The sequence below is a fragment of the Triturus cristatus genome, chromosome 1_2 (genome assembly GCF_964204655.1).
Source record: "Triturus cristatus chromosome 1_2, aTriCri1.1, whole genome shotgun sequence".
Taxonomy (NCBI): Eukaryota; Metazoa; Chordata; class Amphibia; order Caudata; family Salamandridae; genus Triturus; species Triturus cristatus.
In genome coordinates, this window is record NC_140580.1 from 464,097,746 (window position 1) to 464,169,834 (window position 72,089).

A 72,089-nucleotide genomic window follows, 5' to 3' on the forward strand; every position below is an offset into this window, starting at 1 on the left:
CACCTCAGTCTCCCACGAACGTTCCGTATCATGCTTTTCCAACCATGCTAGGAGTCTTGATGCTTTGTCGTCGACATCATATACGCGATTCTGAGTGACCTGGGCATATGTTCTCACTTCATTTTCAGCCATAGCTCAGAAGTCAAGCTGACGCAGCGGCAGTCTGTGGCGTAGGTCACTAGTGTTGTCACTTGACGCCGCTGCCTCCATCTAAGTTATCTCCTGCTCTAACAACATGATTTGTATTGTATCTTTTGTTTTTTTGGCTCCAATTAAAGCCTGTGTTTGCCCCTTCAGCACCGTCTTGTAGGCCTCCCATAAAGTTATGGTTGAGTCTACTGTCCCCTCGTTTTCCCAAAAATACAGCTCAGAGCTCTTTTGGATTTTGCCTCTTAGTGCAGGATCTCGCAGGTACCAGGGGTCGATCTTCGGAATCCTTCCCTGTCAAGGAATGGGCCCCTAAGGGTCACCCCACCGGGGAGTGATCCGAGATGCCCCTTGCCAATTGCCATGGGTTTCAAAATTCTCCCACCCTATTGTTCCGTGTGAAGAGGTGATGTAGCCTAGAGAAGGACCCATGACTCGCCGAGTAGAATGTACACTGCCGTGCAGACGGGTTATACACCCGACACAGATCTACCAGGCCAAGGGCCTCCAAGAAGCCTGGCAGGTCACGCTCTCCCTTCTGGCCCACTCGGGTGCCAGACCGGTCCAATTCCGGATTTATCACCGCGTTTATGTCTCCCACAACTAAAAGCATGCTGAGAGGTAGTGCAACAAAGAACGAACTGACCTTCGGAAAGATAATGTTGTGTAGGCCCGGGGTTATATAAATTGAACACAATACAATCGATCGCCCCTCCCATTTACCCGCTATTGCGGCACAGCAACCCGCCTCATCTACCCAGGTGCGAGACACAACCAGGGGCAATGCATTACGAAGCAGGATTCCCACTCCCCTGGTTGAATACCCAGAATGGCCCACTTCTAAAATATATAGCATGTTCTCAGCACTGTAACTGTCCAGTCAGGCTCCCCACTTCAAATGAGTCCATATCCTTATAACATCGGTCATGAAATTCCACCTCCCACCTATAATATCTCCAGAAGAGGACTCTCAAGTTACATTACTGAGGAGAACACCCCTTTTGTCACTTGTGCATTGTCACTGATCGGGGCTGTTTGATGCCTGCTCCTTCTTTCTCTCCTCTGCGGTGTGGCCATTCTTGGGCAGTGATCGACTTTTACACCCTTTCAGTTCAACAGTTCACCAGCCCTCTAGCCAATCGCTCGGCTCAGCCATTGAGGTGAAAAAATACACCTTTTCTTCGTCTGCCATTTTAGGTTTTCCCGGGAACAGCATCATGTATTTCACATTTTGCTCTCGAAGGGCCCTCTTGACTGCATCAAATGTCCACCTCTGGCACTTGACATAAAGCTTAAAATCCAGGAAGAAACGGATAACTGCATTTTCATGATGCAAGTCCCCATGCTGGCGCGCTGCCTGCAAGATGGCGTCCCTATCCCTGCAATTCAGAATCTGGACTATGATGGTGCAAGGGGGCGCCCCCAGATGGGGCCTGCCGTCCAGGGCCCAGTTCAAACGTTTATAAGGAAAAATGTGGATCGGCGTTTAGGCTTCAATTTGTTGAGGATCAGGTCTTCCAAGAAGAGGTCCATCGATGATCCTTCCATTCCCTCCGGTACACCCACCACCCGAATGTTGTTAAGCCGGGCTTGTCCCTCCTGGTCTTTAAGTCTGGCAAAGATTTCGGTTTGATTCTTAGTAAGTGCTGGGACCTGCTCTTCTAGGCACTTGGTTTTAGCATGTAGACCCCCAATACCTGCCTCCGCCGTGGATACCTTCTCAGAAGTTTTCTGGAGGTCAACATGGAGCAGGTTTAACTACTCGGTGACAGAGTCCAGCTTCGGCTCCAGGGTCCCACGCAGGTCCATAATTGCCTTCATAATGTCTTCCAGGGAGGGATCAGGGGACTGGTCCTCATACCCAGACAGTGTTTCACCTCCTGTCGCACCTCCCTCTTGGCCCACTGCCACAGTGTACCTATCTATGTGGTTGGCCTGCCCAGGCCCCACCACCTTCTTGCGGCCCATAGGCAGATTTTGCAAGGCCTCACCGGTGGGCTCGGGTTCTGCGCTCTGTTGCATCGCTGGCTTGGGCATACAGTGGTAGTGCCAGTATCCAGGGCTTCTGCACAATGTCTCTCTTCCCTGTGGGCGCAGCCTCGGATTCCAGGTGCATCACAGCTTTTACCTCATGGCATGAAAGTGGCCCACAGTCTCAGTCCCTCAAGGAGGGGATTCACCTAGCCCCCTCCTACCAGAGCCTCAACCCGCCTGGCCCAGGTACTCACGCAGGCTGTTGTGCAGGGCTCTCACTGTGCACACTGTTGAGAATCCAGCCCCTCACCTACAGGCCTACTGCCGGTCCTGAGACACTGGTGGGCCGTGTCTCTTCCCAGCCAACTTAAAGGCAGTTCTCCACTTGCACCGGCAATGAGAGGGGAGTGTATCACAAACTTCCAGTCTGCCCTCCAGCAACCCAGCCAGCCGCCCGCCTGTCCTGTGCTGTCACGGAAGCGCTCATATTCCTTGCCGTCTGTCTCCTCACCGGCTCAGTCCCCGGCAGCCGGATCCAGGGCGTGGCATGATCTCGCATGCTCCCCCTGTGCAGGTGGGTCCCTCCACTGCAGGCTCCACGCAATTATCAGCTTCTCAGCGGTGGCCGCTCCGCGTTTATTATGTGCCGGAACACTCCCTGTGTGACCGCAGGGCGCCTTGGCATCTCGGGTCTTTTGTCAACGCTTCCCCACTCCCTGCATTATGCAGCCAGCACCATTTTGCTCCTACCGGCCGCTCCTCTATTTCTCCACTTTTCTGCTGTCCTGCAGCGATCTTGGAGGCTGTTGCAAGTTGCAAGACAGCCATCTCGTATTCCGGCAGCTTCCTGTCTCTGGTTGCTGTCTAAATGCTGGATCGTGACAGATGTATTGGGCTCGTACGCTGGTGGCTAGTGTACAAAGCAGCCATATTCAGCAGCTGCTGGCCACGCCCCCTGAGATATGAATTTTAAATTTTTTAATTAAAAGCAGTGCTAACCAGTACTAAGCACCAATCACAGTTTATGGATGGGGTAACCGGGACAATGGCACATTTTCAGGACAACTGCAATTGATCTAGGGCTAGATAGCTCAGAGGGCTCATCACGGTTTAAGATTTTATCTTTTGACTATTGTTTTTTAATGGAGTTCAACATCCTACAGCTGGCCAAGCCTGAGGCTGAATCTGAGGAAGGTGCTTTGGAATCAGACACCATTGCAGTGAGGTCCTCCTGATTGCTGTGCAGGTTTTGAAGTCCAAACAAGTTCTAAATCCCAACTTTCCAGGGTTTGAGGAGCAGCTCCTCTGGGTCAATTATAATAATTCCAAGACCTCAGAGACAACAATTAAGTGCCAGTGCTCACTTCAGCAGAGGTCACCAGTAACCCCGGGTGGCGAACTCTGCTCCCCAGCGGAGTTTGCAGAGTTTTGGGAAAGGGGAGTTCAGGCAAAACTCCAACTCAGTGGTGGAGCGGAGTTAGCCCCTGCACCATCCATGAACCCCAAAGAGTAAAGAAATAAAAAACCACTTACTTGCTCCCTGTTGTCTCCGGGCTGCCCTCCTCCGTCCTCGCTGTGGTCTCTCTCCTCCTCGCCGTCGTGACGTTTTCCCTTCAAAGTGCAAACCCCTACGTTTTACGTCTTGTTTGGATTGCGCATGCACAGTCCACGCAAGGCGTAAGACGTAGGGGTTTGCACTTTGAAGTGAGGACGACAGCGAGGAGAGAGAGACCACGGCAAGGACGGAGGAGGGCAGCTCAAAGACGCCAGAGAGCATGTAAGTGTTTTCTTTTTTCTAATTACCCATGGGACTGGGAGGGCGAATCGGATCAGAGCGGAGTTCCACAGAGTTTTTTTAACTCTGTGAAACTCTTCGGAGTGCCACTCCGCGTACTCCGCCCACCTTTAGTCACCAGCAAGATCCAATCCAATTCCACTAGGGCCTCTAAACCATTTTCCCCATTGACATGTGTCTGCCCATTGGATTGCCTAAGAAAGGTGATAGCCATTCATCAGGGCTGTAATAGGAGGATCCCTTCTCAACTCAATATTACACTTCCAGGCAGGTGACAAAAGGGTTTGGTTTCCTATCTTCACCAGGTGGAATATATAAGGCCCGCTATGGGCCAATATTTACATCATGGTCATAACTCGAGGATGACAATTCCTGTAGTCACACATTTTTCAAGAAGCTGTGTCAAACATTTAACCTGCAGTGCTTCCCTGGCATGACTGGACTCTGGAAGCGACATTTTAACAGGGTGGGATGATGAAGCCAATATTAAAGCATGCCACATTTCGTGGGTGAGGCTCCCTCATCCATGAATTCAGGATCCAGTTTTCCTTCCTAAGGGCATTAGAAACAGGACACATTTCTTGTTCTGAACAAGAGCTTTTCTGACCCATACTCATTGTATTTATAGGTGGTGTGGGTGGCAAATTCAGCTCTGCCAGTGGAGTTCTCAGAGTTTTTGATTCTCCACACTCCGCTTGGAGCGCTTAGTTCGGCAAAAACTACCCCTACCATCGGCAGAGTGGAGTTTACTGGCACGTTCGCACTCACCCCTACTACAAGCCCATTTCAGCCTTCTCTACTAGTATTCTTCCTCTCAGAGACCCTGCTCAGAGTCAGGTCTACCTCAGTGTCTCCAAACAGACTAGGTCTTATCTCTGTGGCAGTAGAGCACATGTGCACCTGTCATCTTGCTTGCCCCTCCTCCTGGCTGCCCGGCTGCTGGCAGTGGCCCAGCAGCATACCTGTGCTTGACCAGCAGCAGCAGAGAGTCTGGGAGTGGAACCTGAGGCACAGCACCATGCAACTGTAGCTGCTGGTCCACCAGTGATGGACCCATATGTGCCGCCCAGTCAGCCTCTTCCCCAGACAGATGTCTACTCAGCCCCTTCCTCTATGTGCTTTCTCTTTTATCCCTTTATTTCACTTGTTCACCTTTCCTTCCCCTCTCACTCTTCATTTTCCTCATTTTTCCTCCTTCCCATCCCCTCTTGACTAATATACCTCCTCCTCCCCACAAGATAAAGCTGCCTTTAACATGCAGAAACAGCACAGAAGAAAATTCTGCTTCTAGCCAATTACGTTCTAGGGAGCAGCCTTACTCAGCTCACATCCCACTTTTTCGCACATAGAAATTCAGGGGCATATCAGCAACAACCGGCTATAATTATCGCTCAGCGCTCTTAGCGTGAGAATAATTATCGCCGGGTAACGTGGATTTTTATCGCTGAGATAGCGTGCTATTAGCAACGCTTATCTCCTCAGCGACAAAAAGCCTCACGCTAACTGCCTAACATGAGATTATCGCTGGAAACCCAGCGATAATCTCAGGTAGAGTGGCGTTAGCTTGCTGAAAGGGACTCACAAACTTAGCCATGATATCCACCTTCCATAGGATATCATGGCTAAGTCAGTCCTGAAGCAGGTGTAAGGAAAGTAGCGATAACGGGGGTTATCGCTACTTTTCTTGCCGCTATGCTTCATAGCGTGGGGCTTGATGATAGGAGAAATGTAGCTTAGTGACATTTCTCCTGTCATGTTAGGTCAGTTACGCCCACTTTGCATCTCATTAGAGATGCAAAGCTGGGCGTTAGGAATCCCCACGCTAAAGCAAGGTTTCACGCGTTAGCGTGGCCTTGCTAATTAGGCGTTAAAATTATAGCCGCTTTTCGGCCGAAAACGGGCGCAAAAGCGGCAATAATTTTTTATCGCCTGCTTGTAAATATGCCCCTCAGTAACCAGGAAGTAGAGCTGCAACACTCCCTTCAGACCCACAACCTTGGTCTTGGAACAACTTAACCTCTCTTGTGGGCTGAAGTCAGGAGGGCTGAGGCGTTTGTACACTTTGGTGGCCTAAGGGATGCTCTCACATCCTGGGTATGGGTGGTCGAGCATTACTCTGCCCACACGCAGAACTCTGTGGTATTCCATGGAGTGAAACTCCGGGAGCTCTGCCCTACCCTAAGTTATAGGTATCTACCTTAGGAGGACGTATGGTTGGAATTATTTTTTGGTACTGTTGAGAATCAGTTGTTGCTTGACAGTCTTGACGGCTTCATGATCAGAGGCACAGTCAATGTATGGGTGAAAAGCTTGTTGACTAACAAATCATCGCAGATCACCCTGGGTTCGTACAGCTTCGAGAATAAAGGACTGAATACTGGAGTACTAAAGGGCTTGATCCTTTCCCCGTTGCTCTTCAAATCATAAATGGTCCTTCTGGCATATCTGATGCAAGCATTTAGCCATACTGTCCTAATGTATGTGTCCAACACCCAGATGCTTTATGTGATTGGTGGGGAACTCAACAAAATTGAGGAAAACATGTGAAGCTTCATGACTAATGCGCAACAATGAATGACCTATAATAAGCTGAATCTGAATGCAGATAAAACTGAGATCTTGGAACCGGGAGACATCCGTTACATCGCAGTCTTCACACCGCAATACCTTTACAACGCAGGCATTACAACGCAAGTCATTATAATGACTTGCACTGGATGGCGCTCTAAGCTAAGGAATAGTATGATTTACTATTCCAACACCTTCCCTACTGTAACGTAGGCTGGAGTTGGAATAGTAAATCATACTATTCCTAAGTCCAGCGCCCCCAGCGCAAGTCGTTGTAATGCCTTCGTTGTAAAGGTATTGCGGTGTGAAGATCGTGATGTAACCTGTGGCGTAACAATAATTAAGGGGGCCCCCCTGCAAGGTAAGTGGAGGGGCCCCCTCCGGACTCTTATCAGGAGCTCCCCGGCCGAAGAGCAGTGCTGAGGGCCCCCCCTGGAGCTTGGGGGCCCCCCCCGCACTGCGGGGGATGCGGGGGCCTGTGTTACACCCCTGGATGTAACGTCACATATTCCTGGGCACAATTCTGTGAAATATCAGTTTGGATCCATCTGTTATTGGCTGCTTCTCTAGGACTAGTCCTTATTTCAGTCAAGGTTGTCAAGAATCTAAAGGTAAATTTTGATGCAGTGCTTTCAATGAGTAAATAAGTCTCTCACAGTGACAGCTGTTCAGGTATTGTGGTTCTGTGGGGCTTTGTATGTGTGCATGAGGCATTTGAATTGGCTGCGCTTGTAAATGGGGAACTAGTGAAGCTTCCTGAGGTGTGGTGTTATGTGGGTGCGGTGTGGGAGGTCGAATATGAGTCTTGCTGCTGCATTCTGGATGGTCTGGGGTCTGTGTAGGAGTTGTTTGGAGATCCTGGCATAGAGAGTGTTGCCATAGTCCAGCCTGCCGGTGATAAGTGCTTGAATGATGGTCGTCTGGTGTCTGATGCAACCATCTGAAGATCGGTCACAGCATGCATTGGATTAGGGGTGGGTGGAATTTGCGTAGTCGTGTTATGCAAAATTCCGCAAAACGGTAAAAAATCTCCGCTAGCTACGCAGAATTCCGGGAGCACACGAAATTGCTTGTTCCGCTCGTTTGTGATGTGTTTTTCCTCGGGAACGCTGTTTGCGTGCTCGGGGGAAATATCTAGTGAACTTGCCCATGCGGTCGCCAATTGGCGTGGCCATCTTGTTTCACTTGTCGCGCCCGCTCGCAAGGCGTGTTTCCTGTTCGCGACCGCGGATGTCCGATGGTGCGTCCGAATGACGTGTTCGCGATTGCACACTCTCGCGGGATCGCGCGGCCGGCTACCAAAATCTCGTGGCGCACACGAAACGATAGGAAAACTCGTCGTGAATGCTGGGATCCTGGTAAGACGCCACCGCGCGTGCAAACGCGCATTTTGAAAGCGCGAAAAAGAACAAAATTCCACTACGCCATGGATAGCGGAATTTTTGGCAATTCCGCATTCTGCACAGAACACGGAATTGCCAAAATTCTGCAAATTCCGTGAGCAGGGCGGAATTTACCGCCTAGGCCAACGTAGGATGTGAAAGCAGGAGGTGCACACTGCATTGACTTGAGCCGTCATGTTGAGCTTGCCATCTAGGATGATCCCTAGATGAGAAGCTCGTTTTGACCTGGTCTGTTGGTGAGGGTGTCGGTGTCATTCCTAGCTCCGATGGCCACCAGGTGAAATCCCATGGGGAAGTCTAGTTGCCGAAGACCAATACTTCACTCTTGTCGGTTTGTATCCAGTCTGCTGTCATAGTCATGCCGATGGTGAAGTTGATTCTGGTGGTGTTTGTCCTATCCATCAGGGAGAGGATGGGTTGAGTGCCATTAGCAGAGGCTTTCCTACCGACATTGTAATTAGGCCTTTAATATTTTTTATGTTATATATTAGATGTGTTTTGTTGTGTTTGTAGGTGAATAGGTTGGGGAGTTATTCTAAGTAAGAATACATTTAAAAATATTTAATCCGTTATTACAAATTGTTATATTTTTCTCTTAGTATGTTAATCGTGTCATACCTTTTTTTACTTCAATTACGTTTTAGTAGTAGATTGTGATGTTTGTGAAAATATAGTGTGGAATTTGCTTTATTTGAAAGGCATTTTAAAAAATTGCTATAATTATGTAATTTGTTTAATTTTTGTTAAGATTAAGACAAATAATGTTTACATGTAGACATTTATAGAGTTGTTAAAATATGTTATTTGTTTGAGGTGAACTACTCTCTCTCTACTGTTGCACAGACTGGAGTGGGAATAGTAAAATGTACCTCTCCTGAGGCTAACTCTTTCCATACTGTTGCAGAGTCTGGGTCTGGAATATTAAATTTGACCCCTCTGGTGTCCAATGTTTTCTCTACTGTTGCACAGACTGGAGTGGGAATAGTACATATTATCCCTCAGGAGTCCAACGCTTTCCTTACTGTTGCACCTACTGGAGTGGGAATAGTACATTTTACCCCCCTATTGTTGTAGGGATTGGAGTGGGAACAGTTTATTATTTGTAGAGTTTATTAGTTTTGGTAAAATTGTTTAAATATATATTATTATGATGTGCTTGTGTATTTAATATTATATTTCTTATATATATACATGCATGTTATTTTTAAGATAGTTTTAGTAGAACAAATTTTTGTTTATTTTTTACTTTTATTTATAATTAAATTGGCAATATTTTAAAATGTTTTTGTAGTTTATTTGTTCAGTTAACAAGGTGGCAGCGTGTGTGCAGCAGTGTGTGTGTGTGTATTTAGAATGCTTGAGTGGTGTATTTGTGCGTGTGTGTGTGCAGTATGTGGCTGTGTGTAAAGGGAGAGGAATATGTAGGATGTGTGAGCATATATGCAGGGCGTGTGCAGGTGTTTCTAGAGCAGTTATTGTGATGTGTTTAGTGTGCTGTGACGGTGGCGCAGTTGTGTCCATAGTTAGTGTGCCTGTGTGTGCAATTGTGAGTGTGGCCATGTACAATGTGCAGTTTAAGTGCTGTGTGTGTTAGGAATGGGTGTCTAATGCATGTATTATGTCTAGTATGTGTATGTGTACTTGTGTGTTTATTTTTGTATGCACAGTGTGTGTGTGTGTTTGTGTGCAGCAAGTATTGCAAACCAGAAAAGGTTGGGGTCTGCTGGGGTGTTGGGAATGAGCACAACTGCGATGCAGTGCAGAAATGTGCAATTGTGCAGTACAGAATTCACAGGGCTGCAGAATAAAATAAGCGTTGATGCAGTGGAGAGCCAGCAGATCTGTGGCACCGAATGAAGAAGCTGCAGGTTACTAAGTGTGCAGTTGCATTGCAGTAAATATGTAGCTGCAGTGCAGAATGTGCCATGCTGAAGTGCACTGACATGCATCATATTAGTGTCCAGAGCTGGGGTTGCAGAAATGTTTAAAGTGGGTATACGGCACATCCATAACTCCAGTGTGTAATGTAAAAGAGTGCGGCTGGAGCTGCTGGGAACTGGAGAGCAGGTTTGAGTCTTTTGCGTTGGCTCAACATCTTGTGATTCTGTGCAAATGAGAATGCCCCTATGCCTAAAAAAAATGTAAATAGTCCTCATGTAAAACGCTCCTAAACCTTCTGCTACAGTCTCCTTAATATAAAAATGAAACAAAAAATGTCCAGAGCAGCAGTGCAGGATGTACAGCACTGCAGTAGAGGTTTGTGCAAATCTGCTGTGCGTGAGTATGCACCGATGCTAATGATGTATACCTGTAGCTGAAGACACACAGAGCAGAAACCTGCAAAGCTGTAGTGTAAAAACCTGGAGCTCACAGTGTGTGCCTGTGCTATGTTCTAAAAACATGCGATAATGCATAATGTATTTCTTATGTATAGACGTCAAAAAATAATATTCATGAAAAAACAGTTAACTTTATGACCTTTCCCTAAAAAGGGATTTCCACGTGTAGTGATAGGTGGTGAGCCCTACGCAGCTGAAAAGGGGCTTAAACAGAAGCCCCCAGGGGCCTGGGTCCGGACTGTGTAGTGAACCCACTCATGAGAAAGCTCTGTGAACACAGTGTAGTTTGTTCAAGATGCTGGCACATTAGCTTACTGGTTCTACAGTGACATTACTCGGCAGCTTGCCCTGTGAAGTGGCTGGCTGCTGTAGAATCACTAGCCACACAAATAGTGCATTTCAGATAGAATGTGTTCACCCTTCATTCAGATACTCAGAAGATTAGTGGGCCTTATGTCCGGTGGATTTAGTCTATAGTTGTAGGGTCTTAGGGCTATCTGTCATTCAGAGAACATGCTGTGTCCCAGAAGGGACAGAGCTTTTCAGAAAGACATGGGTGACAGGCTGTATTCATATCTGCATCACAGAATTCAGTGTACTTTTTAATTTAAATTTGTCAAGAAAGTTCACCAAAAACAGCTGAGGCCCGACTGACCGTGGGTCAGGTCCACCTGGGAGAAATAGTGTAAATGTTAGAAAGGCACACTGATGTTTAAACTTCTTAAATGATTATAATAAAGGGGTGCTTCCGAAAGGGGTCTGACTGTTAGGACAGACCCTAAATTGAAATACTGAATAGTGCAAGTGCTAGACCTTGCTTCGGAGCAATGTACCCATGCAGTAATGGCTGAATAATTTTAACTAATCTTTAAATTTTCTGGTGATCTAATAACACTATCACAATAATACTGGTTAGTTTTAAACATACATATTTTCTTGACTCTCAAGGTTTTCAAAATGACAATTTAATCAATTATTGCATTTCACAATAGTATTGGCAAGAAATACAAGTATCAGATATTGAAGAGATTCATATTTGCCCAATGCATTTCGGGCCTTTTAGTGGCCCTTCTTCAGGGGCAGATCTAAAAGCAAATGAAAAAGATGCAAACTTAAACTGCGGTGTGCAGGAAAGCAGCATTACATAATGCAAACGTTTTAGTAACTAGACATGACTTAATGCATGAATCATAATAAATATCCATCATCCAAATTATAAATCTTAAAGAAATGAAAGAAAACACCTTGAAGACCCATCACCCGATGTAGTGAACTGTTCTCGTGAAAAAATGAACCAAAAGACGGAAGTACCTGATCGTCATGTACTCTACCCTGCTGGAGATAAAAAGAAGAAAAAGATACTTCTGTAACGAGGACTGTACTACCAGAACTGAAAGGAGAAGATAAAACTATACTTATGCCTCTCGAACCCACTAACCTGTGGAATGAAACGAATCCACATGTACAAGGACTACCTCACGGGAACAACTGTGTAAAAGAAAATGAAAAAACGCAAAACTTAATGGCCACTCTAAAAATGAATTCACAGTCCGCACACAAGCTAAACAACTCTCGAGCTCAAAAACTCTCAAGGAACGAACGCTCACCTTCTTAGTGAAACTGTCGTGGCTTAACGTAATCACCGATACCGAGCTGAATGAGTTACCCTCAGCTATACACAGAAGTAAAAACGGCGTCTACCTTATATGGTGAGATCATCATTACCATAGAAAGAGAACTGAACCTGTCAACTTAGAATGTACACGGCCGCCATGATGGAAAAGGAGGAAACAATCTTGTGAACGCGACGTAGCGGCTGATATATGAAAAAAACCTAAGGTGGAACGAAAACAACTAGAAAAGTGCGTGTTTATGTGAACAAAAGAAAAAATAGAATAAAGTAAACAAAAGTGTGCCCTACATGAATACCTTTCATAATCAAAATAAAAATCATGGACATTCATATAATTGCAGTCAATATGTCTCCAACATAGTGCATAACATCGGGTTATAGGAAACATCCTAAATCGGCTTTATCATTGATCCCATATAGACAAATCAAGCAAATTATTATGAACAGATGGGAAATGTTACAAGGTGAAGAGGATTTCAAAGATCTTTTCAAAGAAAAACCTTTATTCGCGTACAAAAGATCAAAGAACATTAAAGAAATTCTATCAACCACTTCCAAGGCCAATGTTACTGAATTCAAAGGCACGCAACGATGTTCCAATTGTGTACATTGCAACAACGTAATAGTAGGGAACATAGTATACAGGGGAAACTATCAAACTGCGACATAATTCCACCTGTGACTCTATAAATGTGATCTACGCAATAAAATGTCCTTGCAGACTTCTCTATATTGGTAAAACAGAAAGAAAAATTAAAACTAGAATTTCGGAACATAAAAGCACGATCCGTAATACCAACCCTAAGAGTAGTCTAGCAGTACATTGGAATACATGTAAACACTCCATTTCCCAACTTAAATTTTAAGTGATCGAAAGAATTGTCCCAATCCCTGGTAGAAATTTAACAAAATCACTTTTGCAAAGGGAGATATTTTGGATCAGGGGGTTAAACACGCAAGATCCATATGGGATCAAAGATAAAGCCGATTTAGGATGTTTCCTCTAACCCGATGTTATGCACTATGTTGGAGACATATTGACTGCAATTATATGAATGTCCATGATTTTTATTTTGATTATGAAAGGTATTCATGTAGGGCACACTTTATTCTATTTTTTCTTTTGTTCACATAAACACGCACTTTTCTAGTTGTTTTCGTTCCACCTTAGGTTTTTTCATACATCAGCCGCTACGTCGCTTTCACGAGATTGTTTCCTCCTTTTCCATCATGGCGGCCGTGTACATTCTAAGTTGACAGGTTCAGTCCTCTTTCTATGGTAATGATGATCTCACCATATAAGGTAGACGCCGTTTTTACTTCTGTGTATAGCTGAGGGTAACTCGTTCAGCTCGGTATCGGTGATTACGTTAAGCCACGACAGTTTCACTAAGAAGGTGAGCGTTCGTTCTTTGAGAGTTTTTGAGCTCGAGAGTTGTTTAGCTTGTGTGCGGACTGTGAATTCATTTTTAGAGTGGCCATTAAGTTTTGCGTTTTTTCATTTTCTTTTACACAGTTGTTCCCGTGAGGTAGTCCTTGTACATGTGGATTCGTTTCATTCCACAGGTTAGTGGGTTCGATAGGCATAAGTCTAGTTTTATCTTCTCCTTTCAGTTCTGGTAGTACAGTCCTCGTTACAGAAGTGTCTTTTTCTTCTCTTTATCTCCAGCACGGTAGAGTACATGATGATCAGGTACTTCCGTCTTTTTGTTCATTTTTTCACGAGAACAGTTCACTACACCGGGTGATGGGTCTTCAAGGTGTTTTCTTTCATTTCTTTAAGATTTATAATTTGGATGATGGATATTTATTACTAGTTACTAAAACGTTTGCATTATGTAATGCTGTTTTCCTGCACACCGCAGTTTAAGTTTGCATCTTTTTCATTTGCTTTTAGATCTTCCCCTGAAGAAGGGCCACTAAAAGGCCCGAAATGCATTGGGCGAATATGAATCTGTTCAATATCTGATACTTGTATTTCTTGCCAATACTATTGTGAAATGCAATAATTGATTAAATTGTCATTTTGAAAACCTTGAGTCAAGAAAATATGTATGTTTAAAACTAACCAGTATTATTGTGATAGTGTTATTAGATCACCAGAAAATTTAAAGATTAGTTAAAATTATTCCACCTGGGAGAAACCCATTTAAAGGTAAAAAGGCACGAAGTGAGGAGGAAAGAGGATAAATGTGCACAGTGGAGTGGCTGCTTTTGCGGGTTTTGTATTCGGCTTACAGGGTCCCAGTAAGTGTTTTGAAATTTACTGGGGTTTTTTTGGGTCTCTTTGGGGTGGGGGCATAGCCTGTCATAGTCCATAGTCTCCAAAGCACACACATACATACCAAACTCCACAGCATTCTCTCCCTCTGTCATGGTTTGCAAGTCTCTGAGTGTGAGCACCTCTTCAGGACAGGGATGATAAAAGTGCAGCTATTTTTCTTGTCTAATACACTGAAGTCTTGATCTGTTTACATATAACAGATAGTACTGGGCACAGTTTGTGTCCATCATCAATTATTCAAAGCTACAGTTTATAACCTCGGTCAGAAACTAGCAGAAAGAAGCAACATAAAGGTCAGAAATGAGCAGAAAGAGGCAAAATAATGAGCAGAAAGCAGGGAAGAGGCAGAAAAATGAACAGAAAGAGACAAGATAAGGGTCAGAAAAGATCAGAGAGAATGAAAATAAAGGTAAAAAACTAGCAGAAAGAGGAAAAACAATGAGCAGAAAGAGAAGAGACAGAAAAACAAACGGAAAGAGGCAAGATAAGGGTAAAAAATGAGCAGAGAGAGGCAAAATGGAGGTCAGAAACTGGCAGAAGGAACAAAATAAAGGTCAGAAATTAGCAGAGAGGCAAGATAATGAGCAGAAAGAAGCAAACTGCAGAGCAGAAAGACTGGCTAAGAGGCATCAAAATTGGCAGAAAGAGGCGGGATAACAGTCATAAATGAAAAGAAAGACGCAAAATACAGGTCAAAAACTAGCAGAACGAGGCAAAATAAAGGTCAGAAACAAGTCGAAACAGGCAAAATAATGAGCAGAAATAGCAGAGATGTGGCAGAACAATTAGCAGAAAGGGGTAAGATAGGGGTCAGAAACTAGAGGGCGTGGTCACGCACCGCAGTAAGATGGCTGCTTTGACCTGAGCTCTGCTCGGATGCTGAATTCTTCTTCATTTTCCAGTCTTCTTCTTCGGTGTTGGGCATGATACGAAGATGGCCCAGAGCCTTTGAATGGTCGGAGCGGCATATGGCGCCATTCCAACTCTGATTGCAGTCGGCTGTGACCCAGCGGCAGCGGCAGTGATTCTCTTCACGTAATTGCGAGCGGCCTCCATTTTGTGCTTGCCGCTTGCTGCACCTGACCTCCTGAGGTAAAACCGGCATTTTGACTCCTAAACGCATGGCAATGTTTTTCGTTTACTAACATATTTGCCTGCTTCATACATAAACTCCACTTCCAGAAAAACCATGTATAATCTGTAGAGTGCTTTACTTCCTGTTTTGTAAGTGAACCAGACACGTGGAGAGTAAAGCAAAGGAGTTCTTAGCTGAGGTTCGTAATGAATTTGGTGCTTCCAGGCAACAGTGTCATCTAACATTATATTCCAAATGGATATTCCTTAGACTGTGCTCATTTTAATTTTATTTTTAAGTACATCGATTCCTGTGCCACTGAGGGCGGTACACATGTATCCACTGCAAAGAAAATAAACAGTCGGGGGTACTTCAGGATCTTTTTTCAAAACATAATAGACCTGGTGGCGTGGTTACGCATCACGGCAGGATTGCGGCTTTGACCTGAGCTCCGTTCGGACGCGGATCTCGTCTTCATTTTCCAGGCTTCTTCTCCGGCGTTGGCCATGGCACGAGGATGGCCTGGAGCCTTTGAATGGTCAGAGCGGCACTTGGGGCTATTCCGAATCTGATTGCAGTCGGCTGTGACCCAGCGGCAGCGGCGGTGATTCTCTTCACACAATCGCGAGCGGCCGCCATTTTGTCCTTGCCGCTCACTGCACCTGACCTCCTCTGAGGTAAAACCGGCGTTTTGTCTCCTAAACACACAGCAACATTTTTCTTTTGCTTACATTATTGTTCTTCTATTTTAGCTGTTGCGACTTTTCAATATGATCACCTGCCATTTCAGCCTTTCCAATTTTATAAGGCACATTATGCTTTTTTTACCTCACATCGTTTGCTACTCACTTCATGAGGGTGCCTCATACTCCACTTTTTTTTCTCTTTCTGCATTGACCCTTTTCATAGATGTTGGCTTCGCACCTTTTTTTTTTTTCTCTCAGAGTACAGAAGGAGGGTGACATGTTTTTCTCTAATTAACTGACATTTCTTCTGTGCCCCTGTCTACTTTTGCAGTGTGCCTATTACGCTATGGGCAGATTGAGACCTCCATTAAAGGTTCTTCATCATCTCTCTAGTCATTTCACGATGGCTAGTGAAATTCCAATCTCTGTCAGAGCCTTGTCTTCTGGTACTAAACCTAAGAGGGTTAAAAATGACCCCCCCCTCTCCCATCTTGTCATCTCAATATCCTGTTTCTGATACCATTCTGGAAGAGGTGAGGGGGCTGAAATCTTTTATGTCCTCAACTAATGAGAAGCTCCAACAAATAGAAGACAGGTGGATTAGTATGGAAGCTAAGGTGTTTGACATGGAGCAACACAACCAAGATTCCTATCCTAGAACAGGAAATCCAACGTCTCAAGCTTCATACTGAGGATCTTGAAAATCGTAATAGACGTAATAACCTTCGTCTTTATGGACTACCAGAGAATCTTGAGGGCCCAGCTCTTCTTCTTTTCCTAAAGAGATTCATGTCAGAACTTTTGGATTTTCCTCCAGAACACCAACTAAATATCCAACGTGCGCATTGCCTTGGATGTTTTCAACCAAATGCTTCAAGACCCAGAGGAATTATAATGTTGCTTCTGGAACATACAGATCTCATGGGTGTTCTTTCAGCAATTAAAGTGAAGCGTCGCCTCATATGGTCTGGTCACACAGTGTATCTTTCTCAAAATCTCTCCAATGCCACTAACACAAGAAGAAAGGAATTTTTGGCCCTCCATCCTCAGAAGAGACAATTGCAAACTCGTTATGGTATTTTACACCTGTGATGGTGTAAAATTACTCATGAGGGCTCGACACGCTCTTTTGATGATCCTGCTAAATTGAAGTCTTTTCTCCAAAATCTCTCAATGAATTCTGCTGATGGCTCTACCTAACGTCTCTAATTTCCTTGCTTCCTTCTTTATCTAATTAGTTATGGCTGTTCACTTTCCTATCTCTTTATATCTTTCTCTCTGTCGTTCCGTCTGTCTTTGGTGCTGTTGCACCCCATGCTCCATTCGTTTACTCTTCGTCTTAGATCTGGATATCTTTCCTTGATCTATCTCCTCTTTTTCCTATTTCTTTTTCTTATTCTATATTTCATTATTTGTCCTTCTCTCTTTCGTTCTGTCTGTCTTTGGTGCTGTTGCACCCCATGCTCCATTCGTTTACCCTTCGTCTTAGATCTGGATATCTTTCCTTGATCTATCTCCTCTTTTTCCTATTTCTTTTTCTTTTTCTATCTTTCATTATTTGTCCTTCTTTTGTATTTTGTATTATGCATGTGCTTAGTTACGTTACTTGTTATTGTATATGTTGTCTCATCTTTTTTTTTACTAAATGGTGATTTTTGGTTTTCAGCATCCCTCCTGAAGTGTATCATCTCCCTCCATGTGCCTCCTACACCTCTTCCCTATATGTGTAACGTAGTCACGTGAAATGTTCGTGGTCTGGGTCACCGCGTTAAAAGACAGAAGGTACTTTCTCATTTGTCTAAATTGAATTCTCATGTCTCGTTCCTACAAGAAACACATTGTAATGATGTAGAATTTCTTAAATTGAAGAGGCAATGGGTGGGTCAAATGGTGTTTTCTCCAGCATCTAACCATAAGGGGGGTGTCGCTATCCTTTTTCACAAGTCATTGCATGTACTAATTGTTTTCACACAATGTGGTACGATGAACGCTGGGTAATGGTTAAGGTGGTTATTCACAATAAAGAGCTTGTTTTACTTAATATATACCACCCAGTTAAACCAGATCCTGACTTTTGGAATTACATTAAGATTTTACTCTCCTCCATCGATAATCCTAACATCATTGTTGCTGGCGATTTTAATCAATGGTTAGACCCATTTTCTGATTGACGGTCTAAATGCTCATTTAATCCTGACAAATCCCATAGATCTTTTCAGTCTGCCATTGCCTCGCGTCGATTATTTGATGTTTGGAAGACTTGTAACCCTGATTCTTTTGAATTTACATTTTTCTCTAATGTTCACCAGACTCGTTCTAGAATTGATTTTATTTTGGTTAGTAAATCCGTACTCCCCTCCATCCAGTCTTCTGAGATTGGATCTATTTTTATTTCTGATCATGGTCCTGTCCTTTCTGCCCTTGATTTATCCCTGAATACTCCAAAATGTGGTCCTTGGAAATGTAATACCTTTTTGTTGTCAAAAAGTGACTTCATCTCAAAGGCCACTGTCTTTATCAATGAGTTTTTTAATATTAATAACCCCTTGGGATGCTTTTAAAACCTCTTTCCGTGCATTCACGATTGCATACTCAGCAAGAAAGAAGAAAACCGCCAAGGCCAAGTATACATCTTTGCTACAATAGCTCAAGTCTTTGGAACATATTTACTTTACTTCTAAATCCCCTCTAACACTCCATGAACTAGTCAGGGTCAAATCTGCTCTTAACAAACTTGCTACGGTAGAGGTTTGCAATATCCTTCGTAAAATCAAGTCCAAATATCATGGGGGTCAAAAGAAAGCTGGCAAAATGCTGGCCAATTTCCTAAAGAACAAATCTGAGCGTAAGAATATTGGTCCTATTCTTAATGAATCTTCCAATAAATTGATGTCCTCTGATGAAGATATTTCTTCTACGTTTCAAGATTATTACCAGTCTCTCTATTCTGATGACATGAACCCCTCCACTCAAAATATGTACACTTTTTTTGATGGCCTTCCTAAACCCCCTTCCATATCAGACAAATATGAGTTATTGGAAGCTGAGATTACCCTTCAAGAAATTACAGATGCTATTAAATCCTTTAAAAAAATCTAAAGCACCTGGCCCTGATGGCCTCTCAGCTGAATTTGTCTACACTTTTTCCTCTATTTTTGCTCCTAAACGTCTTACTCTTTTTAATTACTTCCTTCTGAATTCTAAGGCATCGGGTTCCTTCATGGAAGCTTTGATTGTCCTTATTCCCAAACCTAATAAAGATCATGCCCTTTATAAAAATTACCGAACCATTTCATTAATTAATTATGATTGTAAAATTTTTGCTAAAATCCTTGCCTCTCGTCTAGAGAATATTATCCCATTGCTGGTTAAAGCTGATCAATCTGGTTTTGTTAAGGGCAGACTGGCTGCTGATAATGCTCAAATGTTTTCCAATGTCATCTCCTATGGTACGAAGTTCCAGTTTTCCCTTGCAGCACTATCCCTCGATGCTGAGAAGGCTTTCGACCGTATTAATTGGCAATTCATATTTAATACCCTTCAATGGTACGGTTTTGGATCAAAATGTATCTCATATGTTAAGCTGTTGTATTCTGTCGTTTGTGCTAGAATTTTTGTCAACAGTCTTTTCTCTCATTATTTCCCTTTGTATAGAGGTACTCGTCAGGGCTGTCCTCTTTCACCTCTGTTATTTGTTTTGTGTTTAGAACCATTTCTTGAGCGTATATGTGCCAATTCTCTGATTTCAGGTTTTATACATATTTACACTGAAACTAAATTTTCGACATATGCTGATGACATTTTGATTTATATGTCTAATCCAATTTCTTCCCTACCGCCCTTTTTATATGAAGTTCAACTATATTGTAGCATTTCCCGATATAAGTTGAACTTTTCTAAAACAGAGATACTGCCCTTAAATCCTCTTTGTTACCAATATATGTTCACTAACACTAGCTTTACCTGATGTCCCACTAAAATTGAATATCTTGGTATTTGGTTCTCCTCTACTCTTTCTAACACAATCAGTTACTCGTTTAATGTATTAATTACCAAAATACAGAAATTACTTCTCTCTTGGTTCCCTCTCCATCTATCATGGTGGGGTAGACTGGATACTATTAAAATGATAATTGTACCTCATGTCCTTTACACACAATCCATGTAACCTTTTCGGATTCCCGTTTCATATATTTCTCAGATTAATTCTATTTGTATCAAATTTTTATGGAATAATAAACATCCCTGTATTGGCCTTGTAAAACTTAAACGTCCCAAAACTGAAGGTGGTGTCCGATTCCCTGATTTTAAATTATCATCATAATCTTTATTTCGGTCACTTGGACCATAAAAGATGCAAACAAATACAGTTACTTATTTGTACAGCAATACAATTGACAAAAAGATTACATATAGATGAATTTAAAAATAAAACTAAAAAAAGCCTAAAACATCGATTAAAAACATTCAGGATGTACATGTAGTCATATTAAACTTAATAAAATGATTACGAATAGACCACATTACTGTAAGAAATCTAGCGACTACAAATACAGTTAGGGCAGATAGATCTGTTTTTAAGATTCTATACGCAGAGGGATAGTTCCTGAAACCAGAATTTTTAAGAAAAGGGATGAGCCAATATTTCCGCGCTGCTTTATAAGCTGGGCAAAAAAATATAATATGCAGGTCATCCTCTTTGGGATAAGCACATGCTGGGCAATGAGCCGTAGTTTGTGTTTTTGTCCAGCATTCAGTGTGTGCCCTCAAAGCAAGAGTGCCGTATCTCCACTGCATATATAACTTCCTTGTTATTTGAGGGGCCATGTCGTCAAAGACAGACTCTAGCCGGTAAGAATCTTTAATAGCAAGGAAGTTATTCGATAGAGATCCCTTATGCATCATCTCAATAGTAATCTGGAGTTTGTGCTCAAAATAGACTTTTGCCAAAGATTTGCCGGAGATTCTGGGGCATGCATTTTGAGCGTTAGACCACAAATCTGGGCTTCCCAGGGCTTGAAAAGTGAGCCTAATATATTTAAGCCACGGTATTTGTGAGGCCTTGGGTATACACAAGATCTCCGCAACTTCAGCCCTATAACTTGCTAACTCAGGTACACTCCATATCTTACGCCAAAAGGTCAAAGGTTTCAGGCCCAACTCCTCCTTAATAGGTCTTAGGCCTAAGTCAAATCTTAAGGGGGGAAGTGGTGTGCTGAGTGGTAGTGCTGTCAGTTGCCTTATAAAACTATTCTCAGTAATCTGGAGTTTCTGATCAGCAGTGTGCCCCCAAATCTCACCCCCGTACATTGCTGCCCCTCTGGCCTGCGTTCTATAGATTTGGAGTGGTGGGCCCAGTGGTTTATAAATCGACCTGGTTAGCATCCTGCATATCCCACCCGTACTCTGCACCAACTTCAAATTTACCTTAATTCTGTGTGTGTCCCAGGTCATGGATTGGTTTAGGGTTACCCCCAGATAATCAAACGTGGCAACCCGCTCCAGTCTGACAGACCCTAGGATTGGGTTTGGGCGGGTTGAGGGATGCGTATTGAAGACCATGTATTTGGTTTTGGACACATTGATCTCCAATCCGCGCTCCTCGCAGAAATTCGTAAATCCGTCCAACACCCGTTGTATGCCTGTGGGTGATTTGGATAGCAGTGGGGTGTCATCTGCAAACATAATTGCCGGCACCCTACTGCCATTCAACTTGGGGGCATCAATGTTATTTATCCCTATAAGGTGATTGATTACCCTGTCCACAAAGAGGCAAAACAGGGTTGGTGCGAGCACGCAACCCTGTCTGACCCCAGTTTCTATGGGAAAACTATCCAAAAGCGTGCCCCCTCTGCCGCACCTTACCTTGGCAAAATTGCCCTGATGTAGTCTCCTTATCATAGATAAAATGTCTGGACGGACACCTAGATCCTTTAAAACATTCCATAATTTGTCCCGTAAAACTAAATCGAATGCCGCTCGTAAGTCGACGAATACCGCATATAGAGTGCCTCCCTCAATTACCACCGTCTTCCAATATAAAAGGTTAAGACGGAAGATCTGGTCCAGGGTTGAGACACCTTCTCTAAAACCAGCTTGGTACTTGCTCAATATATCCCGTTCCTCAATCCAATCTTGAAGGCGGTTTAGTATCAGTCTTCCAAATAACTTTTGGGGGACATCTATAAGACAGATTGGTCTATAGTTGGCTGGGAGCAGAGGCGATCCCTTTTTATATATTGGGACGATCTCCGCGCCCAGCCAAGTATTTGGCACCTCCATACCGCCGAGTATAGAATTAAATAATGTGAGTAAATAGGGGGCCCAGACATCAGGTTCTTGTTTGAATAGGTCTCCTGGCAATCCATCTAAGCCAGGTGCCTTGCCTGCTGCGAGTCTTGCTATAGCCTCGCGTACCTCAGTAAGTGTGAATGTGGCCCCCATTATTGCATTTTTATCAGGACTAATGGGATTGGATCGGGCTTCATTGGGTAGTGTATATAGAGACTGGAAATGATTTTGCCAAACGTTAGCGGCAATGTTGGGTTCGATTGCATTGGGCAGTTCTTTAGTTCCCGTGTTCACAAGACGCCAGAATGAACGGGAGTCTTTACATGCCAAGGTTGTTGTAAGTTTCTCCCATTTGCCCTGTTCCCATTCCTTTTTAGCATGACTAATTAATGACCTATAGGTCGATCTTTTTGCCCTGATTACTTCAGTCCCCTTGCCCTCCTTGATCGCGATCAGAAGATCGGTTTTGGCCTTGCGGCAAGTAGGGTTGTACCAGGAGGGAGTGAAAGCACATCCACTCCCCCCCTTTGATGTGGAAAATAAAATTTTGGACAATACTTGAATGAGGTCCTCATGTAGCAAGCCCCTTAGTTTATATATATCCTATGTACTCTCTTTTTCTGTTAATGCAAAGACCTTTGAGAGAATAGGGATGATCTGGGAATAGAGTCCAGGTAACTTCTCTGGGTCGGAAACTAGTCTTTCCCACTTCACCCGACGTCTATTGTTTGTGAGGGTTAATCCCCTCGCGGGTGGTGCCCTCAATGTCCTCCTTGCAACATAATTAGGCAAGTTATAATCCAATTCCAAGGTGTTGTGGTCACTATCTGATCTCGGGAATACCCGGAAGTCATTGATAAGTGGCCACAAAGCCAAAGGAACCAGGATATAATCTATTTTAGATTCTCGACCCTCTCTATTATATGTATTTTTGGGGGGAATATCAGATTTAATCCTACCATTACAAGCATGGAGTCCATATTTTAGAGTTAAAGATGTAATTTGGACAGCGAGAGGGGTCCAGGTTTTTGGACCCGGTGCCTCCAAAGATGGTATGGCCCAAAACTCATCCTCTTCTAAAGCTAATCCATCCAATGAGCTAAATATTGGCTCATAGTGGCAGTTTAAATCGCCTCCAATTAAGAATGGGATTCCATCGGGGATTTCGCTTAGAACGTCAGCAAGGTCCTCGATGGTGCGGGACTCTTTGGTAATATTTGTTGGCCTAGAATAGATGTTTACCAACATAAGGTTGATTGAGTTAGGCCATTCAAGCAGGACTACAAGAATATCCTCCCTTCTGGATGGTAATAGAGTAGCCTCACATCCCAGGTCAATGGCCACCCATGTAGCAAGCCCTCCCGAGGGGCGTCCCTTGCCCCCCCATTTCGCATTTGTAGAAAACGTGGCATAGCCCTTATGTGTTAGCTCTTGGCGTGCCCAAGTTTCCTGGAAGAGGCATATGTCTTTGCCCTGGATGTATGAATTCCATTCCGGGCAATGCAATTTATTAAAAAGACACGCCACATTCCAGGAAAGTAACTTAAGTGGATGGATAATGTCACCTTTTTTTGATACATTTATAGGCAATCCCCTACTTAATTGCGGCCTCCACGATGTGTTAGTTCGAGTATTACTGTTATGACGTAGCATGACCTTACTTCTACTGGTTGGGGAAGGAGCAATCCCAGTGACTAACTCATTGTTAATATAATTCTCCACATGATTAATTTCTATGCAGGGCCACGCACCTCCACATTTATCGCCTTGGTCAGTCAATCGACCATATCAAGACTGCTATATCGGTTGAAGATTGGGAGGTGGTCATAATGTTGTCTTCTAATTGAGTAAGGGATCCTAGGTTCTCTATTTCCCCATTTACCCATTGTTCTCCGTACTAATTCCCAACCTTCCTCAGCACACTCTTGTATTGGGGGTGGATAAAAGAAGGATAATGGTAGGGCTTGAATAGAGGTCCCCTTGTCACGGTAAGGCCAATTGCATATATGGGAAACAGTACGGGGATCTCTAAAATTGACCAAAACACAATCTCCAGCAATAGATTTCCTGGTCTCACCAAGCCATGGAGCTCTTCTTACCATTAGGACTTCACTATTTATTCCATCAGGGAGAGGTCTATTTGTGGAAAGCCAATTGATGACCTTGTTTTTAAGTGCATCCACAGGTTCCCGCGAAGATTGCTTTAATTCGGGAATACCTGCCAAGATAATTGTGTATGGACTTGCCTCTGGTGGTAGGTTCACTGTCCTAATTTTAATATCATTGCCGTTATTCTTGGCCTTACTTTCGATCATAGACAGATTCCCCTGTGTGTTTGTGCTAGCTAGATGATCTAAGAGTGGCTGATTGGAATGTGATGAAGGGAATTGTGATTGTACAAGGTTTAACTCAGGGGCCCTTTCTTTAACTGGGAGTGCCATTTTAATTTTCTCACCACTAGTGGTCAAACCTTTCCCTGGCATCTCAGTATTTTTCATAAGGGCGACTGACTGTTGTAGGAGTCCCTTTTCAATATTAATTAGGGAAATTTCCATCTTAATTAGTCGGTCCTCCAAGGGTTTAAGCATTGTCCTCAGGAGGGTGCGAATATCAAGGAGAGTAATATCATCCTCCCCAGACTCTATATTAATGCTGGGGGATTTCTGCCTAGATAGATTTGGTGATATTGTGCCTTTGTATAGTGACGCTTTTTGCCTATGATTTTGTGTGACATTTTTATTTCCCTCGTTCAGGGAAGAAATCCTAGTAGTTTTCGCCTTCCTTCCACGAGAATTCTGGACCTTCCTTTTGTTTTTTGGAATGGCTCCCTCCCTCACTCCCTGTCTTTGCAGCGTGAGCTGGTTTGCCTCCATGATAGTTCCTTTTGGGGCTGGCATATTACAGTTAAGAGCAGTGTGAGATGGAGGGGGCTCTGGATGAGGTAGAGATAATATACTTGAGTCTAACAATGCCGAAATATCACAGTCAGTATCGAGCGCGGTAGGCCCATTTGAACCTGGAGTCGGGTGCATGTCATCCGTTCCCTTTCCCCCAACTGACATTGATGCACATTCCAATCGTTGCACAGGGGAAATTGCATGTGCAAGGGGGCCCATAGATGATCTCCGTACCCAGTCAATTTCCTGTGAAATACGACGTTCTAATGTAGTTATATCCTCAATCAACAGGGAACCAGCCTTTGCAAAGTAAATATCCAAAGTACCTTTAGGCTTCCCCGCAGCCTGCGAGGTCTTGCTTCTTGTGTCTCTCGCAGTCATGGTTCGGATGGGCAGGCAGGTTATTGGCAGGGGATTGAGGGCCAAAGGGGGGGGCGGCCCCGGCCCTGCCTCGCCCGTCCTCGAACGGCCTCAAACGGCCCACTCTTAGCCTGGTCTTCGCACCGCGCTTCGTTCCGCGCGCGTTCCGCTAGCGCGAATGAAGAGGGCAGTATTTGTAAGGAGAGAGAGACAGGGGAGTGGCTGGGAAGAGGACCCATCTGCGCCGATGGTGCTCAGGGCGCTGGGGAAGCTGGTCCTCGCAGTCCCACCCTCCGGTGATTAACAGTCTCTATCCGGCGTGCAAGTGCGGGGCAAAATCAGGACACCAACAGTTCGTAGATAGTGCAGGTATTTAAATCCGAGCGGCTCCCGCGAAGCGGGGGCCGTGAGTCATTGCTTGCTGATCAGGGGAGTGGCTGGGAAGAGGACCCAGCTGCGCCGATGGTGCTCAGGGCGCTGGGGAAGCTGGTCCTCGCAGTCCCACCCTCCGGTGATTAACAGTCTCTATCCGGCGTGCAAGTGCGGGGCAAAATCAGGACACCAACAGTTCGTAGATAGTGCAGGTATTTAAATCCGAGCGGCTCCCGCGAAGCGGGGGCCGCGAGTCGTTGCTTGCTGATCAAGGGAGTGGCTGGGAAGAGGACCCAGCTGCGCCGATGGTGCTCAGGGCGCTGGGGAATCTGGTCCTCACAGTCCCACCCTCCGGTGATTAACAGTCTCTATCCGGCGGGCAAGTGCGGGGCAAAATCAGGACACCAACAGTTAGTAGATAGTGCAGGTATTTAAATCCGAGAAGCGCCCGCGAAGCGGGGGCCACGAGTCGTTGCTTGCTGATCAGGGGAGTGGCTGGGAAGAGGACCCAGCTGCGCCGATGGTGCTCAGGGCGCTGGGGAAGCTGGTCCTCGCAGTCCCACCCTCCGGTGATTAACAGTCTCTATCCGGCGTGCAAGTGCGGGGCAAAATCAGGACACCAACAGTTCGGAGATAGTGCAGGTATTTAAATCCGAGCGGAGCCCGCGAAGCGGGGGCCGCGAGTCGTTGCTTGCTGATCAGGGGAGTGGCTGGGAAGAGGACCCAGCTGCGCCGATGGTGCTCAGGGCGCTGGGGAAGCTGGTCCTCGCAGTCCCACCCTCCGGTGATTAACAGTCTCTATCTGGCGTGCAAGTGCGTGGCAAAATCAGGACACCAACAGTTCGTAGATAGTGCAGGTATTTAAATCCGAGCGGCCCCCGCGAAGCGGCCACGAGTCGTTGCTTGCTGATCAGGGGAGTGGCTGGGAAGAGGACCCAGCTGCGCCGATGGTGCTCAGGGCGCTGGGGAAGCTGGTCCTCGCAGTCCCACCCTCCGGTGATTAACAGTCTCTATCCGGCGTGCAAGTGCGGGGCAAAATCAGGACACCAACAGTTCATAGATAGTGCAGGTATTTAAATCCGAGCGGCTCCCGCGAAGCGGGGGCCGCGAGTCGTTGCTTGCTGATCAGGGGAGTGGCTGGGAAGAGGACCCAGCTGCGCCGATGGTGCTCAGGGCGCTGGGGAAGCTGGTCCTCGCAGTACCACCCTCCGGTGATTAACAGTCTCTATCCGGCATGCAAGTGCGGGGCAAAATCAGGACACCAACAGTTCGTAGATAGTGCAGGTATTTAAATCCGAGCGGCTCCCGCGAAGCGGGGGCCGCGAGTCGTTGCTTGCTGATCAGGGGAGTGGCTGGGAAGAGGACCCAGCTGCGCCGATGGTGCTCAGGGCGCTGGGGAAGCTGGTCCTCGCAGTCCCACCCTCCGGTGATTAACAGTCTCTATCCGGCGTGCAAGTGCGGGGCAAAATCAGGATTTTAAATTATATAACTCTGCATTTTTAATTAGACAGTATGTTGCCTTAATCCATGACTTTGCTAATGATCCTATGCCCCTTTGGATCACATTTGAACGCTCCCTATTAAAGGACTTTTCTTTCAAAAACATAATATATATGTCTAATTGCATTTTCATTTCTAATAAGCCTATTTTGAAATACTCCCAACACTTATTATATAATATTTTGTCTGATGGTCTTGACCCATACCAATGTTTTTTATCCTCTTCTATCTGGTATAATACATTAATAAAATTCAGATGCAAATCATTCTATTACAGGAAAAGGGAATTCTGTTTATCTATCAGTTGGTGGCTCATAACTATGTTATTCCCTTCTCCCAATTGCAGTCTCAGTATAGTCTACCCAACTCCTTTCTTCATGAATAACTCTTGATTTCTTCTGCTTTACAGTCCTATTTAACTACTAACAGCTTCCCTTTAACGTCACCTTCACTTATTCCCACCACTCCTATATATAGTATACCTCAGGGATCTCAGACCCAAGGCTGCGTCTATTTATACGATGTTGTTGTCTCCTGTCTCTATACATCCTAAATCACACACTGAATTACTTTGGGAAGCAGATTTGTCCCTATCTCTTCCTATTACTTGTTGGGATACATTCTGGCTTAAGTTATTCAAAACCTCTGGTGCTGCGCAAATTACTCAATCTTTATACTGTATCTATAGTAGAGCTCTCATTACTGCTTTATGTATTTCCAAGTTTTCATCTTCCTCCTCCTCACTTTGTTGGTCTTGTTCTATGTCCACTGGAACTTTACTTCACCAATTATATGAATGTTCTAATGCATTGAAGTTTTGGCAATCTACTTGGTTTATATGCATGAAAATATTTCAATGTAATATTCCATTAACAATGCAGATTTTTTTTGGGGTACTGCCTCACCGGCTTTTGATGTTTCTTCTCCTCCTTCTTTATTGCTTGATCTTTTTCTTACTCTTGCATTTAAAGTAATTTTGTCCTGCTGGAAAGATAACTCTAAATTATCTTCATCAACATGGTAGAACTATATTTGTGATGAGCACAGGATTGCTAAAGTTTCTTCTCTTTCCTTATCTCAGAAGATTAAATCTGATTTATTATGGTTACCTTTCACCTCATATCTCTCTACATATCCAGTTGCATCCTAATCTCTAGCTTAGTCTTTATTTTGTTTTCACTTTATTTACATTCATTTTATATGTTATTCTCTCTTTTCTATTTTTTATTTCTTTCTCTCTCTCTCTCTGTCTTTTTCTTTTTCTCCTTTTTCTTTTCTTCCTTTTCTTTTCTCTGTTCTCCTAACTAATTACACATGTTTATTCCTAGTTTTTAATTGGTATATTAAACTTGCCATGTTTTCTTGTATAATGATGTTCTTAATTTCTTTTAAAACTCAATACAAATTATTTGAAAAAGAAAAGGGTCAGAAACTAGCAGAAAAAGGCAAAATGAAGGTCAGAAACAAGCAGAAAGAGGTAAAATAACAGGCAGAAGAGCAGAAAGAGGCGAAGTAGGGGGCAGAGACCGAAAACAAGCACTGGAGGCAGCCTTGTGTCCTTCCTTATTTAACATGCACTCACTCACAGACCCTCTCATACAGTGGCTTACCCATTCACAGATCTACTCATACATACACACACTCAAGCACCTACTCACAGACCCACTCAGAGAGCCTTGTACCCACTGACAGACCCATTCAGACACTCTTCCACTCACTCACAGATCCATTCAAGCACATATGCATCTACTCATAGACCAACTGAGACTCACCCACACACTCAAAGACACATTCATAATCTTTCACACCCACTCACAGACCCACTCAGACACTCATGCACCCACTCACAGACCTACTCACAGACACACACACACTCACAGAGTCCCTCAGATACTCACCAACCTACTCACAGACTCATGTATGCTCTCACAGACCTACTTAGAGACTCATGCACCCACTCACAAACCCACTAAGAAAGGGACACATCCACTGACTGACTCACTCAGACACACATGCATCAACTCACAGACCCACTCACACAATCACTCACTCGCCCACTCAGAGACTCATCCATCCAATCACAGACTCTCTCAGATGCTCATGCACTTACTCACAGACTCACTCAGAGACTCATTCACTGGCCCACAGGCTTACTCAGACACTCACACACCCAGTCACAGACCCACTCAGACATTCACACATTCACTCACAGACCCACTCAGACACTCATGCACCCACTCACAGATCCACAAGGCACTCACACGCCCACAAAAACATTCACACACCCACTCAGAGACCCATACAGCCATTCACATATCCACTCACCTATCTATGCAGCCACTCACACACCCACTCTTAAAGGTTAAAGGTTATAGTTAGGAAACCCAATTTGAAAAACCATAGTAATTCAATGAACAAACAAAGGTTACTGGGAGGTTATATTTAGGAAATAGATTTTAAAACTTCATGATGAACTCGTAAAGACCCTATCTGTAGATCTATTTAACAATGGTCCAAGGAGGGGAAGTGGAAGGAAACAGTGCACCTGGTATAATGCGGCGTGCCGTAGTGCAAGGAGAGATCTCTTGTTGAGTATCAAGAACCGCAACAGCAGGTTGGAGATTCAAACTAAGAGACGCGAATATAAGAAGTTAATTACTAATGCTAAGATTGACTGGGACCAGACCAAATGGGAAGAACTTGCTAGTTCCCTAGCCTCCATGGACTCACGGAAGTTCTGGAGGATTGTCAACTCAGGTTCTGAGGAACTTATTTCGGCAATAGAGCCAAATATCTCTTCCAAGACCTGGCAGGAGCACTTTCAGTCTCTGTATACAGAGGTGCCAGGCCATGGGAGCTGCACTACAATCCTGTCGGTCTATAATTGCAAGGAAGGGGATCCATTCACCATAAGGGAAGTCCGGCTTGCTATAACAGGCCTGTCAACTGGAAAGGCACCCGGTTTGGATGGCCTCCCAGGTGATCTTTTTAAACAGGAGCCAGACATATGGGCCCCTTATTTCCTTGCGCTATTTAATGCGATTCTTAAGGGTATGGAGGTGCCCTGCACTTGGCTGGGCGCAGAGGTGGTTCCGATTTTTAAGAAAGGTTCGCCTCTGCTCCCATCCAACTACAGGCCCATCAGCCTGATAGATGTGTCGCAAAAACTCTTCGGGAGGCTCATTTTAGACCGTTTGCAGAATTGGATAGAGGAGACCGATATTATGATCCCCTACCAGGCTGGGTTCAGAAAGGGGGTATCCACCACCGATCAAATTTTCCGCCTCAATCTTATTTATTGGAGGACGGCACTTTTGGAAGAGGGCAGCCTGTACACGGTATTCGTGGATCTGCGGGCTGCCTTCGACCTGGTGCCTAGATCCAAGCTTTGGAACGTCCTGGGCGACATGGGAGTTCCGCTAGACATCCTGGCTATACTGATTAAACTACATCAGGACAACTTTACGCAGGTCAGGTGCGGCCGGATGGGGGGCTTAACCGAAAGATTCCCCGTTGACAGGGGGGTGAGGCAGGGGTGTGTGCTTGCACCCACCCTGTTCTGCCTCTTTGTCAACGGGGTAATCACCCATCTGTCCAGGCTAAAAGACATCGACGCTCCCAAATTGAATGGCAGCAGGGTGCCTGCTGTAATGTTTGCAGACGACACCCTGCTGCTCTCTAAATCCCCCATGGGAATTCAAAGGATAGTGGACGGGTTCTTAAAATTTTGTACTGAGAGGGGTCTTGAAATCAATGCCTCCAAGACAAAATTTATGATTCTGAACCCAACACCTTCAACACGTCCAAACCCTCTCCTAGGCATGGTGCGATTGGAGAGGGTTTCCACATTCGAATATTTGGGGATAACCCTGAATGAGAAAATGACATGGGGGACTCATTTGATTAAGGCAAACTTGAAATTATCATAGAAGGCAGGGGGAATCCTAAGAATGATGGGTAAATCTATATATCGCCCACTGGGCCCTATGATACAGATCTACAAATCACAAGCTCGGGGCTCAGTCGTATATGGGGCGGAACTCTGGGGCCATGTTTCTGTAAAAAATCTAACAACTACTGAGAACAAGTTTCTCAGGCAGTTAGTGGCCCTTCCTTCGAGTACCCCACTGTTTCCCCTGAGGTTGGATCTAGGTCTAAGGCCAATTGCCGAGGAGCTAGGGTTGAAGCCCTTAGCCTTTTAGCGAAGAATATGGAGTAGCCAGGATCTTGGTGATTACAGAAGAGAGCTCCAAGAGTTTATGGCTTTACCAAACACTTGCAATATCCCTTGGTTAAAATATATGAGGAGTGCATGTGAAAGCCTAGGTCTTTCCGAACTATGGACCGACCCTGCTAACTTATGCAAGAGGATCTCTCGAAAGGCACTTGCACAATCATACTATCAGTCGAAGTTGACCACTGATATAGATAATACACGGGTGGGATCATTGACTCACATATTTATACAACTGAAAGATTCCTACCAAATGGAAAGTGTATTGGATGGCATGGGTCCTGTGCTGGCTAGAAAATTATACCTACAATGGAGATACGGATCTCTACCTTTGAGGGCCTTCACTAGTTCTTGGTACAGGCCCTCAATGGTAGAGCAGTGTCCAGCCTGCACACATCCTTATGAGAATGACCTACATGTGGTTCTCTTTTGTAAAGCCTACCAAAGAGCGAGGAGATGCTGGCTTCTGCCTATTCTTAAAAACATGGGCTTTAGGAAATATCTGCCCGCGTTCAGAATCCTTAAAACTGATTTGTCACCTCCGATTGTTTTTGCACTAGCAAAGTATCTAATGGCCATGTGGCATGTTCGATCTCGCATTTTAAAAGAGGGGGTCACTGTTTAAAGCATTAAGATGTTGGTGTACCTTTTTTATGACTTTTTAATGTTGTGAATCATGAAATTTTTTGAAGGTTTTTGCGTAATTGAATTTGCACAAAACATTTTACTGTATTTCTATCTTTGATGGTCTAAACGACCGAGAATAAAGATTATTGATTGATTGATTTTAAAACCAATAGCAATTCACAAAAAAAGGTTAGAGGGGCATTATACTAACAAAATAGAATTAACAAACCTTAGAAAAGTACTGAAAAAGCCAAAGGTTATAGTGATTTTATAGTTAGGCTCAGATTTCACTGGCACAAAACCAATGAATTTCCGCAGTTAGAGTTACCTGAGCTAACTATAACTTACATGCCCGCAATACACAGCTTATGAACTCACATATTACATAACTCATGGTCAGTGATATCACTGATGACATCTTAAATGACATCACTGATGATATCACTGAAGACACCATCCAAAATACCACTCACACACCCATTGATGCACTCATACAACCACTCACACACCCACTTACTCATTCACAGAACCATTCACACACACACACTCATTCACACACACAGCTACTCACTTACCCATATACCTACTCACACAGCCACTCACTTACCCATCCAGTCGCTCAAACAACCACTCACTCTTCCATACAGGCACTCACACACCATTATAGCTACTCATGCACCCAGTCACTCACCCATACAGTCTTTCAAAAGAGCCACTCACATAACCACACAACCACTTACTTATCCCTTCACACATCTATACAAGTGCTCACATGTCTATTCATACAGCCACTCTGCAATACAGCCCCTTCCACTCAGTTAATCAAACACCCACTCAAACAGGCACACACTCACCCAAATAACCACTCACACACCCAGTCACTCACCCATAGAGCCACTCACACTGCTACTCACTCACCCATACATCCACTCACAGTCCCAAAGTATACTAATTTAACTTTTTCAGTACCTTAGTATATATGTTCAACACTCAGAAACTTTTCGAAAGCACTCACAATCACTGGATGATGTCATCAGTGATGTCATTTGAGATATCATCAGTGATGTCTTCAGTGATGTCACGGACCATGATGTAATATGTGAGGTCATAAGCAGTGCATTGTGGGCATGTAAGTTATAGTTAGCTCTGGCGATGTTCCCATGTTGTGGTGGGGGCATGCATCCATTGGGGCCCCTGAGTGGATGGCTGCATGATTGCCACTGTTTCATTTCTGGTGACGGTTGTCCTTTTGGTCAGGCGGCTGTCCTGGTTGGTGATGAGCAGGTTATCTATGAGCCCTCGGGTTGGGTTGGTGTGTGCAGTTATTGTAGTTGTTTGAAATTTTGATATTGGAAAGATAGATAGATTGTTGGGAGTCAGCAATTTTGTTGACAGTGGCTGATGGAGAGGTGAAAACCTTTTCGAACGAGAAGATCACTTTGAAGCTGTTGGAGTTTCCTTTAATGTGATCCGCTAGTGCTTTTCTCTTGGTGTCTCTAATTTGCTGGTGACAGCATCTGAGTGCAGCCTCGTAGGTAGTTCTGTTGGTGGTGCCAGGCTGGCTCTCCATTTCCTTTCTCGCTGTTTGCAGTGTTGTTTGGTGTCTACGAGGTCTTTTGTGTACCAGCTGGCCTGCTTGTTTGATCTACTATGCTTGTTGGGTTTGATGGGTGAGAGGGAGTCTGCCCAGTTCTTGATGCAGTTGTTGGAGTTGTTTATGTCCTTATCGATATTGCCTGTGGGGCTAGGCTGATCAGTGCTGAGGGCAATGAGCCAGTCTGCCGCTGTGATTTTGCCCCAGCTGCAGCTTGTTGTGCTGAACATGGTAGGGGTGCTGACTTGAGATGTGTTGATTTGAAAGTGGATGATTGAATGGTCAGTCCAGGTGAACTATTTGATGGAGTTGTATTTGAGGCCCTCTCTTGTGGTGAAGATGGGGTCCAGCATGTGTCCTGCGTTGTGTGCTGGTTCTGTGACAAGTTAAGTGAGTTCTTTGTTGCTCTAACGTTTAAGGACTGCTGTGAAGCAAGGGTAGTTTTAATCTTCCGGATTAAAGTTTAGGTCAATGAGGGGAATGGAGGCACTGAATTCGATGGTTGGTAGGCCAGTGTTCCTTACAGAGGCTTTGGTCAGAGATTTGCACCTTGAAGTGCATGTTTTCCATCAATGGGATGGCATTCTCTGTGGAAGGTGCACATTTGAGGGACTCCTTATAGATGATAGCATGTCCTCCTCTTGGCTTGTGAACGTGGTCCTGTTGAGCGATTTTGTAGCCCACTGGGATTGCCGTAGTGATGTCAGGTGCGTCGCTGCTCAGGAGGTCCCATATTTCATTTGTCTGTTTGCTGACTGATCATGTGTTTAGAAAAATGCAGACGAGTGGCTGTTAACATGCAAGTTCGCTGTGAGGTATGGTGCAGGGTGGGAGTGTAGGCGTTGTTGGTGAGTGTGTGGTGAGTGTGTTGGGAATGGGTGTTAATAAGTTGTTAGTATTTATGTGGGTGGTGTGGGTGGGGGAGTGCTGGAGAACCAGCAGTGGGTACAGCTGAAAGCTCCTACCGCGATGTGAGGTGTGGCACAGCAGCAGTTGGAGCAATGGTCTCCAGGGTTTAGCAACCTAATTAGTGCTTCAGAGTATTGCTGAGCGGTCATTAGACCTGGGTTCCTAGTGCCGGACACAGTCCAGGCGCGGACGGTCGCAAATGGGTTTGCCTTTAGCGCCTCCTTCATGCCAGTGGTGTGCCCGCTGCACATATCCATGTTGCAGCTGCCATTAGGTAGTCCTGGAATTCAGGTTGCCATGATGTAATTTCCTGTGCTGATGGGTGAAAGGAAAGAATTCAAATCAAGGAAGTATTTTTACCATCAAGACTGGAACATTGTAATAAACTGGAAAGAAGCTTTAGTTGATACAAAATGCAGCAGCGAGACCCTTGACATAAAAAATACATATCACCAGTTCTAGGAAAGCTGCATTGGCTGTCAGTAGTGCAGAAGATTTGTCATTTTGTCCAGTTGATAATGAACTTTATGGTCAAAGTAAAAACCCACCATCTAAAACATTCTTGGTTTACAAATTTGGGTGCAGCATAAATTCTGAGGGAATTTCCCCTTCTAATGACCTTAGATAAAATATACAACTGAGAGGGGAAGAGCACTCTTAGGATTATGGAACAGTATGCCTGTCAACTTGAGAAAAGAAGCATTTTTGGGATCTTTAAAAAAACTACCCAAGACATGGCTGCATCCCTGTGTGCAGAATTTATGGTTGACTTCCTCTATCCTCTCTCTATTTGATTTATAATTCAGCACCTAGAAACCAATATAGGTGATATTCTGTGCTAAATACTTACAATTACATTATATGATTTGAAGTACTTGGTCATTTTTAACTATTCCACCCATGCACTTGTTATAATCTATTATGCAGTTGGGTTTTTGCACATCTGCAACTGAGAGCAACTGTGACCGGAGAAGTACACTTATTGTGAAATGTAGCGAGCACATAATATAAACCTAGAAACAGCTATAAACTTCTATAACCTCTATAAAGAAGGGATTGTGCAAGCCTCCATACAATCTCACTAATTCCTAATATGGACTGGCACCCTGCAGGTTTTATTACGGAGTTCTTCCAGGCATATACTCTCAGGCTGTATACAAATTCAATGTACACCTTGATGCCGTAGCATGTTATTTTGCTTGCTCTGTACTCCCTGAACAGGATCAACTACTAGTGGACAATTATTATTATTTTATAGAATGTTTGCAAAGCGCACAGCTACCCATGTACGGGCTTCCCAGCACTAGCGGCAAACAAGTGAGGGATTGAGTGAAAAGGTTAGTTTTCAACTGTTTCCTAAAAGTGAGTGTATTTTGGTCTGACCTTAAGTGGGTGGGGAGAGTATTCCTGAGTTGAGACGAGGTAGCTGAAGGACTGATCCCCTACTCTTGCTCTCCTGAGTGTAAGCACGCTCAACAGAGAAAGATTGTTTGATCTCAAATCACTGGAAGTAATGTAGAGAGTAATGAGATCCTGGAGAATTTGTGGTTTGTGCTTTGCAAGAGTATACATCCCTGGAAACTTAACAGACAAATGTGCGATGACAGGCCAAATTTTGAATACACTGTCATGATCTAGTTGGCCCTTGGGGTAATACAATAGAGTTATAATTAAAATGCAGCAAAGGTTGTGTGATTCCCAAACCAAAGACATGGGCCCGTAAAACTGTACGGCTGGTGTGTGCACTATTCCCATTAGGGATGTAAGGGCCAATGGAAGTGAATTTGGAGTTCACATGTGTGCCTTAGAATAAGGCTCGAGCATGTCTCATTTTCTCTCAGTAAACTATTTGGTACCCACATTTGTTTGGTGCAGAATTTCCTCAAGGATGACCTCATTCAGAAAAAAAGATGGAAGCAGGCAATGGGCAAAAGGCAAATAAAATTGCAGTGTTAACTTTAAATCTAGCATCTGCAGTAAATGGGGGCTTTGGCGAAGGGAAACTATTGAGGGCTGGCAAGTGAGTACACTCCCTGTGTTCCGCTTTCTTTCTGCCTGCACTCTATTGGACTACACTATCACTATCACTCAGCTACCCAGATTGTGCTCCCAAAAGGACATCACCACTGCTATGTTGATGTTCAACAGAATCACTGGAAGATTAGTCAGCATCAGACAGAACTCCACCAACTGAAAATCACTTCCAGATTCTAATGAATAATCCTCTACCTCAGATGAGTCTAGGTGTCAGTATTTGCCATACAGCACACCTCCTTTATTTCAGTTATGGCCTGGGCAACAGTCATCTAAGAAGATCTAACAAGATGCCCTAGCTTAGATTTAGCATCTTTGGCATGGTTTCCCCTGAATTGTTGCCTCTACTTCCTGTATTGTTGATGCTATGCTGGATTTCGTTTTTGGGGACCTGGATGCTTTGGACACTGTGCTACTTCTGATCAGTGTCAAAGTGCAAGTGCTCCTGTGTAAATTGTTATTACAATTAGCTCTCCCTGATTGGCATATTTAATTTACTGGTAAGTCCCTAGTAAAGTGCACTGAGTGTGCCAGGGCCTGTAAATCAAATGCCTGCAGCACTGACTGTGCCACCCACATGAGTAGCCCTGAAAAGGTATCTCAGACCTGCCACTTCAGTGTCTTTGTGCAATAATAAACCGCCATGTTTACCTGGCAAGTGCACCCACTTGCCAGGCCCTAACCTTTCCTTTTCGTACATATAAAGCACCCCTCTGGTAGGTCCAAGGTACCCGGGTGGGCAGGGTGCAGTGTCTGTAAAAGGCAGGACATATACTAGTGTGTGTCACATATCCTGATAGTGAAATACTGCCAATTTCGTTTTTACTACTGAAAGGCTATCTGTCCTATAGGATAGAATGGGAGATACGTTGTAACATCTTACAAGTATAATTTCCCATTGGAACATGATCGAAAAATAAAGTTTAGGCTCTCTGAACTTAGAATTTAATAACGCATCTTTTACTAAAGATGGTTTTAAATGAAGCTTTTGAAAATGGCACTTTTAGAAAGTGTTACTTTGTCAAAAGGGGTTGGCCCTAAAACAGACAACTAGATAGGGCCTTTAAAATTAGAATAACCTTTTATCTAGCTGTCACGTTTAATGCTATTTTCTACTTGAACAAACTCAGATCAATCACTGATTACATTGGTCGTTAGTATTTATTTAATCACCATTCTATTCCATTACAGACCATTTCATTTTTGTCTTTTATGCTAGAAACAGGGAAAACACTGTTTGTTTTCACAGTAAACATACATTCAAACGTAAACCATAATCAAACACAAACATAGAAAACAATACATATACACAATGAATTGGTGAAAAATGAATTACAATTTTGAACCAGTCATCAATTTCTTAAAATGCAGCAACAATAATCATGATTTGTTTTTAAGTTAGTCAATCCCTCTAAATGTTGCTGCCGACTGGTAACTAATATTCAGGTGCCTAAGGTTAAGGATTTTCAAACCATTCCCTTGGAACGGATCCTAATCATCTACATATGTTCCCCAAATGGTAAGTGATGCTGAAGCGTTTCAAGCCCCCATATTTGTCTTGGGGTTCTCCTCAGGGCTATAACTGGGTGTGATCTGTAAGTAAAAATTGAAAGAATTATAATTAATTCGTAGCCCCTTCTACAATTCCTTTGACATTTCCTTTACTTCTTATATTTGTTGAGTAATTCATGGTACCTGCTAAGACTTTTGTCTTTTATCTTTGCGCCTTTGTTTTTACTTGGAATATGCAGTGGTTAAAGAGCTTACGTAATTCTTCTCAATAAAACACGTGTCTTTTCGACCATCTGGTCTGCAATGTAAGAATTAAACAGCATTATTTTGTATCCAACAGGTTTAGCTTGAATTTTAATATCACCATTTAAGGTCAAAAAGCAATTTGAGTCAAAAAATAATAATCACAACTTACTTTCCAGGCGTTCGAAAACGACATGATTTAAAAGAGCCCTCGTCTTGTTCAATAGACGTGAGCATTTGGTCAAAATCCGATCAAGATAAACCACAGATCTGTTCTGGTTCTAAAATAAACAAGACAAGCAACGATGATATTTTGAGTTGGTTTTTGTAGTATCCGGCTGGATACAGTCTAGTGTTCCTGATGCTGGTAAACGCACACTAAACACCCACCCACCACAGGCGTCACCAGTCAGGTGACCCTGATAATAAAAGGGGCCGAGCGCACATGCTCGTGGCCAGTTATCTACTATCAATCTGGTGTCTGTGTAGTCCTTCATAAAGTATGTGGGCCTAGCGCCCCCACCACTTTACAATGGCGATGAGTGTGTCTTATCCCATGTGTGCTATGGCCTCGCCTCCCCTGGTCCTGGTGGGGGAAAGGTGAGGCCGAAGAGGAGTGGCGAGGGGAAGAGGGCTGCCGCGTGAAGTCTCACCCACCCCTAGCGAGAAAGGCACCAGACCTCGAAAGGCCCGAGGGGCAAGCGACGAGCCCCGGGTCTACATGAAGCCGGGAGCCCACCCCGCACCTCATGCGCCTGCCGCTGTGACCCCCGGTGGGGAAGTGCCCCAGAGAAGTGAGAGCGGAGCGGAGCCCACCCGCGTGGATGAAAGGGCCTGCCAGCCTTATGTGAGAACACGGCAGGAAGTCTAATGAGAAGCCAGCGGGAGCCCACCCCGCTCCGTAAGCCCTGCAGCTGATGCCCCGACAGTCTAGTGGCTTGTGAGGAGCCCCTGCACAAGCGGAGCCCCCCCCGCAGCTCATCGGCGGCAGCTCTACCCCCCCGCCCACGCAGCACGAGAGCGGAGTGAGGCTGCCGGGGAGGGAAGCACTGCGGGCGAAGAAAGCGACTCACCGCTGTGCAGCGGTGTCCATTCCGACTGATGGCCGACCCATGCCCCACCACCGTGGCCGAAGGAGAACAGCACCAACACCCCTCCCCTGCCGTGTAGTGTATGTAAGGTGAGGCTGCGGGGTGAAAAGCAGAAAAGCGGCATCCGACTCACGGCCGAGGAAAGTGGCACCAGCACCCCCCCGCGCGGCCGGTAAAGCAAGAAGGCCTGCTGTGGGGGGGCGGGACAGACAGCAAAGGAAAAGTGGCTCACTGTGCAAAGCAGAGCCCACCCGCAGCTGCAGCGGTACGAGCCCCCACACAGCCCAGAAAGCAAAAGGGCCTGGGGCAAGGAGCTGAGCGAAAGACAAGCTGCATGAGGCCGAGCTAGAGCTGTGCAGGCGGGAGGGGGAAGAGATCTCCCTCCCCAAGCAATACCAAGGTGCAGTGTGCCTCCTGCATGGCCTGGGTAAGAAAGAGAAGGAATGACTGACTCAACGCAGGAGAAGAGTCCGGCTGCAGGGCGGCCGTCTGAGGATGTGCCCGCTTAGGGGAAAGGAAGGCGAGATCATCATGAGGCAAGGGGCAGGCCTGAATGAACCCGGTGCACGGTCTGCCCCGAAAGTGAATGTATACGAATCCGGCAGCATGTGAGAAGCTGCCGAGGTTGGTAAACAAGCAAAGAACGAGACACTGCCATCTAGTGGCAGTTTAGGTTATTGCAAGTAGGACAAAACAGGATAATTTAAAGCACAAGTCTGCACAGAGGGGATGGTCACGGTAACACGCAATAGACGAGTGCCAAAGGTGGTCATGAGAAGCAGACCCAGGCAGGTTAAAACGGACAAAGAGCACCGGTAAATAGAAAGAAAGGACATACTTGGCAGAAACCCACGAAGGACTGACTAATGCGCAAATGTGAACGTACTGGGACGCTGGTATGCAACAGTGGCGCCAAGACACTGCAAAGGAGAAACTGACAAAGCGCAAGAAAGCGCCTCGAGTGCCGACAAAGCGCAGGAACGCGACAGAAGTGCAGGAACTCCACACAGAGGCAGTCGTGGGTACGCTAGCCAAAGCAGATGAGGGCAGTGAACTGGGACCCCAAGAGGAGAAGCAGAGCACAGCCACTAGCGCGCAAAAGGGAGCGACTAGGAGCAGATCGACGGAGCGGTGGCGCAGACCACCAGAAGCACTGAACTGAGCTGAGGCCGAGAGAGAGCGCAGCGGTACCTGGTGGCCACAAGCAGTCGCTGCAGCAGTAAGGTAGAAGACAGGAGCACCACCACACGAACAAACGGTGAGTCAGGAACTCAGCACCAGGCAAGTGCGAAGACTCACAGAACAGTGAACACTGCTCCAGGGAAAAGGAAGGAAAGGAACGCGCAGCGAGGGCACCCAGTGAGGTAACGGAAGAGCGCCATCAGAAGTGCGCCACAGCAATGTGAGTGCAGACAAGAAGAGGTGGTTGCGCGAACCACCAGAAGCACGAAGACCTGGGAAAGGGAGAAGAAGCCGACCAGCCAGGTGGTTGCCAGTGAAGAGAAGAAGCCGACCAACCAGATGGTCACCAGTGGAAAGAATAAGCCGACCAGCCAGATGGTTGCCAGCGAGAAGAAGAAGCCGACCAGCCAGATGGTCGCCAGTGAAGAGAAGAAGCCGACCAGCCAGATGGTCGCCAGTGGAAATAAGAAGCTGACCAGCCAGATGGTCGCCAGCGAGAAGAAGAAGCCGACCAGCCAGATGGTCGTCAGAAAGGAGAGGCCTGACAAGAGGTCTGATCAGAAGAACAGAGAAGAAGTCCGTGATGTGAATGACGAAGAGGATGTCCGCGAAGAGGACCCCAGGAAAGGTCCGCGAAGAGGACCAGAAAGAGACGGACGAGAAGTTCAACATTAGTAACTAGAATGTGGAAGGAATCAAAGGAAGAAGGTCGCGACGACCAGTCCAGTCACGGAGTGAAAAGAAGACAGTGTCCTATTGCTGGGACAAAACCAGAGGGAAACATGTAGAGTACACGCTACACGGAGAAGCCTGGTTAGGATGAGAAAGAATGCGAGAAGACCAGACTGCGTCGCAAAGGAAGGGAAGAAAAGAAGGAGAGTGAGTGGCAAGACGCCATGAAGAAAGAAGAGGATGACAGGATGTCAGTCCACAAAGGAGGAAGGTACAGTGGCACCGCACCACAGGGCAGACAACCAACACAGGCATGCAAGGGACAATGAGGCGAAGTGACCGGGCAGAGTACTCGCATCATCACAGAAGAGAACACCCCGAGACATCGGACCGCCGCCTACTGCCCCATCAAAGAATAATGGTAAAGTCATCAACACCACCAAGGAGCAGCATAACACCTAAGGGAATCCACACACTCCAAAAAACCGGAGTCCAAGAAGGCAGGCCGCCCAGAACCCGTCTGTGCACCCCTGTCAGCCTGCGGCATATGGAAGTAGAGCACAACCGGACTTTAGAAGATCCACCCCTTGGGATAAAGCAAGACTAGGCCGTGGCCCTGTTGGGAGTTCTGAAGCGAACCCTACGCGCAGCCAACACGAAGGCCCGCACAGCCCACATGGTCAAGTGGAAAAAAAGGGGCAAGGGGCCTTGGCTGAATTCCAGTGAAATTGGAGTCCGAATGGGAGAGATGTTCGGCAGCAGCTCCTCAACATTGCGCAGGATGCATGGAGGCCACAGCCGGAGACTGGTTGCCCTGCAACCTGGAGAGGAAGACAGAGAACCAGATTCCTGATGGCGAAGACACCAAGATGGAAACATCACCCTTGGCGGACACATGAGTGACTAAGCTGTGAGTCCCATTGGCAGTTCGGAGGCGACGCCTTAGCGCGCCCACGCGGAGCCCGAACGGTCCACACAGTCCCATGACCGCCCAGCAGGAAAGCCCACCCGGAGGCACCGGTGAGAGAGTTGCCCAAGTGAGAGAGGCCTGTCGGAAGCATCTTGGCCATCGAAATACGGGACCAACAGCTAGCACGTCACCTCCAGGCAGTAACCTCATGACAAGGAACATCACAGAGTGGATCTCATCACAGCTCCCAGTATCCTGATGAAGAACTCGTGTACATAGACATTGTTACTGATAGACCAGGTCGTTCTCGGGTAGCTTTCCAAGACGAACCCGAACTTCACGAACATGGTGGTCCAAGAACTCCAACACCGCCGGACTGCGGCCTGAGGATAAGGCTACTTGTGATTTATTTTGGGGTGTCTGTTTTCTTTACAGGTTGGACTTTGCATATTTCCTTTTATCCAAAATTGGGAGGGATGTAGTATCCGGCTGGATACAGTCTAGTGTTCCTGATGCTGGTAAACCCACACTAAACACCCACCCAACACAGGCGTCACCAGTCAGGTGACCCTGATAATAAAAGGGGCCGAGCGCACGTGCTCGTGGCCAGTTATCTACTATCAATCTGGTGTCTGTGTAGTCCTTCATAAAGTATGTGGGCCTAGCGCCCCCACCACTTTACAGTTTTCAATTTCGAATTGTGTTTTGCAATCTACGGGTTGCGATCGACAAACATTCTCTGGACTTACTTTTGGCTTTTCTGCCTTCAGCGTTATTTGCGCGTTTCATCCAGCTGGGTCAATCTTAGTGACTTCCGGTTTCCTGCTATTTATAATCGATTGTTCTCAGTGTTACTAATGTTGCATTTTGGAATTTGTAGTGAATTTTTCACGATTTGATTTTACGCTAATCCTTAATTGGCTCAGATTCTGGTATGATGTTAGAGATTCAAGCTTCTAATGCGATCCTTTGCTACTCTTCATGTATCTTCTGACGCTTTATCAGATGCACTGGGAGTGCTGTTGTATTTCAAGAAATCCGTGTATCTCCTCATTTTGGTTCAATAGAAGACACAACCACATGTAATAAACTAGAAATCTTGTGAAATCAAGAGCTACTATTCATCGATACTACAAAATCAGTTCCGGTTCCTTGGCCGTTACGCTCTGCCTACTTCTGACATTTAATTAAAGCCACTCACTGCGCTGTTGAATTTCAGTATTAAATAAGCCTCTTTTTGCAGCAGTGCTGCCTCTGTGTCTCCTCCTCTTGGATTTGGTTTAATTAGACATACTATGGTCCATTTGAGCTCTTTCTCACTGTGGTTCTCTTCCATGAAGTGGCTGACCATCGGGGCAGTAATTTTTGTTTTGATTCTTGAATGGGGCTGTACAATGCGTTGTTTTGCCTCTTGATTTGTCTCACAAATATATCATTTTTGGCATGCACATATGATGGCATACAAAACGTTTTTTGTTTTACAATTTCAAAAATCTTTGTGGGTCCATTTAAGTTTGTTATGTGAAAACTCTGTTCCCTCAATTGTTGATTCGCAAACTGATCAATTGCCGCACTGATGGTGGCCCTCGATTGGCTGCAAGTTCCATTGTGATCTCAAATCCTTTTTTTTATAGGAGGGGCAATCTCCGCTCGTACAAATTGTTGGCCAACGCTGACATTTTTCTTCAGTGCAAATAATGGTGGTTGGGGAGCAAGATGGCACCTCACTAATTCTCCACTACAATGCCTCCTGAACCACGAGTGGTTCTCGGCCGTCTGCTATGCTTCCTGGCCCGCGGACGCTGCTCCGTAATTTTCTGTTCCGTGCTGGAAGACGCCATTGTTGTTTCTGCCACGGGTCTGGCGCTGGTGCCGCTGTGAGTATTCTCTACCCGGGGTTACAGGATTATCTTTGACTCGGGGTTGCTGCTGCTCTCTCTTTGTCCTGCTCCGCAGCTTCCAGGCATCTCCAGCGGACTCTGCTGAAGGAGACAGGCTGTAATTTGAGGCTGAATATGGTGCCCCGCCGCGCAAGAAGGACCGAGACAAGGACTGCTCCTGCTAACATGGGAGCCACTGGTACCGGCATGATGGCCCCAGACCTGGACTCTTTGCCCAAAGGTACACGGGACATGGACAACAAAAAGGCCGTAGGGAAAGCATTTGGGGGGTAGCACTAAGAGAGGGCACGGGCTCCCAACCCTCTATTGCAAATTTGTTTCCCGCTTCCAGTGCCTTGGGTCTCAAGGGGAAGAGGACGAGAAGCCCTTAAGGAGCTGGGGAAGATGCCGAGCCCACCGAACTCATAATAGATAATACTGGGGTATCTGATCTGGGGCAGCAGTATGACCCTTGTTCTACCGGCTGTCAGAACCTGGCTTTAATCATGGAGCCTTGCAGACAAGGGATCTCTCCAGGCGGGACTATGGGCTCTTTGGAGGCTGGCTTAGACTTCATGTATTTGTTGCCAGCTATTGCCGTAGAGGACTCTAATGTCCAGGCTGGGATGCCCCTAGACTTGACTGAGCAGAGAGGGTGTAGCTCTAATCTTGCCACTTCCGAGAAACGAGGGGCCACTGGTGAACAGCTGTCTCATGCAGCTCTGTCCCCTGAGTTGGCAGGGAGCACTTCTTCTCGGTCACTGATGGCTCAGACTCTACAGCTGGAGGTAGCTCACTCACCTCAAGGGATGGGGATCAATCATACTCCAACTGTGGTCATTTTGCTAAGGAGTATGGCCCCGTACAGCGCCAGATCACCACCTCCAGTAAGAGTAAGGGGAGGCAACATGAAAAACATAACCAGTTGAAATGGGACGATTCTGGCTCACAACTTACCTTTCCCTATGGTGAAGATTCCGGTAGGATTCCTGGCTCGGAAAGCATAAAGCGATCACTGAACTTACTGAAGAACCCTCTCTGATGGCTATCTTATTGTGTATCAAACAATTTCAAGAGGAGATACAGGTGGACAATAGACAAGCAAAAGTGGCAGCCAAAAAATTGCAAGGGGGACTCAGAAAACGGAATAAGACCTGTTCAGACATTTTAGAGTGGGTCGTGATGATGGAAGTCGTGTTGAATGCCTGGAAACTGAAGTCACCTCCCTGAATTAACTGACTTCTACTCAAGGCGCTTGCATGACTAATGTTGTGTGGAAGCTAGAAGACCAGGAGAACAGGCAGTGTCAAAACATCCTCCACCTGCTGGAGACCCGGGAAGGGGTAGAAGGAGAAGACTCCCGCCGGTACATCGTGAAGCTCCTGAAGGGTGCCTTTCTGGAGTATTCGGATTGGAAATGGGAGCAAGAGATACAGAGGGTTCACTATTTCCCCTGAACTCTGAAGAAAGAACACGCTAATGGAGGAGTGAAATCTAGAGCCGTTTTGGTGTATTTGGGCAAATTTCTACTCAGACAATTGGTGTATGAGCATGCTCGGCCTAATTTACAGAAAGGGTGCGGGGGTGTCTTTCTTTGCTAAGCCTGACATCTGTCATGCTACGGTTGAATGTAGATGGTGTCTTCATCAGTTATTCATCCCTTTTCAGCAGTTAGGCGCTCAAGTATTCTGAACAGCTCTTCCTGCACCTTTGTATCAGAAATTAAGGCCCAAGAATACTTCTACTACAAATCTCTTAAATACTATGAGATATACACTGATTGGAGGGACAACACAAGCGCGCATGTGAGAGGGGTTGCCATTTGACTCAACGCAATGGTCTGCTTCAGACCAAGCAAATTAAATTGGATCCTCTTGGGAGATGGGTTCTGACAGAATGTATCTAAGCTCTCCTTCACTCTATCTTCAATTTATGGGACCACAGTAGATCACCCTGGAGTAATTAACTGGCTTAAATGCGAATTAGCTCATTGGCCTCTCCCTGTTAAAATATGTGAGGACCTTAACATCACTCTACCCTGTTACTGGGATATGGATACACAATCACATTACTCACACCAGAAACATAAAGTTTTACAGGCCATTGAGGAATCTATTCAACACGCATGGGCTGGCTGATGCTTGGGCCCGTTTAGGAACTAAATAATCAGGGTACACCTACTGTTCTGCGCCCCATCAATCACATGCTCGACTTGATTATTTTTTGGTTTCCTCTTCCTTAGTTCAGGATATCAGTATTGATATTGTTCCATGATTCATGTCGGACCATAACCCTTTAATTTTAGGTGTCAAGGGAATATCCTTCTGCTAGGAAGTTCCATCTTGGAGCTTTAAGAGATTGCTGCTGTTTGAAAAAGATTATCAAAACCACATGAAAAGCTGGTTACGTCTTTGTGAGAGTTAGAGGTATTGGCATTGTAAATGACAATGCCTTTTATCAATGTGTTTTGCTTTGGATTGGAGTGGATGATTGTGGTTTGGAGTGGATTTTTGTGGGTTGAGCTGGAATTGTTAGCTGTGGAATTGTGTGGGTTGGAATTGTGTGGTGTGTAGTGTATTTGTGCAGTGAAATTATGTGGTATGGTGAACAGATAGGAGTGAGAGCTGCACATAATAGACAAAAAGATAGAGAGGGATAGGTAGTTTGTGCAGGAAGTGGTGAATGAACTCCAGACAGAGGTGCAGAAAGAGTGTTTGGGAAAAAAGGGGAGAGCAGGCTGCAGTCGCATAAAGGAGCCCCTGTGTACTCAGAAGACACCCCTAAAAGAGGAGGACAGCGTGAGTTTGAGGGATGGAAATTTTTAAAGGACATGGAAAAGAAACTGTGATTGAAGACCTGAAGTAAACCAATATGACAGAGGGTGGCAGAGAGCGTGAAAGTTCGACAGAGAGAGTGAAAGATTCCTTCCTTTAGAGGACCGGTACAGGTAGGGTAAAAACAGTGTAAGCTTTCTTTCTACAGAGGACTAGTACAGGGAGCGCAGAAACAGTTCATGCTTTCTTTCGATAGAGGACCGATACAGATAGGGCAGGAACTGTTCAAGCTTCCTTTCTTTAGAGGAGACGTACAGTTAGGGCAGAAAAAGTGCAAGCTTCTATTTATTAGAGGACCGATGCAGTTAGGGGAGAAACAGTGCAAGCCTCCTTTCTATAAAAGACTGTTGAAGGTAGGGCAGCGCAGTACACATTTCTTCACCACAGAACATGTACATGGAGCTCTGAATATCCTTGCACAGGAGTATATTGCACCATCTGTACTGTTGCTTCCTCCTCTAAGTAAATGAATCCTCCCATTTGCACTAATGTGTGCATTTGTTCACGGTGTACACATCTGTGCACAAGACGTCCCTGCCATTGCAGTATTGCTCCATTTGTACACTTCTGGGTACCACCTGTTTTCTAGGGAAAATGTTGTTGCCACCGTTTGCCATCTTCGTATGTCAGTAGAGGGTGCCAGACATCAATGCATGTGTTAGAACAGCGCTTTTCAGCCCCCAGGGTTAGTTGCATTGATAAATAAGCAACAACTACAGCTTCGTTGTATAAATGATTGAAAATGCTTCAGTTCTAAAATGATGAGACTGTGAAAGAACTATAACGAGTCTCTTTGAAGTTACCTCAAAGGCAGTGAAGGGTGGTACTGCTGCAGAGTTGATTTTTTTTCACCCTGAGGGCAGAAATAGAGAGCCCGATACAGACCTGTCTCAGCACCTGCTTTTTAGAACTGCCGGTGCTGAGCACCCGCAGGACCCGGCCCACTTAAAGCACTGCCACACCGTCTCATTGTGCTCTAAGGTCAGCATCACGGTACAATACCTGGATGTCCCCTCGTAGGATCGTGCTCCTTTCCAGATGTTCAGGTCCAAAGATTTGCGCAAGGTCCGGTCAGTTTCCAGGTCTCCCTGTCACCGTTCCCATGTGCAGAGGATCACATCACTCAGATGGAGGCAGGCCATTCTGCCTCTGAAGCCTTGCAATTAATAACCAGTAACCGAGAAACAATTCTGTCTAGTCTGCCAAGGAGGATGGTTTCACCATGCCCCTGCTGCTCCGTAACTTTGCCTCGAACCTACTGCAATGAGGAAGCGGCAGTGGCAGCAGCGACCCCCGTGTTTTTAGGCCACGCAGCCTCGCACGTCCCCAATGCCACAGGTGCTGGAACACCCGGTCACAAGCAGAAGCGAGTACTGCACACATCGAGGAGGATGTGCGGCTTGGCAGGTAACCTGAGTGCAGGTAAGAGAAGATGTGGCCCCACCCACTGCCCTGCCAGAGACTCTCTCATCCCAATCGAATGTTGCATTTTAACCACTTCCAGCCCGCGCTGTGTAGTGAGGAAATGGGGTTAACAGCAGACATTGCTAAGTTAGCATAAGTAGTATATGCTTGGCTGCCATTCTGCCGCTTTTGCACACAACACTACATGGCTCTGTTCTTGTGAAATACTTTGCTGGCGCTGCTTCACATGAGAACTGTCTACCTTTCACATATTCAGTGGGGCACCGCGCTCTCTGTCTGTACCGCCTGTTCAAGGTTGAATAACAATGTATGCTGTTAATTCACTTTGGTCAGTCCCACGCACGTAGACATAACATGAAGCACAGTGGCCCAACTGAAACTCGGGTGCTTTTAATATGGCATTACATGCATGAGAAGGCACTTGGAGAAAACCTTTCCAACATGGAAGTGCTGTGCTGATCCTGAGATGTGATTCATTGCATCTGATCTCGTAGGTATGGGGTCTCGCTGACAAAGCCCAGAGGTCATCTATAATTATTCTAAGCTAGCTCAAGAGCATGGGGAGGGTGGTAAAAGGAGCTGTAGTCCTGTTTCCACTGTCATTATAATATGATTTCCTCTTTTGTGCTTTATGGAATTGTAACAATGCTAATTCTATTGTTTTTATGCATTATGCTGCTCGTAATGGCTAGAGTACTGCACCTTGAGCACGTTAGTTAAAAATAAACATTTTAGACTATACAGTGTCTCTGATTATTCATGTTGTAGACAAGTATGAGTGTGATCGAAAGAGTGTTCTTGTTTCCCACTATTCCTGAAAGTTTACTAAGTTGCATGTTCTAGGCTGTCTAATCATTGGTAGCTTCGCTATAGTACAGAGAACGAATGAGACACTAATGCTAGTCAGATTGGGGTTCTGGGCACTGAGGTGAATTTTTTGGTACTCAACAATACACCGAGGTCCTGGTTTCCTGCGCATAGTTCTGTGCATGAGTAGAATCCCTGCAACAGCCTTGAAGCTCGAAGCACACCCGCATTTTTGCAACGCAAGGGGAGAGCTGCTACAAACCCCAGGGGCCGCATCACATACGCACTGCACCGATGACAGCAATATGCAACGGTGAACAGAAAGTTTGTCACCAGTTTCTGGTCTTTGCGCTTCTTTTTCGGGCCCTGCCTACAACCAGGCAAGGGTGCCTGACTTCTGGGTCGCGCTGCTTTCTCTGGCTCCGAAGTGCGGGGTAGGCTCCCGCCTTTAACTGAGCAAAACTGCGGGGTGGGCTCCCGCCTCAAGGTACACAGAATGTGGGGTGGGCTCCCGCTCAACCTCAATGCGGGGTGGGCTCCCGCTCACAGAGTGGCACAAACTGCACTACTTTAAAACAAGCATTTGCAATGCAATAAGACTTGCATTTACGTGAGACGTACTACATTAGAAATGGGAGTGCGGGTGTTTAAGAAGACACAAATGGGAGTGGAGGGGGTGATGGGGGGGCAAGAAGTGACAAACTGCCTGAGGGGGCGGGGGGGGGGACACAGGGCAGAAAATAGTGTTGGAGTAAAGTGGCCAACAGCCAGGGAAGGATACAAATGACAACATGGCCGTCAGGAGGAGGGACTAACAAGCCTAAAACCAATCATAAGGCAGCATTTAGGATGTAAGCCAATCAAAAAGATGGGCAGAGATTGGGCGGGGCTTCCAGAAAGCTTCCACACTATAGTATATACTGCATGTTTCAACAAGACAGCTCAAGCGCTGCCTAGGCGAGACCTAAAAATGGGGACCACCTCCGGTATAAGCAGTTGAGGTTCCCCTGCACCTTCCTGTTTGTCAAACTGTTCATGTCAAATGCAAGGTAGAGAGTTTGACCTCAACAGTTTATCAAGTGCGCTTTAGGGGTTTAACACTCCAACCCATTCCTGAATATCTACAGTAATTCTCACTGAAATTGTACTGGATCTCCTGCACATCCTATTGCTTCACTGTAATCCAAAATCAAGCCTAAATCTCTCTACTGATTCCAACTGATCACACACTCACCTTCCATTTGTTGAGGCATATACTTTCCCATGGTGTATCTGCCTTCATAGTCTATGCTTTCAATGAAATGCCCTCATGGCTGAATGGGCTCCCTAACACATCCCATTGGCCTTATGTCTGGCTTGTACAACTTTACGCTTCAAATGCTTTTCCGTACATTTCTTTTGATATCAAAGACAGTTTGGTTACCAAGCCAAAAAGCATCCTTACATCCACTCCTTAAACTTTTGCTGCATCCACAGCACTTCTTTTCTTCAACCAGCCACTTGAAGCACAGCCTTATTATTTTATGTTTCTACCTCATTATGTTTCTTAAACTTGTTTTCTGCTCTGCAGTTCTTAGCATAGGGACCTTAACACCTACAGAACTTGCATACAGCTTTCCATGCATGATAGGTTTTGTTGTTGGCCATGTGCCTCACTGTTCCACATCTGTAACATTTTCCTTGAAATTTCTGTGCGCACTCTTCTCTTTGCTTACATGTAACCACTTTCACAGGCCTTTTGTCTTTGGCAGACTTTTCTAATTGCTCCACACATGCAATGCCATGTTCTATTTTGTTGTCACTTCAATGACTTCACTAAATGTTGGGTCATCCTTTTGCCATAATTCATTTCTTTTAAAGCTAGATAATGCACCCTAGCAGAAATTGTTCTCTGATGATTTCTTACACACTGGCACAAAAATTTGCAAATCGTAGACCATTTCCTTAAATTGCATACATATACCGCCATGGATCTCACTTCTTTCTGAACCCTCTTACCCAAAGAAATATTATAGTGCTGATCTTCGGTAATTAATAATAAATTATTGCATGCCTCATTTTCATTTAAGACATTAGCATCTTCTGGTGACAATTCTGGAAGATGGTCACTGGAACAGAACAAGTAAAAAAATAACATGTGGGGGCAGGATTGTACTACCCTGCACGCCCTAGGCCCTGTGAGGGGGGACCCAGAGAGCCCCTGCCCCCCGGGGCCAAAATAAAAAAATAAAATGGGCAATATTTCCTGTTACCTGTTAACTTTGGGATAGGAGACTTAGGGCCAGATGCATGATAAAACCGTTTTGCAATTCCCTCATTGCTATTCCTTGCAATCATCACTGCAGTATCTGTTCTTGGGCTTTATGTCTCACATGCCAGTTTGCACTACTCTTTCTTTGCTCACCAAATTGCCACTGCTTGGTTGTTTCCTCAACTGTTTCCCATCCGCTTCTCAAACACTGATTTCTTGACTGGCAGAAGTGGACAAGTAGAGCAGGGAAACATGAACAGACAGGAAAGGGAAAGATGTGTAAGGATAGAGAAGGGGGGTGACAATGTAGAAGAGGAAAAAGGTATCCGTACAGAGGAAAACTAGGGAGGGGTAACCGTATAGAGGGACAAGCAATCTACATGTCATTATTCCTACTCCATGTTCTGTCATTACCCGCTGCAAGCTTCTCATGTTGCTCTATACGCTGTGATATCTACCAAGGTACCCACTGTTGTAATGTCCTTTTTTCCCTCTTATCCCACTTTTCTCCTTCACCTTCTTCGCCCCTCTTTAATGGATTGTCCCTTCCTTCTTGCCACGCGCCGTCCTCACAGACTGCCAACTTTCCACATGTCAGTTAGCATTGACAGTTGCCCCTGTTTTAATTGCGGCTGTGGTAGTGGAGGCGGGTGAGAGAAATTAAAGAAATGTAACTTTCCTTTTTCTGCCTTGAGTCTCATCTTAACACCCCCACACTGCCCTTGCCTCCGATACACTACCCTTACCTTTCATATATTGGATTGCTCCCTTTATCCATTCATGTGAATACATATTCATTTAGCACTCCTCTCAGGCACTCAGACACTCTACAAAGCATGTCTTAGCACTCACTCTTTACCCATGCCCTCCATCACTCACACATGAACTGCCTCTAACCAATATACTGGTACCTCTATTCCATACAATGAACATTCATCTTGGATCTGACTGTTTCCCTCACAGTGCCCTTGCTCACACACACTGTCCATGCACCTGTAATCCATTCATTTTGGTTTTTTCTCAATATTTTTGTTTGCATTTTCTTATGTAAACAATATCATACACAGAAGAGGTAGAATTCTACAAACAACCTGGAAGCCTACTAGTGTTTCCATGTATACATGCATACATTATACAAATTGGTCAGCTCAGGTTCAATTTACCGGTTAAGGAAAATCATTGTTGCAATATTAATATGCAGTAGTTCTCTTGAAATATATGTGAGCAGCAGATGTAAGTACATTAGAATGACTGTATATGGGTCTAATCCTGCCCCAATGCAGTCGTTTATCCATGAGCCCATCTGGCTTTTCCTCTTCCTTTCAAGCCTCATTGGCCGTGCCATGAATGCAGCTTGATGCAAATGTAACACAATAGTTAACCAAACAACAAAAGAAAAAACATAAGTCCATCACGCCTGGGTCATTTTAAGCAAGTGATGTGAGCTGCTCACTTTGTGGTGGCTTATCTACCATCACTTCCTCGCAGTTCTGGGGAGGATGGGTTGCCGGGTCCCTCCCTCCCCATTATATATCACGCCCATCTGCTCCAGCCCTGCCCACTCCTTAGTTTGACTTATGCTGAACCTAAGTTGTGGTGTGTGCAAGTATCTGTGTCTGAGTCTGGCCGTACTGTAGTTTGCGAGGGGTTTCTCTTGATTTCCCTGTCTGTAAGCTTCAGCTCCGCAAGCATTACATCCCAGTATTGCGCAATGGTATATTTACGTACACCAGCTATTTCCTATCTGTGTGAGGACGTGCTTTCTGCCTGTGCCCACACCGCTAGTGAATTTTTCCAACTATTAAGGACAGGGGGATTTCTGTTCTTCCACCTTTTAGTGACTCTTGACAACTATGAGTCCTACATCGGTAAACCTATAAGTGACCTTGTGCTTCTTTGATCTGGGTTAGAAGCCCAATATACATGCCTCCCATGTTTCTAGTGGGGGTCTATCAGTGCATGTCATATGTATCGTTGTTATTCCCTGCCAGTATGTTTGTAGAGAAAGACACAAACATAACGTGTGGAAGATCTGCGTTTGTCTGCTGGCAGCGGGGGCAGGCTGAGGTAGTCATATGGAAATATTTGTACAATTTATGTGGGGATAGGTACGTCCTAAGTGTAATTTATGTTTGTATGAGCCTGAATTTGGAATTTCTCTGTATTTGCATGGAGTTGGCCAGGATCCTGTCCCATTTGCAATCTGTCCATGGACTCCCCCTGTCCGCCTCCCACTTTGTGCGCAAGGCTATTATAGGTTGTGTTGTATGGGATAATAGCGCCTCCACCAGCCAGTGTATTGTGTGGGATCTGTTGCCCATGACATGCAGATATTGTATCAAGAGCTGCATCTCCAGTTCGGTGTTAATGTCCCACCAAGCTGAAGAGAGTGATCTTGTGATAGAGTTATACAGCAAAAACTGGCCTGCTGGCAAATCATATTCCTCGGACAATCTATCGAAGAGTATCAGGGGGCCTTCAGCATACAGGTCGCCCAGTGTCTGCAGCTCGGCAGCGTGCCAGTGTGTGAGCACTCCGGCAGAGGTGCCAGTCCTGCTTATTGGCATTCCCAGGAGTGGGAGCAGTGGAGCGTAAGGGACTATATCTCTAGTAAGGTAAAGACTTCTCTTATAGCAGTGATGGGCAAGGGCTAGGCAGGCCTGTGGCAGACTAGGGGAATGGGCGATAGGGTGAAATAGATGATATACCTGAGATTGGGACCATGGTGGTAGTGATGTGGCCGTGTCATTTAGATTTAGTCCTGCGAGCCATTTCGTCACCCACTGCAAATGTGCTGCCAGATAGTACAGCTCCATGTTAGGCACTGCCAGCCCCTCTCCCCCAACAGGCGGGTGCATGTAATTTCCATAATGCTATTCTGGGGCGGCCCGAGTTCCATATGAGGCCTTGTTATAGTTCCCGAAATATCTTAGCAGGAACATTGACGGGGAGGTTGGAGAAGTAATACAATAGCTTGGGCAACATCACCATCTTGGTCATGGCGATTCTGCCCATCACATTAAGCGGGAGTGTCTTCCAGAACTTGACCTGTGACCCAATGGTAGATATGGCTTTGGTCAGGTTTCCCTCCAAGATATCTGTGGAGTCCCAAAATACAAAAAATGTCAAGGTATCTAAAAGTGGATGGTTGCCAGTGGAGGGGAAAGTTGTTTATTCTCAAATTTTGATTGGGTGTCTCTCCCTTGAAGTGGTACAGGCATGACTTAACACAGTTTACCTTGAAGTCTGACATCTTCTCGAATATCAGCAGAGTGTCCGCTATGGTGGCTGGTATATTGTGTAGGTCCCTAAGGTATAGCAGAAGATCATCTGCGTAGAGGGAGACCGCGTGCAAACCATCTCCCAGCCAGGTACCCAAGTCCCTGTCCCCATTGCGAAGCTGTGTCACCAGCTTCTCCATTGCGAGTGAAAAAAGAAGTGGGGACAGGGGGCAGCCCTGTCTGGTGCCTCTATAGACCTGTATGCTCTCTGATATCAGACGTCCCGTTCGCACCCCGACCATGGGCCGCATGTAAAGTAATCCAATCATGTGAAGGAATGTTTCTCCCAACCCATATCCGCATAGCACCTCAAAGAGGTAGGGCCATTCAAGTGAGTCAAAGGCCTTTTCCAGGTCCAAGACCAGACAGCGTGAATGGGACCAGGTTTCCGTGGCATACTGTTGCGCCCTGAAAAATATACGGATATTCAGCTCCGTGCTCCGGGATGGGATGACACCGTTTTGGTCTGCATAAACCAAGGTCCGTACCAACGGGGCCAATCTCGCGGTGATTGTTGATGTTAGGACCTTATTGTCTGTATTAAGTAATGCCAGGGGTCTATACAACCCCAGCAATTCCGGATCCCTGCTGGGCTTGGGGAGAGAGATCAGCAACACCTCATTTTGGGTGGCTGAGAGCAGGGAGTCCACAAATGCGGCGTTGTATACCCTTTTAAGCTGCGGTGCCAGCAAGTTCGAGTAAGCCTTGTAAAATTCCGTCGGCAGACCATCGGGGCCTAGGGTTTTGCCAGTGGCTGGGGGGCGTATGCCTGCCTGGATGTCGTCTAGAAGTATGGGATCATCAAGTGCAAGCCTCAGCTTGGGCGTTTTCTGTGGTGGAGTGATATCTACTAGGTTCCTGCGAATTTTTTACAGTCGTAACTGAGACTGAACATTTCTATATATCAAGATGTAGTGTGTTGTAAATTCAGGGTGGATGTCCTTCTGTGAATATAGTATTGAGCCTTGTATTGAACGGAGTGATGTGACAGGTGAAATTATGTTGTTCTGCTGAATAAGCCACGCCAGGAGCCTGCCAGCTTTCTCGCTGTATTGTGTGTGCATGCAGAGTGTGCGGCATAGTTAAGGCAGCGAAGCCTCTCTAGCAACTGGGCATGTTCTGCTCTGCTTTCGTCCAACCTCCTACCTGAGCCTCTGACTGCTTGTCTCTCATGGGATGCCAATCAGTTTTCCTGGGTGTTTAAGTCCACCTCTAACGCTTTGCGCATGCCAAATTGTGTACCTTTGCAATGTCCCCTAACAACTGTTTTGAATGTGTCCCACTCTATTAATGTCGATGAAGCGGAGTAATTGTTCCCCTCAAAATACTACATCACAGCTGTCCCCAGCGATTCCCGGAAAGGCGCATCCACCAGTAAATCGGGCTGCAGGCGCCATCTTGGAATCCACGGTGTGCTGGTGCCCCAGTCTAGTTGTAATGTGTGTGGGTTATGGTCCAAGTGGGTTCTCACAAGGTATTGGGGGTCTGTTATGACTGGTAGGAGGTCCTCTGAGACTAGCTTGCGGTCAAGTCGAACATATAGACCATGCACCCCTGAGAAAATGAATAAACCCTGTCAAATGGATTCCTATATCTCCACACATCCACTACATGCCATTGCGTTGTCCAGCTGTTTAGTGCCCTCATTGCTGTGATAGTAGGTGCCCCGGGAAGTGGGGGAAGGAGCGGTCCAAGGTTACGTCTAAAACGCAATTATAATCGTCCCCAAGAATCATCGGGACATGGTGCCAAATTGATAATTTGCTCGACAGGGCATCTAGGAATGAGGCCTGCTCAGTATTGGGTGCATTTATCGATGCGATTATGACTGTTCTGCCATCCAACCTACCCCATACTATGACATATCGAACATCTGTGTCAGTGAGTGACTCTTCTATGCTGAATGGGGTGCCTGGCTGAACCCAAATTAATGTGCCTCTGGTGTCTGCTGTGTAGCCCGTGGCATGTATCTGTCCCCTCCATCTTCTCTGTAGATTCCTCACCTCAGATCCTGCCAAGTGTGTCTCTTGTACAAGAGCTATTTGGATTTGGTGACTCTTAATATATGAATAAATCAGGTATTTATGGGAGGGGCTATGTATGCCTCTTACATTCAATGTGCATATCTTGATTGGTGCCATGGTACAGATATAGGAGTATGTGAGTGCCCAGTGTAAGGCCCAAAGGTAATAGTGGTGCGCTGGGCTTAATCCGAGGGCAGGAGCGTTAACTGCCTGTCTACTGAGCCTGGTAGTGAGCTGTGTCGACCCAGCGTGTGACGGATAGCAGAACTGACCCAAACCAAAATATTTAATGCCAGTAGGGCGAGAATGCAACAAGCAGTCCTCCAAACAATAAAACCAAACAACATTTTGTTAGTGACAAGGGGGGTGGTTTTGAAGGCGGAGAAAATCTACAAGTACATGGATGCAAAACATGGTGTCACCCCTGTGCATAATAAGGTGAGCATATACCGGGGCCTCGCGGATCTATGCACACACCATTCCGGTAGGAGAGGTCATGCATCAGACTATGTAGAATAGCATATTTTGCAGCGCTCTCATGCCTGTGCACATTACTAATAGTATGGGGGAGGAACTTGATCACAACACGATTAATCATTATTATGTGACAACATTACTAGGGTTCATTTATACTTGTGCAGCGTTGCCGCAGTCTCAGAGGACTGATCACATGGATAGACTCTGCGTGTCAGATTATGCCATCTGTGGTCTGGGGTGTGACTTCTGGCAAACTTTCTGAGTCATGTGAGCTCAAGGTTCCATCCGATAGTTCCACATCACTGTCTCTCTCTTGTAAGCTGGACTCAGACGATATCTCGCATTGTGCGCCTACTATTTCTGCTGCTGCTTGGAGTGCATTGCGTTGATCCTGCTTCATCTGTTCCAGGTTGAGGTCAATATTTTGGGACAGTAGAGTTTTGGTGCACCTCTTCTCTCTTTTACGTTGTCTGGAAAGGTTGCTTAGATGCTTCTCCCCTGTTCTTACTGCCGATGAGGTGCCTCCCGTTAATTCCCACAGGGGTGTTGAAGAAGTACGTCTTTCCCTTTGCAATCACCTGTAAGCGTGCGAGGAACAATAAAGAGTATTTAAGGTCTTGCTGTCGGAGTCTTCGTTTCACTTCCACAAAGGAATACCTCTGCCTTTGTACTGTTGCGGTGAAGTCGGGGAAGAACATGACTGTGCTGTTTCCCACTTGCACTTTTGGTAGTTTCCTAGGGGCATATTATCAAGCCAGGCGATAAAAAGAAAATTGCCGCTAAAACGGCGATAATGGCCTTGATAATATGCTCTATGGAATTCCAATTGAAGACCATGTTAAATGTGAAGGACGTCTGACATGGGCTCAATTGGAATTTCATAGAGCATATTATCAAGCCCATTATCGCCGTTTTAGCGGCAGTTTTCTGCCGCTAAAGCGGCGATAATTTTATCGCCTCCCTTGATAATATGCCCCCTAGTTTCCTGTAGGAATGCATCTCTGTCCCTGTAGTTTAATACATAGAATAGGAATGGTTGTGGGTTGGCGCCTGGAGGCGGAGGTCTTTTTGGCACCCTGTGTGCATGTTCGATGACAAAGTGGTGCGAGAGTGTTCCCTCCGGTAGCAGATTGCAGGTCCAGTTCTCTGTGTAGGCAATTGTGTCTTTTCCTTCTTCACCCCCGGAAGCCCCACTATGTGCACATTATTCCACCTTGATCATCCTTAGGCGTCTTCAACTCAATTCTCAAGGAAGTCGACACGGGCTGCGAGGTTCTTAAGACGTTTTTCAGTGGCCTTTGCCTGTGTGGAGATTTTCGCCATTGTGACTTCCATTGCAGACATCCTGTTTGTGAGTTTACGTGGGCCATATGCAAGAGATTTAAGTCAGTCGCTTCCTTGTCAATCTTGCTTTCTAGTGAGGTGCGAGTCTGGTCCATTGCTGCACTTAGTTTCTCCACAGCTGCCAGAAGGGCGTCTAGTTTGCTGGACATCTGGTCTGAGGGTCCCTCCCAGGACATTTTGTCGGTCTGAGCATGGGTTAGGGGGGGTTGAGTCGGTGGACCTCCGGAGTCTGTCATTGGCTGCCCTCCGTGCGGCATATGGTGCCCGCGGGACATGTGGCAGCAACCGCCTGCCTAATCCGGTGTTGTAATGGCTAGACTTCTCTGTGTTTTAATCCTGGGTCCAATTGCTGGACGTTGGGTTATGCTGCATGTCTGGATGGGTATCAGAGTAGGGAGTAGTCCTGGATGCGCATGTTCTGTCCTTAGTGCACGTGCCTGCACCACCCCCACAGTGACGGTGCTGCCCACGTGGCTCAGGGTCTGTGAAAATGTGTGTTGCACCATTACTGTGGGGTTTCTCCAAGGGCATGTGATTTAGGCAATATTTAGTCTGTTGTGGACCGGCACCCACAGGACCGCGGCCAGCGCCAGTGACGTTGTCTCACGATCTGCTCCGACTCGTTATGAGGGCTGGATGGGTACGCCCTATCCCGGAACATGCTTGCCTCAAAACGTCAGTGCAGCCCCGCGGGTGCCGGCCTTGATTGAGGTCGAAGAAACCTCCTATGCTGCCGTGTCTGTGCTGCTTGGGTATCTACTCACAGCAGGGATCCCTGCCGACTGGTCCGTCCAGTTTTTCTGTTGTGGCCGGGTGACGTGTCTGTTGCGGATCCCCGCTCTGCTTAACTTGTGGGTTATTGGCGGCTACCTGTGCTCTGTCTTCAGAACCCAGGCTGTCACCTGAGATGTACCATCAGTGGGGGGAGGCAAGGAGGGTGTCATGGCTATGGCCCACTCGCGCTTCCAGTGTGGCACGGTCTCCGGAGTGTGGTGTGTCCTCGACAATGCGTCGCAGCCGTGGCCGCGCTTTGTTCACTTCCGCTGTAGGTCTCACCTCCGCTGCACTATCACTGCTCCGTTTCTCCTCACCTCGGTGCCTCCAAAGTTCACGGGATGACCCGGGTCTAGTCAGGGCTCGGTAGAGCTGTTTAGCAGCCCGGGTAGTGCATTGAGATGGATTATTTTACGGATTAAGGGGGAATAAGCAACGGAGCTCTAGCAGAGCACGTCCGTCTTCATCGCCTGCTTAGCCACACCCCCATGCACCTGTAATCCATTCATGAAGTCATGTATTAAACTATTCACCAAATACCCATTGTTGGACTTGGCCCTTTTTGGCTAAAGTTCCCTAAACTTGTTGCCTGCCCCCTAGACCTTTTCTCTGACTTGCTGTTGCCAACTTAGATGTTTTTGTTACTTTGCGACTGCTGGTCAGTGTCAAAGTGCAAGTGCTACCTATATAAAGTGTAATGGTAATTGGCTGTCCATAATTGGCATGTTTGTCTTACTAGTAAAGTCCCTAGTAAAGTGCACTATGAGCACCAGGGCTGGGAATATAAATGCTACTAGTGGGCCTGCAGCACTAATTGTGCCACCCACATAAGTAGCCCTGAAAAGAGATCTCAGGCCTGCCACTGTAGTGCCTGCGCGCAGTTTGTTAAACTGCCTTGTTGTCCTGACAAGCGCATCCACTTGCCAGTTCTTACCCTTTCCTTTTTATGCACCTCAGACACCCCTATGGTAGGCCCAAGGTACCCCCCTGGGCAGGGTGCAGTGCATGTGAAAGGTAGGACATGTACTAAGGTGTGTACCATGTCCTGACAGCGAAATACTCTCCATTTCGTTTTTCACTGTTGCAAGGCCATCTTGCCCATAGGAGAGAATGGGGGAGGCTGTGTAATATGTTTCCAGCCTATCTTCCCATAAGTTTAAGATGGAGAGGTGAAGTTTATTTAGTGTGCCTGCACTCACAATTTAATGACACATCTTTTTGTGAAGGTGGTTTTTGAATTGTGTGTTTAAAAAACACGCTTTTAGAAGTGACTGTTTTTCTAACAATTCTGTGTGTCTCTGCCTGGTTGTGGATTGACTGTCTAGATTTGAATGTGATTGGATCTGGGGAATGTCTTGACCCAGGGTAGGAGTAGGTGAGACAGCCACGGCTGACCTGCATCTGGAGTGTAGGGGGAAGGAGTAGCCCCTGGAGGTGAAGAGGCCTGGGCTGCTGCCATAAAACAATGGCTCCATCTCCTGCTGAGTGATTGAGGACCCAGACCCCCACTATCAATGGAAGAAGGTGTCACTGGCTGGGAGACACCCAAAACTGGTTCGGACAGGGGTCAGTGCCCCCTGAACACAAAGACTTCAAAGATATTTAGGGGTATAACTATGAAAGCTGAAACCCCTGAACTTTAGACTGATCAAGACTGAAAAGGATTGAAGCTACTTTGCGGTCAAGCGGAACCTCTGCCAAGGAAGAACAGCTGATGAGACTGAAGACAAGGACTGACCCTTGCTGTGTGTTCCGAGGCTGGCCTGCAGTTTGCTGTTTTAACTAAGGAGAGGCTAAGGGACTTTGCTGTGTCCCCCTGCTTGAAAGGACTTTGCTGTGTGCTGTGTCCCGATGTAGCATTTCTCCAAGGGCCCGAGGAGAGCTGGCTCCCTTTTGTGGAAACTCAGGAACATAAAAGTTTCCAAGTGTGTCTCAGCAACGCTATGTGCATGTGCTTCCTGCAGCATGAGACCTTCGTAAGAACTGCCCTGTGATCATGTGCACCCGGAGTCCAAGTGAGTCTCAGCGATGCTGTGTGCTTCGTGCAGCCTGAGACCTTCATGAGGATCGCCCTGTGATTGCGTGCACCCGGAGTCCAAGTGAGTCTCAGTAATGCTGTGTGCGTGTGCCCTTTTGCAGCTTGAGACCTGCGGGAGAATTGCTTCTTGACTGTGTGTCCCGGAGCAGTCTTGTTCTCTGCTTTGATCGACAGCGTGACCAGAAGTGTTGCGATCGTCATTGCCATTGCCTCGAACCGGCATCCTCAGAGGAGATGTGAGAAGTCACCGCCACCAGCCCGAGCCTGCCTTTGCCAAGGAGAGACCTCGAACCATCACGGTCAGGAGTCCGAGTTCCACTGCCCAAGATCAACGAAGTCGCACCGGAGCCCCAAGCCACGAGGAGAGGAGAGTGAGATCGTACCCCACAGGTAACGCTCAGCGTGCGTGCGTGTGTTGCTGCCTGGAACGGGATGCGGGCTACGAGAGAAACGCTCTCGGCCTTTCCTATCTTTGCAGCGCGCGTCTTTGCTCACGTCTGTATCGCGGCCCGTACGTGCCGAGGAGTGGCAGTACCGGGGCCGGAGTGTGGACCCTTACTTTGTTTTCCATCATACCAGTGTTGGAGGCATCTTTTGACAGTAGCTGACTGCGAGTCAGTAAGAGTGGCATAGAGACCGTCCAGAGCACCGCGATCGGTGCCGAAGTGCATTATTTTTGCATTATGGACTGCCTGATTGTTGCATTATGACGTGCCTTATTTTTGCATTACAAACTGCCCGATTGTTGCATTACGAAGTGCCTTATTTTTGCATTACGAACTGCCTGATTGTTGCATTACAAAGTGCATTATTTTTGCATTACGAACTGCCTGATTGTTGCATTACTAAGTGCTTTATTTTTGCATTACAAACTGCCTGATTGTTGCATTATTTTTGCATTCTTTTTGTATTACGAACTGCCTGATTGGTGCATTACGAATTGCCTGATTCTTGCATTACGAAGGGCATAGCATTGCATTAGGACTGCATTAGATCATCGAGAATGGCTCATTAATACTGCAAGAACCTACAACTGTTTGCTGGCCTAATAACTGCAAGGTGAAATATTACAAATACGCATATGTTGGATATTTATCGTTTGGTCTCATTGTATCTTTTCTTTATAAACATATAATTGTTTTTATGAGACTCGTGTGGTGTCCATTTGTGGTGTTGTCACTGTGTTACTTTGAGCGTGGTTGCAAATAATTTACACATTTGCCTTGGAGATAAGCCTGGCTGCTCGTGCCAAGCTACCGAGGGGGTGATCAGGGGCTATCTGAGAAGGTGTACTTCCTTTCCCTGACTTAGAAGCAAGGGTCCCTATTTGGACTGAGGTACTTACCTCAGCCAACTAGAGACCCCCGGTTCTAACACCCATCCATGTAGTTTTTCTTTCCTCTATGCACTCATTCACCCATGCAGTGCACCTACCACAAACAGAGCTCCTTCTCTCAAATTTTTGTCATGAGTGCCACAGCCTCACCACCATACCCTTGACCTCTGCACTGTCTTTGAAACCTTCATCCAGGTACACACTCGCACATCCATTTATCTATCCATCCATGCACTCAGACTTCCATCCACACATCACTCTAGTTCAACAATCCATTCATCTATCTATCCGTCCACCCATCCACGCATCCATCCATTCATCCATCCACCCACACACCTGCCCCATATACCAACCCACCCACTCAGCTTTCCATCCATCCATTCATCCCTCTATGCACTCACTCTTCCATCCACACATCACTCTAATTCAACAATACATCCATCCATACATTCTTTAATGTACTGACTCATCTATACAAAATCCAAACAGCACATCATTGTCACAGCCACACTGTCATCCATGTAGGCAGTTACACATGCACATATTCAATGAAGAAGCACTCATTTATAAATCAGGTCTGTGTCCTTTGTCAGTGCTTGTTTTTCCTAAAGCCTTATCTTCCAGCTTCTGTCATAATGTTGCAAAGCAGCTTGGTCATTATCCGTGAAAGGAGCAGAACATAAAGAACACAGCCAGACCTACAGGTCCCTTAGTGTTAGGCAGTTAATCGCATTTAATGGTAGATATACTATTGGAAGACGCAGGTACAGACCTGAGCTTGCAGGCGCAGACCTGAGCTTGCAGGTGCAGACCTGAATTTGCAGGCGCCGACCTGAGCTTGCAGGGCTTGCAGGCGCAGACCTGAGCTTGCAGGCGCAGACCTGAGCTTGCAGGGCTTGCAGGCGCAGACCTGAGCTTGCAGGCGCAGACCTGAGCTTGCAGGGCTTGCAGGCGCAGACCGGAGCTTGCAGGCGCAGACCTGAGCTTGCAGGGCTTGCAGGCGCAGACCTGAGCTTGCAGGCGCAGACCTGAGCTTGCAGGTCTTGCAGGCGCAGACCTGAACTTGCAGGCGCAGACCTGAGCTTGCAGGCGCAGACCTGAGCTTGCAGGGCTTGCAGGCGCAGACCTGAGCTTGCAGGCACAGACCTGAGCTTGCAGGGCTTGCAGGCGCAGACCGAAGCTTGCAGGCGCAGACCTGAGCTTGCAGGGCTTGCAGGCGCAGACCTGAGCTTGCAGGCGCAGACCTGAGCTTGCAGGCGCAGACCTGAGCTTGCAGGGCTTGCAGGCGCAGACCTGAGCTTGCAGGCGCAGACCTGAGCTTGCAGGCGCATACCTGGCAGGCCCCATTTAGTGTACACAATGGAAAGGTTCTGTTTAATCAGACTACTTTGTTTAGAGGTGCTTTAAAAACGAATCCTCATAAAAATACCTTGCAACTTTAATTTGCAGATGTTTGTAATAGTTTATAGCCATTTTGTACACTTTCCAGATCGCGGTAAATAACAGAAACTCACGAGATTGCAAGATTTGTTTTTAGACAATTCCTTATTTATACAGTACAATGTGCTTCAGGAAGTTCCCAACTGAATAAAACATGGTTTTAGGACATTTTTGGAAGCTAAATATTTTTAGAAAGCATCAGGTTTAAAACGTGTAGCTTTTCTTGAATGAAATCCCAGTCTTGGATACTTGGACATAAAAGAACGAGAAATGAACTCCTAACAGTCTGGTTTGAATCTCGTCCCTAAATATTCTCCTAGTAGTGTCGTTTTCAATGAAGCATAAAATGCATATCGCTTCGTTGGCATAGTTCATTATTTTATGCATTGCTTAGAAAGTGATGGTGAGAACCAGGTTTCCATTTTTCTTGCATACAACTAAATGCAAGTCGCAAATCACAATAGGTCTTCTTACTGCGGGCCTGCATTGTGAAATACGCAGTCAACCACACTTTCGGGCAGATTTACAAGCCCCATGCACTACTTTTGCGTCACTTTTCCCATGTTAAAAGTGACGCAAAAGTGGCGCAAGGGGCATGTAAATCTGCCCCTTTGTACTTACTGCCTTACATTGCCGAATGAACATGTCTTGGCAGATCAACAATGAAACAACTCAAGCACCTCGAACATAAAGAACAAGCCACCCCCGACTCACAACTTCGGTTTTCAACCAACAATTGGTCCTACGGAGTGAATCTAGGCAGCATTTTTATCCAGACAGCAAACGCATATGCACCTAGACCGTCAGACTTATTTTATTTATTTATTTTTAGTTTTATAGAGCACGGACTCGATTTGAAGGTATCAGAGTGCTCTACATGAGCACCTGTTGTGTTACAGGAGGACACATTGATTTTGTTAGGCACGGGGAGATTAAGGGGCAGATCTACAAGAAACTAACGCAGCGCGGTGCCGCAAGTCATTTTGCTGCGCTGCGTTAGTTTCGCAGGGATGCAACATATTTACAACAATATGTTGCATCTCCGTGCTTCCCTCTGCGCTGGTGCACAAACTGCTGCCATTCGCACCATGGTGCAAGGATGCCTGCGTCGAGGGGACATTGTTTTTATGCACGAAGGGGCACCTTCGCGCACAAAAACAATCAATTGAGGTGATTTCCTCTTCCAATGTGTGCTGTAGAATGCAGCACGCATTGAAAGAGGGAAAAAACGAGGAGAAATTAAAACATTTCTCCTTGTTGCGCCGCGTTACGTATATCGTAAATCTGGAAATGCATCAGTGGACAGGGGTTTTGCGTGGGAACACCCACAGCAACACCCATGTCACGCCCCTAACACGCATAGTGTTGCATGAACAGGGGTGATATTTACAAGCACAGGTTAAGTCAGGCAAGGGGACTTTACCTGTTCTTGTAAATATCACTGAGCAGACTGCGCCATCGGTGCGTCACGCAACGTGATGCACCAGCAGCGCAAGGTACTTGTAAGATTTGACCAGATTCACAGGATGTTAAGTGTTCATGCCGAAACTAGACCTGCTTCCCAGTTTCGAGGTCGACTGCTCTAGCAGTTAGGCCACATCCTCTCCTCCTGATTAGGAAAATGCACAAGGCTCTTTGCCATGATATTAGATAGTTAATGCATTGATATAATGCTTCCTACCCCTGGCTTGACAAAGAATCCCATTAGTGGACGGGTAACAACATGCTGCAATCTGGAGGAGGGCTAAGCATGAGGAGTGTTGAATTGCAATGAGGGAAGATTTTTGGTTTCATGCATGATTGACCCAAGCGTTGCTCCAATCTTGCTCTAAGTTGTTGCACCTGAGCAAGCAACAACGGGAAATATGAGTGGGATATGGAATACAAGCACATTGTCTAAATCTGTTACTGTGCATGCTTGAAGGGCCTATAGAACTTCCACCCCGCCCCGATAAATAAAGCTTAAAGGGTGGTGATGGTGGTGGTGGTGGGAAGGAGGGGGTGTTACAGCCCCCTCCCCCAATAATGTATGTTCTGATAAATAGTTGGGTACAAGAGCTTTCAATCAGGCATGGAGCGCTGTCTGTCGGATTTCACCTTAAATCTTTACATATTCACACAGACAAAAACACACAATGCACTCTCTCTCCCTGTCTGTAAGTCCTCGAAAATGTTGGTTATTTTCCATAATATTGTGTTTTCTCTTAGTACTCCTACCAACCCGCATTCCTCTCCCTTTCCACTCACCCCTTAGGCCCCTCTCATGCACCCTCCTTGTCCTATCGTGTATTATAACATTATATGTCAGCGTGATTGATGGGAAAATCTGAAGCTCGCTTACCCCAAATTCTCACTGACCAAGCTCCGCCCCAGAGGCCATGGCACACCATGTACACAGACAATAGCAGCAGGTGCTCAATATAATCTACCTGGAGTAACAGGTGAATGACCTCCCCATCCCCCCCGCGCACCTCCCCCCCCCCACCGACATACACTGTGTATAGCCAGCCACGGTAAATGATCTCAACACAGAAGTCTCTTCTAAACTGAGGAAGAGTGGCCCATATGCCTGCACAGGAGAGCCAGGGCTATAGTGAATGTATTTAAAGTTTAATATTTTCAAGAGTATGTTTTATTATTAGCACTCATTTTTATTTAAGACACAGCAGTGAATATGAGAGGAGTAATATAACTAGCACTTTCTTTTTATTTATTTATTTATTTATTTATTTTATAGGTTTTTATCCATACATACATTTGTTATCTGGGTTCGCCGCTGTTGGTCTAACATGGTATACAAATAGTATAAAGTACATTCCCAGTCGGTTCCCCCATTGCTGGCTATATGTTTATGAAGGGAAAAGGTCTAAAGTAGGAAGGTACAGGACAGATTGGAATAAGTCGAGGAGGAGGATAGGACAGAGATACAACTTTATATACTCTCTTGGTCTGGTCGTGGTTTTGTTCTGGTCCTTGGCATTCTCTTGATCATATAGGTCTCTTATGGCGGCTCGTATGGGACCAGGGCTTTGTCCAGAACTTCCCATAACCCTTTCTGATGATGAAAGAGCAAGATGAGATGAAGTCTCTGTACTGGTGATTCTTCATGCTCCCTGCTATGGCTGCACAGATTCTGTGTATAATTTAAGTGCTGTTTTGCCAGCTGAGCTTTTTGAATCACATGTTTCTGTGCAAACACAAAGGGCCAGACGTACTATTGTTTTTTTTACCGAATTGTAAATTGTGATTGCAAGAAACTGACTTGTTGATTGAAGGGGGTGGGGGTTAGGGCGTGTGAGCCCTTCTCAAGCAGCAGCCACAGTCCTTGTTAGGGTGAATGACAAAAGTGACTAAAATGCCTGTGCCTATCCCTCTGGTAGCTTGGCACAAAAGCAGTCAGGCTAGATTTAGAGGCAATGTGAAATGTATTTATGCAGCACATAAACAGTAGTGAAGTGAAAACACACAACAAGAAAAAACCTGCACTAATTAAGAAACACTTAGTGAAATATAATATATTATTTGACACCAAAACATCAGTAGAACTGGAGATATGACATTTTAAATCTTTAAGGTAAGAAGTATAGCACCTAAAAGCACAAAGCATCATTAGCTGTTATCGGGTCAGGCAAGACTGAGAGAAAGTCACAAGTTCACCGCAGTGGCTGCTCCTCCGTTATGGCATAGGAACGTCACTTTCCCTGCAGAAAGCCAGCAAAGGCAAGGAAATATAAAAAATGATAATAAAACATTTTTATCATCAATTTATTTTGCATTCTGCAAGTTGACTGCCTGTCGAGCCCAGGGAGGAATGGTGACAGCCACAGTGATGCTGCAGCAAGCATCAGGGAGGAGGAGGAGAGTGGTGGGCACTGCTAAATGCACATGCTGGTTTGGCCAGCCACAGAGGGCTGACCAAACCATCATGCACACTTAGCCTTTCTCCACCTAGCTGTGTTATACAGCTGTGTGGAAAAACAAACACAGGCTCCCAGTCTATGTCTGAGCCTTGCCGCTCGACCCATTCCAGCGCTGCTCACATGTTGGGAATAGTATTCCCAGCACGTGAGCAGCACTGGGATTGGGAGCTAGGAGCCTGCGCAGTGTGCACCAGGTTCCTGACAAGAAAGCGAGGAAGGTGAGGAAGGCAGCGGCCGTTGGAGCAGGTAAGTGCAATTTTATTTATTTTTTAATTGTCTTTTTTGTGTTCCCCCTCCCCCCGCCCCACAACTTCACAGCATGAGCGGCTGCTCCAAGTTCATTCCGACCATGATGGAGTGTGGGCCAAATACAGGGACCATGTTAATCCCACTGAAAAATTTACTTTCTAAAGTTTAGCATGAAGCAATCCTTTTGGGGTGGGCAGGCTATGGGGAGCAGCGAGAGTGTCACGGATGGTTGCCTTTGTAGCATCAAGATTCCGTTGGGTGTCACTAATGGTCGCTGCTGGAGTTTCACATTGGTGCTCACCACAGTCTGTCAATGCTGTAGCATGACGTTGCGGGTCATCTCTAGCCATCAATGTAATGTGAAAAGTCGGGTTTACCAGAGCTTCGCTTTGGCAGTTGGTGCGGGCAGCAAGATTTTGGTGCAAATGGCCCATTCATTGTTGCAAGAAGCCCACAACTTCAGGATTTTTCTTTTCTTTTAGGAGTAGTTCAATTTATGCCACACCAAGTGTCAAGGACCTGGAGACACTCTTGGGGATCAGGAATTTACTCCAGCAGGGGCCAGCTGGGCACAAGCAGGTCCAGTTACTGGTCCAGGTCATCAGTTCAGCTGGGCAGCTGTAGGGAGATCTCTGGAGCTTACTGTGTCCCTGTAGCTCTGAGCAGGAGCTCAGTCAGCTGACCCTTGGAGTAATTTCAGCCTGGGATGGAGGGTGCCATCCAGGGCCGGACTGGCATAGTGCTTGGCCGCCCCCCCGGGTGTTGGGCGTGCGGCCAAGCTGTTTCCACAGCCGGCTTCGGCCGATTTCGTTACAGCGGTCGATATTGCAGCTATGCTGCAAAAACGTCCCGGTAACAAAATCGGCCCCCAGGGGCCCAAAACTGTCCCCAACCCAGGCGGTCCACCAGGGAAATGCCCGGTGGACCGCCCTGATGCAATCCAGTCCTCCTCACCAGACAGCAGTGCAGGCCTCTAGCAGGTCCAGTTCCAGGTATAGGCAGGTACCGTGCAGCAGGTCAGCTCGGCAGCCTTTCTTCTGTAGTGTCAATGGGTCCAGGAGTGTACTGAAAAGTGGTTCTGAGTGTCCTCTTTGTATACCTTTTGCCCACATTGAAGTGGAATAAACTTCTGACGCTTGGCACTACAGAAGTGTCTGCAATATCATGCCTCCCTGCCCTGGTCCCAGTCTGTCTGCAGGCACAATAGAGTAATGTGAAGTCCTTTGTGTGAGCTGGAGCAGAGTCTTAGAAGAGTAAGGGTGACAAGTGACAGCTCTGTCACCATCATCAAATTAGGATGGCCCATCCTGCCAACATGCAGACCCTTTATTGTGTGGCTCTCTGGAAGGAACACCAAAGGCCAAACTACACCTAGTTATGCGACCCAGGAAACAGGCTGCAGGCACCAAATGGTTCAGACAAGATAATGTCAACTTGATAAAATAAAGTCTGGGTGTTGAATTTCAGAACTGATGTGTGCGTGCAAGTAGAATTCCCTTCCCTTCCCTTGTGGCAGCAGACCCATAAAATTTGCCAAGTTGTAGTGCCTTATGGAACTGCTTTATATTATTTGCATTAACAATCTGCTGGTGTAATTTTGCATATAGTTTACAAATTTGTGTATTATTTTTGATTGCACGTGTTTTGTCGCACATTGGTTTAAATTATGTACGCACTTTACAAGTATCACAGTTGTTCTGTAATAGATGTGTATTTGACTCAGACATGAGTAAAATGTTTTTCAAAAGTGTCTAACATTATAAAGTATTGTGATTAAAACACAATGGGGCAGATTTATGAGCCCCTTGTGCCTCATTTACGCCGCCGTTGTGTCACTTTTGTGACGCAGCGGCGGCGCAAATCCTGCGCCATGCTGCGGGGTATTTACAACGTGACGCATCTGGCAGATGCATCACGTTGTAAAGCCCTGCGCCACATGTAGGTGTTCTGGAGCAGGGGGGGGGCGTTCCGGCACAGGAACGCCTCCTAAAAGTGGCTGAGTGAAATCTACAAGATTTCACTCAGTCACTTTTAAGGCCATGTTGCGTCAAAACCCTGTGCCTGCTTGAAGCAGGCGTAAGTATTGACGTAGCATGTAAGGGATAGGGCACCCCCGAGCCTTGCTGGAGCTGCGTCGCGCTTGCGACGCAACTCCAGAAATGCACCGCCTTTCCGACAGGAGATGCATCACGCATCTGCCCATCCGAGTGCCACGGTGCGCCGCATTGTAAATGCGGCGCATCAATGGTGGCGCACGGGTGGGCAGATGCGTCGCAACTCTTCTGGTGCATCTCTGCTGATTAGCAGAGATGCGCCAGACGTCATAAATCTGCCCCAATGAGCTTAAGAACCTAAGGTCTAAGCTTTTGCCTGCTCAAATAAATAGCGGCCTGATAAATTAACAGCCAGATTTTCCCTCTCTGTTTACAGATTTCTAAAAGTGGCATTTTTTAAGTTTTTATAAAAAACAACTTTAGCCTTGAATAGGGCATTTCAATACAAAGACACCACAAATGACATAGCTATTGTTAAAAATGGGGTTACTGGTTGACTATGGTGTGAGCCCTAATCAAGCAGAAACCACAATCCCAGACAGGGTAAGGCACAAGCAAACATGTAATTAACGTGTGCTCACCCCTTGGTAGCTTGTCACAGAGCAGTCAGGCTTAACTTATAGATAATGTGTAAAGGATTTGTGAACACTTCAAACAATAAAACTGCGAAAACATCACACAAAAAGTAGCCCACAGAAGGTTAGAAAATTAGGCCTAAATTGATTGAACAAAACAAGACTAAAACAACACAAATCCAATCCATAGAACCGGAGTTATGATTTTTTAAAGAATAGACTGTAAAATAGCACATGAAAGTATAAAGTGCCAACTAGGGATATTTGGTCATGCTGGACCTAGTCAAAGTCGAAAGTTCAGGCTAGCTGCGATTCAGTGCGGGTACAGTTCCAGATTAGTCCCACTGAAGATTTGTGCCAAGATTCCCATTCGCATTGAAGTGGATCATGAGGAACAAGGAGAGCATCGCTGGAGGCTGTCGATGAGGCACGAAGAACAGGTTCGGCGTCACAAACAGGTTGGCTGGTGATTCGCATTGTTGGTTTACTGCAAGCAGTCAATGCTGATGTGTGGAGAGATGGGCTGAAGGTGGCTTTCACTGATTTTTGGTGTGAGCTGTTCAGTTCCAATGTGCTCTGGTCAATTTGTGGTCTCGAAAAGCCAAAAACCTTGAAGGAAGAGCCGGTTGAGCTAAACTAAGGGTCCATGACCTTGGGTAACCTCATGGGAGTCAGGGAGTCATTGAAGATGGGTCCAGAAACTGTGGGGAGTCTGTAATGAGCCAGAGGCTCAGGTCAGGAGGACAGCAGACGTGCCCTTTAAGTCCCTCTGGGGTCCTGGGTTCAAGATTCGTTCCAGGTCCAGTTCTTCCTTTCCAGGAAAGAGGGCAGCAGGTCACCACAGCAATGCAGCAGCTCCTCCAGACTGGAAGCCCAACAGAATGGCAGTCCTTTAATGAGCACATCAGTCCTTCTTCCTGGTGACTGGGGCCCTTCTTGGCCCTTCTTTTATACACAGTTGTGCCTTTGAAGTGGGTTAAAACTTTTGGAGGCATGCCTTTAAAGTGCACAGATGCCCTGCCTTCCTCGCCTTGGCTCCAATCTGACT